This window comes from Engystomops pustulosus, chromosome 7 (genome assembly GCF_040894005.1).
Source record: "Engystomops pustulosus chromosome 7, aEngPut4.maternal, whole genome shotgun sequence".
Taxonomy (NCBI): Eukaryota; Metazoa; Chordata; class Amphibia; order Anura; family Leptodactylidae; genus Engystomops; species Engystomops pustulosus.
Genome location: NC_092417.1, coordinates 26,069,553 through 26,141,641, shown reverse-complemented (window position 1 = coordinate 26,141,641; position 72,089 = coordinate 26,069,553). Strand labels below are relative to the sequence as shown.

Below are 72,089 nucleotides of genomic sequence, written 5' to 3'. Positions count from 1 at the left end.
ATTACAGGGGGATCTGTGTGGGGCACATTACAGAGAGATCTGCATGGGCACATTACAGGAGGATCTGTGTGGGGCACATTACAGTGGGATCTGTGTGGGGACATTACAGGAGGGGGCACACTACAGGGGGATCTGTGTGGGGCACATTACAGGGGGATCTGTGTGGGGCACATTACAGGGGGATCTGTGGGGGGCACATTACAGGGGGATCTGTATGGGGCACATTACAGTGGGATCTGTGTGGGGCACATTACAGGAGGATCTGTGTGGGGCACATTACAGGGGGATCTGTATGGGGCACATTACAGGGGGATCTGTATATGGGGCACATTACAGGGGGATCTGTGGGGGGCACGTTACAGTGGGATCTGTGTGGGGCACATTACAGGGGGATCTGTGTATGGGCACATAACAGGGGGATCTGTGCATGGGGCACATTACAGGGGGATCTGTGTGGGGCACATTACAGGGGGATCTGTGGGGGGTACATTACAGTGGGATCTGTGTGGGACACATTACAGGGGGATCTGTGTGGGGACATTACAGGAGGATTTGTGAGGGGAAATTACAGGAGGATATGTGTGGGGACATTACAGGGGGATCTGTGTGGGGCACATTACAGGAGGATCTGTGTGGGGCACATTAGAGTGGGATCTGTGTGGGGACATTACAGGAGGATCTGTGTGGGGCACATTACAGGAGGATCTGTGTGGGGCACATTACAGGAGGATCTGTGTGGGGCACATTACAGGGGGATCTGTGTATGGGGCACATTACAGGAGGATCTGTGTGGGGACATTACAGTGGGATCTGTGTGGGGACATTACAGGAGGATCTGTGTGGGGCACATTACAGGAGGATCTGTGTGGGGCACATTACAGGAGGATCTTTGTGGGGCACATTACAGGGGGATCTGTGTATGGGGCACATTACAGGCGGATCTGTGGGGGGCACGTTACAGTGGGATCTGTGTATGGGCACATTACAGGGGGATCTGTGTATGGGGCACATGACAGGGGGATCTGTGTGGGGCACATTACAGGGGGATCTGTGGGGGGCACATTACAGTGGGATCTGTGTGGGGCACATTACAAGGGGATCTGTATATAGGGCACATTACACGGGGATCTGTGGGGGCACATTACAGTGGGATCTGTGTGGGGCATTACAGGGGGATCTGTGTGGGGCACATTACAGGGGGATCTGTGTATGGGGCACATTACAGGGGGATCTATGTGGGCACATTACAGGGGGATCTGTGTGTGGCACATTGCAGGGGGATCTGTGTGGGCACATTACAGGGGGATCTGTGGGGGCACATTACAGTGGGATCTGTGTGGGGCACAATACAGGGGGATCTGTGTATGGGGCACATTACAGGGGGATCTGTGTGGGGCATATTACAGGGGGATCTGTGTATGGGGCACTTTACAGGGGGATCTGTGGGGGGCATATTACAGGTAGATCTGTGTGGGACACATTACAGAGGGATCTGTGTGGGGCACATTACAGGGGGATCTGTGTGGGGCACATTACAGAGAGATCTGCATGGGCACATTACAGGAGGATCTGTGTGGGGCACATTACAGTGGGATCTGTGTGGGGACATTACAGGAGGGGGCACACTACAGGGGGATCTGTGTGGGGCACATTACAGGGGGATCTGTGTGGGGCACATTACAGGGGGATCTGTGGGGGGCACATTATAGGGGGATCTGTATGGGGCACATTACAGTGGGATCTGTGTGGGGCACATTACAGGAGGATCTGTGTGGGGCACATTACAGGGGGATCTGTGTGGGGCACATTACAGGGGGATCTGTATATGGGGCACATTACAGGGGGATCTGTGGGGGGCACGTTACAGTGGGATCTGTGTGGGGCACATTACAGGGGGATCTGTGTATGGGCACATAACAGGGGGATCTGTGTATGGGGCACATTACAGGGGGATCTGTGTGGGGCACATTACAGGGGGATCTGTGGGGGGTACATTACAGTGGGATCTGTGTGGGGCACATTACAGGGGGATCTGTGTGGGGACATTACCGGAGGATCTGTGAGGGGACATTACAGGAGGATATGTGTGGGGACATTACAGGGGGATCTGTGTGGGGCACATTACAGGAGGATCTGTGTGGGGCACATTACAGGGGGATCTGTGGGGGGCACATTACAGGTAGATCTGTGTGGGGCACATTACAGGGAGTTCTGTGTGGGGCACATTACAGAGGGATCTGTATGGGCACATTACAGGAGGATCTGTGTGGGGCACATTACAGTGGGATCTGTGTGGGGACATTACAGGAGGATCTGTGTGGGGCACATTACAGGAGGATCTGTGTGGGGCACATTACAGGAGGATCTGTGTGGGGCACATTACAGGGGGATCTGTGTATGGGGCACATTACAGGGGGATCTGTGGGGGGCACGTTACAGTGGGATCTGTGTATGGGCACATTACAGGGGGATCTGTGTATGGGGCACATGACAGGGGGATCTGTGTGGGGCACATTACAGGGGGATCTGTGGGGAGCACATTACAGTGGGATCTGTGTGGGGCACATTACAAGGGGATCTGTATATGGGGCACATTACACGGGGATCTGTGGGGGGCACATTACAGTGGGATCTGTGTGGGGCATTACAGGGGGATCTGTGTGGGGCACATTACAGGGGGATCTGTGTATGGGGCACATTACAGGGGGATCTGTGTATGGGGCACATTACAGGGGGATCTGTGTATGGGGCACATTACAGGGGGATCTATGTGGGCACATTACAGGGGGATCTGTGTGTGGCACATTGCAGGGGGATCTGTGTGGGCACATTACAGGGGGATCTGTGGGGGCACATTACAGTGGGATCTGTGTGGGGCACAATACAGGGGGATCTGTGTATGGGGCACATTACAGGGGGATCTGTGGGGGGCACATTACAGGGGGATCTGTGTGGGGACATTACAGGGGGATCTGTGTGGGGCACATTACTGGGGCATCTGTGTATGGGGCACATTACAGGGGGGTCTGTGTGGTGCACATTACAGGGGAATCTGTGTGGGCACATTGCAGGGGGATCTGTGTGGGCACATTACAGGGGGATCTGTGTATGGACACATTACAAGAGGATTTGTGTGTGGCACATTACAGGGAGATTTCTGTGGGGCACATTACAGGGGTATCTGTATGGGGCACATTACAGGGGGATCTGTGTGGGCAAATTACAGGGGGATCTGTGTGGGGCACATTACAGGGGGATCTGTGGGGGGGCACATTACAGGGGGATCTGTGGGGGGCACTTTACAGGGGGATCTGTGTGGGGCACATTACAGGGGGATCTGTGTGTGGCACATTACAGGGGGATCTGTGTGTGGCACATTGCAGGGGGATCTGTGTGGGCACATTACAGGGGGATCTGTGGGGGCACATTACAGTGGGATCTGTGTGGGGCACAATACAGGGGGATCTGTGTATGGGGCACATTACAGGGGGATCTGTGGGGGGCACATTACAGGGGGATCTGTGTATGGGGCACATTAAAGGGGGATCTGTGTGGGGCACATTACAGGGGCATCTGTGTATTGGGCACATTACAGGGGGGTCTGTGTGGGGCACATTACAGGGGGATCTGTGTGGGCACATTGCAGGGGGATCTGTGTGGGCACATTACAGGGAGATTTCTGTGGGGCACATTACAGGGGTATCTGTATGGGGCACATTACAGGGGGATCTGTGTGGGCAAATTACAGGGGGATCTGTGTGGGGCACATTACAGGGGGATCTGTGGGGGGCACATTACAGGGGGATCTGTGGGGGGCACATTACAGGGGGATCTGTGTGGGGCACATTACAGGGGGATCTGTGTGTGGCACATTGCAGGGGGATCTGTGTGGGCACATTACAGGGGGATCTGTGGGGGCACATTACAGTGGGATCTGTGTGGGGCACATTACAGGGGGATCTGTGTATGTGGCACATTACAGGGGGGTCTGTGTGGGGCACATTACAGGGGGATGTGTGAGGCACATTGCAGGGGGATCTGTGTGGGCACATTACAGGGGGATCTGTGTGGGGCACATTACAGGGAGATCTGTGTGGGGCACATTACAGGGGGTTCTGTGTATGGGGCACATTACAGGGGTATCTGTGGGGGGCACATTACAGTGGGATCTGTGTGGGGCATATTACAGGGGGATCTGTGTATGGGCACATTACAGGGGGATCTGTGATGGGGCACATTACAGGGGGATCTGTGTGGGGCACATTACAGGGGGATCTGTGTGGGGCACATTACAGGGAGATCTGTGTGGGGCACATTACAGGGGGATCTGTGTGGGGCATATTACAGGGGGATCTGTGTGAGGCACATTACAGGGGGATCTGTGTATGGGGCACATGACAGCGGGATCTTTGTGGGACACATTACAGGGGGATCTGTGTGGGGCACATTACAGCGGGATCTTTTTATGGGGCACATTACAGGGGGGCTCTGTGTGGGGCACATTACAGTGGGATGTGTGTGGGGCACATTACAGGGGGATGTGTGTGTGGCACATTACAAGGGTATCTGTGTGGGGCACATAACAGGGAGGCTGTGTGTGGGGACATTACAGGGGGGCTGTCTGGGTGAGACATTACTGGGGATATTACAGGGGGGCTGTGTGTGGGGACATTACAGGAGAGCTGTGTGGGGCTCATTACTGGGGGACATTACTGGATGGATGTGTGGGGACATTACAGGGGACTGTGTGGGGGACATTACTGAGAGGATGTGTAGGTGACATTACTTGGGGGGTTGTTTGGAAGACATTACTGGAAGACTGTGTGGAAGACATTACTGGGAGCTGTTTGGGTGACATTACTGGGGGATGAGTGGGTGACATTACTGGAAGACTGTGTGGAAGACATTACTGGGAGCTGTTTGGGTGACATTACTGGGAGCTGTTTGTGTGACATTACTGGGGGATGTGTGGGTGACATTACTGGGGGATGAGTGGGTGACATTACTTGGGGGGGGGACATTACTGGGAGTACTATGTGGGGGACATTACTGGGAGGACTGTGTGGGGGACATTACTGGGGGCTGTGTGGGGGACATTACTGGGGGGCTGTGGGGACATTTCTTGGGGCGTGTTCACACGTGGCAGTAGGAGGGGCCTAGGTTTGATCTCACATGAGCTTCCAGTGATAGTTATGTGATGGATAAGAGCACCTGGTGTCTTGTATTTGTTTAGATGCAAACCTGTGAGCGCAGCCTTACAATATTTTGGGAGAGTGTTAGGGGCAGCAGCAGGACAACACTGTCAGGGTGCAGTCACAAGTTGCAGTTACAACTGCATCACAATCAGCTTTGAGGCAGTTTTAGGTGCAGTTTTGTTACTTTAACAAGTGAAATACATGAACTGAATGGCTGTATTTCAGATTAAAGGGGAAACCTGCTCCACAAATGTCTTTCACTTGATAAAATAACAAAACTGCACCTAAAACCCTCTCAAAACTGATCGTGATGCAGTTGTAACTGCAACATGTGAACGCAACTTCGGAGAACCAAGATTTTGGGACAATGAAGGACATAAGATGTCTGTGCGGTGAACTCCACAGGAAGGAGACGTGGTGATGCCGGGCCTAAGGGTGGTGGCACATGTGGAGTTTTGGTCCAGGTTTTAGTCCGTTTTTTGAAAACGCATCAGTTTTTGTCCGTTTTTAATTAAGATAATTGGGAAAACCGGACAAAAACGAATGCTTTTTTAACAGTCTGAAAATGCTTGAGAAAAAACGGGTTCAAAACGTCACCTGTGCCACCACCCTAATAGTGAAGTGGACATGTCACCTGCAGTCTCTGGATGTAAGTCAGGATTTCTCCTGTGTTTCTGTAGCTGTATACACCCTCAGTAAAGTTGTTATTGGCACAACCACGTGTGATGGGGTTATGTACAGGAGGGGGCATTACTGAAAGTCTGATACAAATGCATTGGGGCCCGTGCCCCGGATCTTTTCCCACCCTAGCAACGCCCCTGCTTTTACCTGTTTTTTTGTGCTGTTATCGTTTCATGGAGGACCTTATGCCTGGACCTGGATAGTGTGAACCACCATTTTTCAATATTTCTATTTCTTATTATGCTGCTTGAATTTTCAGATAATATATACTAGACCTATACCTGTGGACAATAAGACCATGTGTTAGAGAGAGTCCCATTCATCCTGGGAGAAATCTTGGAGATAATATTGAAGGCATAACTACAGGCTTCACAATAGAGAGAAAAAAAGGGATCCAGTAGCCGGCACTGCTCACACCATAATAAGCAGACACATTTGGCAGACAAATAACAGGAGACTAGGCGTTAGGGAAGCTCCTCACACTGTCCTGTTACCTCTTCCACAATAAAAAGAAGTTTGTCCTACACTACTCCGTTGAGTGCCGCATTTTTTTCTTTTTTCTGCTTCATAACTACAGGCTTGTCAGGGGTGCACCCGTGTTCCTGCCCATGTCCCGAGTTGCGGCTAGTACCATCATTCCCCGCGGTGGTCCAGAGGGTCCACAGACTCTTCCCCTAGAGACTTTTCCCTACACTTGTCCCCACAATTGTGACAGTAAGTTCTGACCATGGACTCCTAATTGGCGCTGGCTAATCCGGATCACCCTTATAATCCGGCACCTCCCTTCACGCACGGCCGTATCTTCAAGTCATTTCCTTGAAGTGAAAGCCCTCCTGTGTTTCCTAGTTTCCTGTGTTTCCTTCATGTTCCAGCGTTCCCAGGTTTCCTCCGTGTGTCTGTACTCCAGTGTTCCTCTGAGTTCCTGCATTCCTGTGTTCCTGTGGCATTTCCATATTCCATTGGTGTTCCCGTGTTCCTGAGGTGGTCCAGAGGTGGTCCTGCCTTCCCGAGGTTCTGCTGAGGTCCTGCCATCCAGCTGAGGACCTGCCATCAAGCCGAGGTCCTGCCTTCCATCCTAGGTCCTGCCGAGGTCCTGCCGTCCAGCCGAGGTTCTGCCTTACTGGTAAATATAAAGGGTATGCATATTCCAGAGTACCGTACCCTTAAAGGGAACCTGTCTCCAGATGAGGGCTACAGAGCACTGCACCCCAGGATTCCCAGCCACACGAGATCAATGTTCCCAAGACAAAATCTTCTTCCAAAGGGCAGGTCGGACATAAGTCTTGCCCAGTAGAAGCTACCCGAGGTCCACTGGAGTGGCCACAACCAGTCGTTCAGAAAGGATTATATGCCGAGGAGCCAGTTCTTCCCCACTAACATCAGAGGCACGAGAGAGAGCATCTGCCTTGATTTTCTTCTCTGCAGGACGAAAGTGGATCAATAGGTCAAAGCGAGAGAAGAAAAGCGACCAACGGGCTTGCCTAGGGATATCTCCTGTCTGGAGATACAGGAGATTCTTATGATCCGTATACACGCAGACTGGATAGCGAGCTCCCTCCATAAGATATCGCCATTCTTCCAGGGCAAGCTTGATGGACAGAAGTTCTCTATCTTCTATAGAGAAATTTCTCTCTGCGGGATTGTCACAGTCTATGGGAATAGTCCCTTGGGACCAAAGTCTGTGGACTCCCTGGACCACCGCAAGGGATAAAGATGCTAGTCGCAACCCGGGAGCTTAGTCTGAGTGGACTCCTGGTCTTTGCCAGAGCCCGCCGCAAAGCGGGATGGTCTTGCTGCAGCGGGGAGCCACCTGGTCGCTCCATGGATGCGACTAGGCCCACGGTGGCAGCCAATGTAGGGACCTCGGGAAGGCAGGACCACGGGAAGGCAGGACCACGGGAAGGCAGGACCACAGGAAGGCAGGACCTCGGATGGACGACTGGCAGGACCTCGGATGGACGGCTGGCAGGACCTCGGATAGACAGTTGGCAGGACCTTGGACCGCCACAGGATAACCGGACCTCCACAGGATAACCGGACTGCCACAGGATTACTGGACCGCCAAAGGATTACAGGATCACCACAAGATTACAGGACCACCACAGGAACACGGGAACACCACGGGAATGCCACAGGAACACCACAGGAACACCACAGGATCTCGGGAACACCACAGGAACACGGGAACACCACAGGAACATGGGAACGCGACCGGAACATGGGAACGCGAGGCACCTGGAAATGCTCAGGAAGCACAGAGGCGTCTGGAAACGCTCAGGGAGGCATTCTCTTCAGTAGAATGACCTGATGATCCGGCAGAGGATGCTGGGAGTCGCTAGGCTATGTAGCTGAGCCAGGAATGCCAGCGCCAATAAGGAGGACGCTGGCCCTTTAAATTCTTAGAGAGTAGGCGCGCGCGCCCTAGCAGCGGGAGCACGCGACCTAGACAGGAGACAGACCTGCGGCCTGGTTGGGCCCCCAATGGAGCCATCAGGAGCCAGGACAGATAAGTACTGACCTGGGGGAGCAGGGCAGCGGCAGCACAGCGGAGCACGAGTCCACCCGCGATCTGCAACATGGATCGCGGGGACACCCGTGCCATGACTCCAAACCAGGACTGGAATGCGGGGTCACCCGTGACAAGGAGAAAATGTTTTGTCGAAGAAACCACACGTGAGTGGTTGGTCCTTAGGCCCTTTCTGGGTGAGGACTGCCCCAGCACCCACAGAGGATGCATCCACCTCTAGATGAAAGGACTTCTCCCTGCCAGGCCTAGTGAGAACTGCAGCCGAGGCAAAGGCAGACTTTAACCTTGAGAAGGCCTCTTAAGGCCTTCTGGTGCCCTTCTTGGAGAAATGCGGGATAAACTGCCAGTAATAGTTGGCAAAACCTAGGAACCTCTGTATGGCTCATAAACCCTCTGGACGAGGCCACTGCAGAACTGCAGACAGTTTAGCTGGATCCATCTGGAGACCTTTGTCGGAGATTATGTAGCCGAGGAAAGGAAGACTCCGTTTATGAAACAGACTTTTCTAAAGCTTGGCATAGAGACGATTAGCCCATAGGCAGTCAAGAACTTGCCATACATGAAACTGCTGGGTCTCGACGTAAGGGGAAAACACCAAGATGTCATCTAGGGAGACCATTATACAGGTATACAGCAGATCTCTGAAGATTCATTGACAAACTCCTCCATTCGTCTCCCTTGCAGATCCAGATTAGGTTGTAGGCCCCACGAAGGTCCAGCTTGGAGAAAATTTTGGATTCGCGCAGGCAGTCAAAGAGCTCCGTGATCAACAGGAGACGATAGCGATTCTTAACCGTGACCTTGTTAAGTCCACGATAATCAAAGTGGGGATGCAAAGATCCATCCTTCTTGCTCACAAAAAGGAACCCTGCACCAGCTGGAGAGGAGGACTCTCTACTGGTTCTCTTTAATATAGTCTGACATGGCAGCGGTGTCAGGTACAGTGAGAGGGTACACCCGACCCCAGGGAGGAGAGGTACCCGGCAGCAGATCAATAGGGCAATTATAGGAATGATGTGGCGGACTGCTTCTTAGAGAGCACATCGGCAAAGTACCAGTAACATGTAGGTAGTCCCTTTAGAGGCTTAGGAGTCACGTAGAAGGCCAAGATGGGCACTGGTCGAGACGCCTCCATACAGCGGGACTGACACTCTGGACCCCAATGAAGAATCTCCCCCATCATTCAGTTGAGAACGGGTGCATGCTGCAGCCACGGAAGACCCAGAAGGAGGGACAAGGTAGAGCGGAACAGCACATAGAAGGACAGCCTCTCCTTATGTAGAGCACCGATATGCAGGGAGATAGGCTCAGTGCAGTACCTGACTGGATCAGAGAGGATTTGTCCACTGACCGAGGAAATGACCAGAGGCTTCTCGAGAAGGACCAGAGTGTGGTGGTGCCGGGTGACCAGGACGGCATCCACAAAGTTCCCCGCAGAACTGGAGGCCAAGAAAACAGAGACCTGCATCTGGGTACAGGTGCTAACGCTGAGGAGCACAGGAATATTCAGACGTGGAGAAGCTTTGCTCACACCTAGGGACACTTCTCCCAAGAACCCTAGGTGCTGGCATTTCCCGGATGTTGGGCATAGACAGGGCAAGTCCCAATGAAGTGCTCTAGGCTAGCACAATACAGGCAGAGATTCTCCAGATGTGTTCTGTCCACCTGCATAGGCTCTTCTGCAGATGGTTCGGCTGGAGGCTGGAGCGGCCTTTGGAAAGCAGGAGCCAGGCGTGGTAAACATGGTGGACGGACTTGATATTTTTCGTGACGTATGTTCCCAAAACCGCACGTCAATCTGAGTGGGTAAGGAGGATGAGACCACTCAGTGTAGACGGCGTCCTTTAATTGAGCATAGAGAGCATTTCTGAAATTTGAGGAAAGGGCTTCATTGTTCCAGGAAAGTTCTGAGGCTAGGGTATGGAATTGAAAAGCATATTCTCCTACGGATAAGTCACCCTGGCGCTGGTTCAACTTGACCAACCTAGACATCATGCCCCCAAGGCCTGCCCATAAATATGGCCCTGTTGGGCATGACATAAATATGGCATAAACACTGAAAATGATGGAGGATGCAACAGAGAAAAATAAAATCCTCCAAATGTAAAAACTACATTGTTTATAATTATTATATAGCATCTCTATAATTGATCTATTTACATACAACACTCTTATTTTATTTTATGCACTACAACTATGGCCAACCAGGTGGCTTGTGTCCCACCCCCACCCCCCAAATTACCAATATTATTGTCTGGTGCTGAAACCTGTAAGTTTGCTTTTTGTGGCATTTTTGTTACATACAAGATTCTGTAGCTTTGTTCTAAAGTTGAATTTGTATGTAAGTCGGAACTGGTTATTTTGTAACTCCAGACAAAATATTTTAAACTTCCCTGTGACTACACAATTTTTACAATTTTGGAGTACAAAGATGAACAATAAAACTTAATTGCAGACAATCTTCATAACTCTTACATTTGAGCACTGCAATCTGGGGCTAATGTGGTAAACTAACATCATCCGGAGAGCATTACCAGAGGTCTCAATGGGCAGATAAGTCCATATGTAACTAGGTGTTATATGTAAGTCAGGTGTTCTTAAGTGAGGGACTGCCTGTACATGTGACTACCATTGATAGTGCAATCTTACATCAACATCTAAACCAATTAATTACTAGAATAAAAAGCACATCTAGTCTGCCTTCTTCGTAAACCCATCCAATTCACCCTCATCCCAAGCCATCCAACCTTCCCTCAACCCACAACCATCCAAACCTCCCTCATCCCAAGTCCATTCAACCAGCCCTCATCCCAAACCCATCCAATCTGACCTCATCCCAACCCATCCAACTCACCCTCATCCAAAGCCCACCCAACCCCTAGGGGAGAGAGCAAGACAAAAAAAGAAATAAACAAAAGTAAGAAAAAAGAAAGTGAGTCTGACAAGAAATCATTTTAATGGATATTGGGTTTCCAGACCTTAAGTCACATTCCAAATTTTGCTTCAGTAATCCATTTTCTGAATACTCCTATCTATGTACATTGAAAGGAGACACAATATACACCCCTTACCTAAAACCCGCTTGCCTGTTGAAATTTTACAATATATACAATTAAACCTCTACTCATGTATGACCCCCGATTTGGCCTGAAGCCCTGATTTTTTGTTGCTTTAGATCATAGTTATGGTTAACGCTCTTCAACTTCAAGTCTTCAAACTGGCCTTTTCAGTAGGATAAGTTTCACATTTACACATCATGGGTTCCTTACTGCACTCAACCTTCTAAGCCAAGGCCTACAGTATATCAGTAAATTATATCATTTAGTATATTTACTACAGTATTCCTTCATGACCCTGCCTTCAGGGTTTAACCTCGATAACATTCTACCTTTATTTCCCTAATGATTACGGAAGTCCTTTATGGAGCATATCCATAGGGTGCCCTTATTGTGAATTTCCATTTACAAAAACATAATCTACACAGTATATATCACAGCTGAAAAATGTTTGTTGGCCTTCTCTAGGCAGAGAAGAACCCTAAAGGAGACACAGCTTCAAGACAGCCAAGCAACGAAAACCCAAAAATGTAAAGTATGTAAAAATATGTTTGCTTAGGTAGATGTATTAGGGCAGAACTTGACACTAGAGCAATTAAAAAAAAAAGCTGCAATCCTTAACTTGATTTCTTAAGCAAATGCAACATATGTAAAAATGGTATATACTTTAGTAGATGAAAATATTTAATTATAGTAAAAATTTATAAAATCATTGGTTTTTAGATCTCATGGACAAAAACATGATAAAAATCTTTGATTTACTTATCTTTTATTTACTTATCAACAAGTTGAAATTAAGCAGCACGTTTTTAATGCCACCAAAAAAAATGTCACAGATCGTATGTTTTTTTTTCTTTGCTTTAGAGGTTGCATTCTTAAAAGGTAAGATAAATTGAAAAAAAAATCCAAAAAATACAGTAGAACCTAACTAAGATATTTCATCTTTTAGAATCAAATAGTCTGGACACTGGTGATGATAATTTGTCAAGCACTACCAAAGAATTTTTGCTACCATAGATTGAAAAATTTTGAATAAAACTTTTAAATGATTTACAATAATATAATAAAATTTGTTTTAGAATTTACTAATTATTCTTTAAAAAATATACTAGGTGAGAAAAATGCATTGACTGTTTCTTTTAGTTACATTAGGTTCCAAATACAAAATGAGCTCAGACAATTTCACCGCTATAACTGAATTGGTCTTGGCCGGACTGGGAATTCGAAAAGATTTTGAATTGATTCTATTCTTCATCATTCTGCTATCATATATAGTGACCTTGATATCAAATCTGTCTATTATAATCATCCCCATATTTGATGCCTCCCTCCATACACCTATGTATTTCTTCCTGTACAACTTGGCCGTGCTTGACATCTGCTATTCTTCATCGATTGTCCCCAAGATGCTGGCCGATCTTATTTCTCAGAAGAAGGTGATCTCATTCTATGGTTGTATACTACAAATTCATTTCTTCCATTTCTTGGGTAGCTCAGAAGTTGTTCTATTTGCAGTCATGTCCTATGATAGATATGTGGCTATTGCCCATCCTTTAAGATACACGACCATCATGAATTACAATGTCTGTTTTGGTTTAACTTTGGTTTCTTGGGCAATTGGATTTTTTGTTGCATTGACGCACACCATAATGACTGCCAGGCTTCCATACTGCGGACCAAATTTAGTGGAACATTTCTTCTGTGATGTTAAACCAATGCTTATTTTGGCCTGTACAGATGTAACTCTTAATTCCAAGACTCTCTCTAGAGTCACCGGTACACTAGCCTCATCGACTTTATCATTAACTATCCTTTCATATCTCTGCATTAGCAAATATCTTATCAAAATAAAGACTGCACAAGGTAGAAAACGAGCACTTTCTACATGTAGTGGGCATTTTATTGTGGTTACTCTCATGTATGGAACGGCCATTTTCACCTATATTCGTCCTTCTACAAAAGATTCCCTAGATGAAGACAGAGCGGCGGCCATTATGTTCACCATTATAACCCCGGCATTAAACCCAATCATATATACACTAAGAAACAAAGACATGAAGAAAGCTCTGAAGAAGTTTCTCCAAAAAATCTAACTGAGCAAATATATGTGAGAAATTTCAATACCAGTATATGTAGGTCATTATATTATATTATATATTGTATATATGTCATTATGTCGAATGTGAAATTTTATTCTACAGAACTCAACCACGCCAAATAAAGTTTTAGGTATCCTGGCAGGTTCTCATTTCTTAATTCTGATGCTTATATGTTGATAATTTGGAACTCCAATTGCCAAGGTAATTTTTGAGATTGATTTATAAATTGGTAAATTTTACTGAATTACTTCTCTTTAGATGGATATTTATACAAATAAAATTAAATAACAACATTGAACATATGTCAGCGGCGGCAGGTCCATGCAACGTCACATGGTATCACATGGGCGAATCACACAGAAGACCCGCGGGGGCCGCCAGAAAGGTGGGTTTTCATTTATTTATTTTTTTAATCAACTGGACGGGGGTTCCGCTGATGGACGAGATAGGTGAGCCGCTGCCCGAAGGGACGGGGGAGCTGCTGATGGACAGGATGGGGGAGCCGCTGATGGACGAGATTAGTGAGCCGCTGCCCGAAGGGATGGGGGAGCTGCTGATGGACGAGATGGGTGAGCTGCTGCCCGAAGGGACGGGGGAGCCGCTGGTGGATGGGACGGGGTAGCCGCTGGTGGACAGGACGGGGGAGCCGCTGATGGATGGGATGGGGGAGCCACTGGTGGAAGGGACGGGAGAGCCTCTGATGGATGGGACGGGGAAGCCGCTGATGGACGGCACGGGGGAGACGCTATCTACAGGGGCAGCGGCTGGCAGGCTGTATACTGTGGCAGGGGGCTGGCAGGCTGTATACTGGGGCGGGGGGCTGCAGGCTGACTACTGGGGCAGGGGGCTGGCAGGCTATATACTGGGGCAGGGGGTTGGCAGGCTATATACTTGGGCAGGGGGCTGGCAGGCTATATACTTGGGCAGAGGGCTGGCAGGCTGTATACTGGGGCAGGGGAATGGAAAGCTGTATACTGGGGCAGGGGATGCTGGCAGGCTGTATACTGGGGCAGGGGGCTGTCAGGCTGTATACTGGGGCAGGGGGCTGTCAAGCTGTATAAGGGTCAGGGGGCTGCAGGCTGACTACTGGGGCAGGGGGCTGGCAGGCTATATACTGGGGCAGGGGGCTGGCAGGCTATATACTTGGGGAGGGGGCTGGCAGGCTATATACTTGGGCAGAGGGCTGGCAGGCTGTATACTGGGGCAGGGGAATGGAAAGCTGTATACTGGGGCAGGGGATGCTGGCAGGCTGTATACTGGGGCAGGGGGCTGGCAGGCTGTATACTGGGGCAGGGGGCTGTCAAGCTGTATAAGGGTCAGGGGGCTGCAGGCTGACTACTGGGGCAGGGGGCTGGCAGGCTATATACTGGGGCAGGGGGCTGGCAGGCTATATACTTGGGCAGAGGGCTGGCAGGCTGTATACTGGGGCAGGGGAATGGAAGGCTGTATACTGGGGCAGGGGATGCTGTCAGGCTGTATACTGGGGCAGGGGGCTTGCAGGCTGTATACTGGGGCAGGGGATGCTGTCAGGCTGTATACTGGGGCAGGGGGCTGGCAGGCTGTATAAGGGGCAGGGGGCTGGCAGGCTATATACTTGGGGAGGAGGCTGTCAGGCTGCATACTGGGGCAGGGGGCTGTCAGGCTGTATACTGGGACAGGGGCTGGCAGGCTGTATACTGGGGCAGGGGATGCAGGCAGGCTGTATACTGGGACAGGGGCTGGCAGGCTATATACTGGGGAGGCTGTGACCGATGCATTTCCCACCCTCGGCTTATACTCGAGTCAATATGTTTTCCCAGTTTTTTGTGGTATAATTAGGGGCCTCGGCTTATACTCGGGTCAGCTTATACTCGAGTATATATGGTACTTTATAATTGTAGCTCCAAACAATTTTTTATTTCTAATTTTAAAATAATACATTTATTCAGCTATTAACACAGGTAGTCCCTGGGTTACGTACAAAATTCTGTAGGTTTGTTCTTAAGTTGAATTTTTATAGAAGTTGGAACTGTATATTTTATAATTGTAGAGCAAGACAAATTTTTTTTTGGTCACTTTGACAATTGGATTTAAAAAATGTTGGATTGTCATCAGAACCAGAATTAATAATAAAGCTTCATTGCAGACACCTGTGATAACTGCTACAACTGTTTATTGTAGCCCAAGGCTAAAGTACAGGAAATTATCAACATCCAGAGGTCCGTTTGTAACTAGGGGTCATCTGTAAGTCGGGTGTTCTTAAGTAGGGGACCATCTGTAGTATGCATTTCACAACTCTGTTATTTTATCCTTGAAGAGGCATTTTTCCAGTGATTCTGGTGCGGCTGGAATTTTTTTTTTAATGTTCTAGAGCAATTAATATCAATAATTTTGTCGCCCCACCGACAGAATGATTCCTTCACTGCTACCCCATTACTTTAAACCTTTGCATCCAGAAAATGTTTTCACTAGCAATTTAATCCTGAATATAATTTTAAACTGTTGCAGAATACAGAGGGTAATAATATAAAACAGTAATAATGGGGGCAATGTATTAAGAACTTTTTTCCAAACTTCTGATATAAATTGCACACAAAAAAAAATAGATACCACATTTGTCAAGGATTTCATGTTTTTTCAACACTTTTCTGACTTGTCTAGCTAAGGGGGGGTTGGCTATGAAAAGGGGGCATGGAAATAGAGTGCACACTAGAGATGAGCGATCACTAAAATGCTCGGGTACTCGTTATTTGAGACAAACTTTTCCCGATGCTCGAGTGCTCGTCTCGAATAACAAGCCCCATTGAAGTCAATGGGAGACTCGAGCATTTTTCAAGGGGACCAAGGGTCTGCACAGGGAAGCTTGGCCAAACACCTGGGAACCTCAGAAAAGGATGGAAACACCACGGAAATGGACAGGAAACAGCAGGGGCAGCATGCATGGATGCCTCTGAGGCTGCTTAATCGCACCATTATGCCAAAATTATGGGCAACAGCATGGCCATGACAGAGTGACCGAATGAGGCTAGATAGCATCTAAAACATCCAATAATTGACCCTGACACTATAAGGGATGGCATGCAGAGGCAGCGGCAGCAGTGGCAGGCTAGAGAGTGTCATGGCGACATAACCTAAATGGACTCAGGTTTCACAAAAGTAGGTGAAATGATTTCCTATGTGAACAAAAGGTTGACGGTATATTTAGTCGATAACACAGCATGGTGGCGACATAGTGACCAAGTTCCATAACGTATCTGGTGAAACACCCGAAAAATGAGCCAGACACAGCTCTTTTGATAAGGGGACGACATGTGGAGGCAGCCATGGAGACGACTTCCATGATTAAGAGCGACAGTATGGGGCATTCATATTGCGCTGCTATGATTGCAACTTCAGGTCTCCAGCATGGCAGCGACAGATGGGCCGAGTTCCACTATGTATCTGGTGAAACACCTGAAAATTCTGCCTGACACAGCTCGTTTGATAAGGGGATGATGTGCTGCATATCCTCTCGTGCTCCAGCGTCTGGGGTATAGAGAGTTGAAATGAGACATTGGTGGACGCTGTGGAGGATCGTGGAGGCAAAATGGACAGGAAACAGCAGGGGCAGCATGCATGGATGCCTCTGAGGCTGCCTAATCTTGGGATGGAGCTGGCGGTCCACTGCCAGGCGAGATTTCGCCTGTCCAAGCCCCTGTCTCTCGGCTCCTCCCCACCCAAAATGGGCCTGGGGGCCAGAAGCGTTTACTTTGAAAAAATTATAATTTTCAAAGCAGGCCGGGTCATTTGAATATTTGACCTAGGAATAATGGAATAGCATAGTGGTTCTATTTTTAATTGTTTTTACGGAAATGGTTCCATGATTAAGAGCGACAGTATGGGGCATCCATATTGCGCTGCTATGATTGCAACTTCAGGTCTCCAGCATGGCGGCGACAGATGGGCCGAGTTCCACTATGTATCTGGTGAAACACCTGAAAATTCTGCCTGACACAGCTCGTTTGATAAGGGGACCAAGTATGGAGGCAGTGAACTAGTAGTAGATTAAAGGTGCTGCAGTTAAAACTATGTTAGTTGGATCTTGAGATGGAGCTGGCGCTCCGCTGCCAGGCGAGCTTTCGCCAATCCAAGCCCCTGTCTCTAGGCTACTCCCCAAATAGCACTTCTAAGAACCTTTTGTATAAGATCAAGTGTAGTAGCGTTCTTATAAGTTTGGGATATGGCGGGTGAGGGGAATGTAAACAGATGCGCAAGAAGCGCTGAAATAATATCGGTAAATGATAAAAGTTTGCCAGTATATTTTGTGGATTACACAGCAGGGTGGCGACAAAGTTAACAAGTTTGATGTGGAAGCCATAAAAACAATCCAAAATTCTGCCTGACACAGCTCGTTTGATAGGGGGACCATGTATGGAGGCAGTGAACTAGTATTAGATTAAAGGTGCTGCAGTTAAAACTATGTTAGTTGGATCTTGAGATAGAGCTGGCGCTCCGCTGCCAGGCAAGCTTTCGCCAATCCAAGCCCCTGTCTCTAGGCTACTCCCCAAACAGCACTTCTAAGAACCTTTTGTATAAGATCAAGTGTAGTAGCGTTCTTATAAGTTTAGGATATGGCGGGTGAGGGGAATGTAAACAGATGCGCAAGAAGCGCTGAAATAATATCGGTAAATGATAGAAGTTTGCCAGTATATTTTGTGGATTACACAGCAGGGTGGCGACAAAGTTAACAAGTTTGATGTGGAAGCCATAAAAATATCCCAAAATTCTGCCTGACACAGCTCGTTTGATAAGGGGACCATGTATGGAGGCAGTGAACTAGTAGTAGATTAAAGGTGCTGCAGTTAAAACTATGTTAGTTGGATCTTGAGATGGAGCTGGCGCTCCGCTGCCAGGCAAGCTTTCGCCAATCCAAGCCCCTGTCTCTAGGCTACTCCCCAAACAGCACTTCTAAGAACCTTTTGTATAAGATCAAGTGTAGTAGCGTTCTTATAAGTTTAGGATATGGCGGGTGAGGGGAATGTAAACAGATGCGCAAGAAGCGCTGAAATAATATCGGTAAATGATAAAAGTTTGCCAGTATATTTTGTGGATTACACAGCAGGGTGGCGACAAAGTTAACAAGTTTGATGTGGAAGCCATAAAAACATCCAAAAATTCTGCCTGACACAGCTCGTTTGATAAGGGGACCATGTATGGAGGCAGTGAACTAGTAGTAGATTAAAGGTGCTGCAGTTAAAACTATGTTAGTTGGATCTTGAGATGGAGCTGGCGCTCCGCTGCCAGGCAAGCTTTCGCCAATCCAAGCCCCTGTCTCTAGGCTACTCCCCAAACAGCACTTCTAAGAACCTTTTGTATAAGATCAAGTGTAGTAGCGTTCTTATAAGTTTGGGATATGGCGGGTGAGGGGAATGTAAACAGATGCGCAAGAAGCGCTGAAATAATATCGGTAAATGATAAAAGTTTGCCAGTATATTTTGTGGATTACACAGCAGGGTGGCGACAAAGTTAACAAGTTTGATGTGGAAGCCATGAAAACAACCCAAAATTCTGCCTGACACAGCTCGTTTGATAAGGGGACCATGTATGGAGGCAGTGAACTAGTAGTAGATTAAAGGTGCTGCAGTTAAAACTATGTTAGTTGGATCTTGAGTTGGAGCTGGCGCTCCGCTGCCAGGCGAGCTTTCGCCAATCCAAGCCCCTGTCTCTAGGCTACTCCCCAAACAGCACTTCTAAGAACCTTTTGTATAAGATCAAGTGTAGTAGCGTTCTTATAAGTTTGGGATATGGCGGGTGAGGGGAATGTAAACAGATGCGCAAGAAGCGCTGAAATAATATCGGTAAATGATAAAAGTTTGCCAGTATATTTTGTGGATTACACATCAGGGTGGCGACAAAGTTAACAAGTTTGATGTGGAAGCCATGAAAACAACCCAAAATTCTGCCTGACACAGTTCGTTTGATAAGGAGACCATGTATGGAGGCAGCTATATGGACGACTTTTGGAGGCAGCTATGGTGATGACGTGTGGAGGTAGCAATGGAGACAACGTGTGGAGCCAGCTAAAAAGACGACATGTGGAGGCTGCTATGGAGACAAATTAATTTGGATAGTGCCTGTATGTGGCAGTCCAAAAAAGTTTTCAAGCCAGAGGAGCAGGTAGGTGGTCCTCCAGAAAAATTAAATAAATTGAGTGCCTGTATGTGGCAGTCCAAAAAAGTTTTCAAACCAGAGGAGCAGGCAGGTGGTCCGCCAGAAAAATTAAATAGATTGAGTGCCTGTTTGTGGCAGTCCAAAAAAGTTTTCAAATCAGAGGAGCAGGTAGGTGGTCCTCCAGAAAAATTTAATAAATTGAGTGCCTGTATGTGGCAGTCCAAAAAAGTTTTAAAACCAGAGGAGCAGGTAGGTGGTCCTCCAGAAAAGTTAAATAGATTGAGTGCCTGTATGTGGCACTCCCAAAAATTGCTTAAAACAGAGGACCGGGTAGGTGGCCCTCCAGAAAAATTAAATACATAGAGTACTATAGCTAGAGCCAGTTGGCTCTGACAAAAAATAGCCAGTTTCCTATACTTTAGTGTACAAAGAGGAGAAGAAGGAGGACAATGAGGAGGAGGAGTGCATACATTATTCAGGTTGAGCTTCTTTCACCTGGTGGAGAATGAAAATCAGGAGAAATCCAGGCTTGATAAGCGTCAGCCTGTCAGTGCTGTCAGTCGACAGGCGTGTACGCTTATCGGTGATGATGCCACCAGCTGCACTGAAAACCCGCTCGGACAGCATGCTAGCGGCAGGGCAGGCAAGAACCTCCAAGGCGTACAGCGCCAGTTCGTGCCACATGTCCAGCTTTGAAACCCAGTAGTTGTAGGGAGCTGTGTGATCATTTAGGACGATGGTATGGTCAGCTACGTAGTCCCTCACCATCTTTCTGTAAAGATCAGCCCTACTCTGCCGAGACTGGGGACAGGTGACAGTGTCTTGCTGGGGTGACATAAAACTGCCAAAGGCCTTGTAAAGCGTACCCCTGCCAGTGCTGGACAAGCTGCCTGCTCGCCTACTCTCCCTCGCTACTTGTCCCGCAGCAGTACGCCCTCTGCCGCTAGCATTGTCAGAAGGGAAGGGAAATACTGTTTCAGCTTGTGCACCAGGGCCTGCTGGTATTCATGCATTCTCACACTCCTTTCCTCTCCAGGGATGAGAGTGGAAAGATTTTGCTTGTACCGTGGGTTCCCGAGAGTGAATACCCAGTAATCGGTGCTGGAATAAATTCTTTGAACGCGAGGGTCACGGGATAGGCAGCCTAGCATGAAATCTGCCATATGCGCCAGAGTCCCAACGCGCAAGAATTCACTCCCCTCACTGGCCTGACTGCCCATTTCCTCCTCTTCCAACTCCTCCAACTCCTCTTCTTCTGCCCATACACGCTGAACAGTGAAGGACTGAACAATGGTCCCCTCTTCTGTCTCGCCAACATTCTCCTCCTCTTCCTACTCATCCTCCTCCACCTCCTCCGATATGCGCTGAGAAACAGACCGAAGGGTGCTTTGGCTATCAACAAGGTAATCTTCTTCCCCCGTCTCTTGTGACGAGCGCAAAGCTTCCGACTTCAAGCTGACCAGAGAGTTTTTCAACAGGCCAAGCAGCGGGATGGTGAGGCTGATGATGGCGGCATCGCCACTGACCATCTGTGTTGACTCCTCAAAGTTACTCAGCACCTGACAGATATCAGACATCCACGTCCACTCCTCATTGTAGACTTGAGGAAGCTGACTGACCTGACTACCAGTTCTGGTGGAAGTTGACATCTGGCAGTCTACAATCGCTCTGCGCTGCTGGTAAACTCTGGATAACATGGTTAATGTTGAATTCCACCTCGTGGGCACGTCGCACAACAGTCGGTGAGCGGGCAGTTGGAGGCGGCACTGCGCTTCACTGAGATTGGGGTGTGTCTTGAGGAACCGCTGAACTATGAGATTTAACACATGGGCCAGGCATGGCACATGTGTCAGTCTGCCGAGTTGCAAGCCGCCACCAGGTTATGGCTGTTGTCACACGCAACCATGCCTGGCTTCAGGTTCAGCGGTGCCAGCCACAGATCGGTCTGTGCCGTGATGGCCTGTAATAGCTCTTGGGCGGTGTGCCTTTTATCGCCTAGGCTCAGCAGTTTGAGCACCGCCTGCTGTCGCCTAGCGAAGGCACTGCTGCCGTGCCTAGAGCTACCGACTGGTGGAGCCATGCCCACGGATGGCAATTCAGAGGAGGAGGCATAGTAGGCCTGAGAGACCTGGACCGAGGTAGGCCCCGCAATCCTCGGCGTCGGCAGTATATGAGCGGCCCCAGGGTAAGACTGGGGAGGGCAAAGGGAATGAAGTACATGTTTGTTTTTTTTTAACCTGCCCCATTTTGGCCACCAGTAGCTTTTTTTATACTCTCGGATAACCCCTTTAACTCAAAATCAACATTATTATTGAATTCCCTATTTTGTTGCGGTCGTTTTAAAATATAATATGTATATTCTCGACTATGGCGATTTTTTTATAGTGTAGTGGCGGATTTTTGTTTTATTGTGTGGGGCAATGTGAATGTATTTTTATCAAGTTTTATTAATATTTTGTGTGTATGTGTGTTTTTACTTTATATATCCTCCTTATATATCCATTTTCACAGTTTTTTTTATTTTACATTTTTTTTTTTTTTTTTTTATATGTTTTCCTCTGTAACATATAATCTATTAGAGGGTCAGTTACAGGGGAAAACGACCACCTGTGACTGATGATGCTGATCAGAGCTGGACTGGATCTAATTAGAACCAGCAGCTCTGATAAACCCCCTTAGACCCGGTGATCACATGATCGCCGAGTCTATAGAGCAGCCGGCAGTGCCGGCTTTGTTTCTCTCTGCATCTCACTACTTCAGCGCAATGCTATGAGGAGCAGATAAGTTAGAAGCGTTAATAAACTGCATCTCCCTAGGGTCTACTTAAGTATCCGTAGACCCGGTCTTTAACTCATGCCTACGCAGTTCGACTCGGACGGTCTAAAGTGGCCTTCATCATCAACCTCCTCTCTGGGAGGGCCGTGGCATGGGCTACTCCCCTCTGGGACAGGAAAGACTTGGTCACGGATAATATCATGGCTTCTTCTGCTGAGACCGCCCTGCTGAACTTGCATCAAGGGGACTCATTTGTCGGTGACTACACCATCCAGTTCCATATTCTGGCTTCTGAGCTTGCGTGGAACCAAGCCGCCCTGGTCGCAACTTTTAAATAGGGATTGTCTGCTCTGATCAAATATGCCCTGTCTACACGGGACCTTCCATCCAAACTGATTCAAATAATCTCTCTGGCCACTCAGATAGACATCTGGTATACCGAACGCTATGAGGAGCGATGTTTGGAACAACCACAAGTCTGCACACATCGTCTGCTCCGCTTGGCTCCAGCCTTACAAAGACCACCTCAGCAGTCTTCCGTGCCTGTTGCAGAGGAGCCCATGCAAGTGGATAGAGCTTGTTTATCTCCCTAGCAATGGTCCAGACGAAGACAGGAGCATCTCTGTCTCTATTGTGCCAGCCCAGAGCACTTTCTTTCATCTTGTATAGTCCTCCACAGCGTACAGGAAAACGTCTGCATCTGAGGTTCTTAGCAGAAGCAACCCTAGGTGAGAGCAAAGCTTCTCCTTGCCTGAATGTCTCAGCTCTTCTCAGTTTTGGAACAGGCAACCCATTTAAAGTCTCAGCCTTCCTGGACTCTGCAGGTAATTTCGTGGATGCTGCCTTGGTCTCCCAGCATTACTTTCCTGTGGTTCGCCTAGGGAAGCCACTGGTTATCTCTTCTATCAGCGACCAAATTCTCCATGACCTGGTCCGGTATTGTACTGAGCCCCTGTCTCTGCAAATTGGGGCGTTGCACAAGGAGAGACTGTCATTTTATGTACTCCCTTACTCTATGTCCTCAATGCTTTTGGGCATCCCGTGGTTGCAGCAACACACTCCGGTGCTCAACTGGCAGACAGGGGAAAAACTTCACTGGGGACCAGAGTGCCATAACTGCTGTCTCTTGGCCTTTCACTTGGTGTCCCAAACAGCTGCAGGCCTTTCCGCTGCTTAGAAAGACTTTGTAGATGTCTTCTCTGAGAAGCAAGCAGAGATTCTGCCACCTCACTGCCCTTATGGCTATCCCATAAACCTGCTGCCGGGTAAATCTCCTCCACAAGGTCGGGTATATCCATTACCTGTGCCTGAGACTGCGGCTATGTCAGCCTACATCAAGGAGAATGTGCAGAAGGGATTCATCCGCAAGTAGTCTTCTCCTGCTAGTGCTGGATTCTTCTTTGTGGCCAAAGAGGATGGTTCCCTTCATCCATGCATCAATTGCCTTAAAGAAGTCATGGTGAAAAAATGCTCTCATCACTGAGATGATCACCTATGACAGTGATGGCGAACCTTTTACAGACCGAGTGCCCAAACTGCAACCAAAATCCACTTATTTGCCGTGAAGTGCCAACATGAAATTTTAAGCAGTAACTTATTGCTACCAGTTCTTTCACATCTTTCAATTGTATTAGCGGTCTGAGGCCACCAATTAAAAGAAGGAGGGCAAATTCAGATTATCATTGTAGCTTCTTTCCAGGGTCTCGCTGTAAAGGAAGAATGGTCGGGTCCAGCATGATGACCTCCAAAGATAATGCAGTTCTGTTAAAACCTTCTCACTTTTCCCGCAGTTCCAAACAGCCAACGAAGTGTCGAAAAGAACTGAGAGCAGCATCTCTTAATTTGCTTGGGACTGCAGAAAGATTCAATGTTTGGTGAAATCTGTCCTGGGGTGATGGCCTGAGTGCCCATAGAAAGAGCTTTGAGTGCCACCTCTGGCACCCGTGCCACAGGTTCACCACCACTGACCTATGGGGTGCCAAGGTTTTCATCAAGCTGGATCTGCGAGGGGGATGTAACCTCATCCGTGAAGGAGATGAGTGGAAGCTTTCAGTACTCGTGACGGACATTTGAGTATTTGGTAATGCCCATTGGACTCTGCAATGCCCCAGCAGTGTTCCAAGAATTCATCAACGATAACTTCAGAGACTTGCTCTACATCTGTCTCGTTGTCTACTTAGTAGATATTCTGGTGTTTTCTCCTGACCTACAGTTTCATCTGATCCACGTCCGGCAAGTTTTCAGGTGCCTAAGGGCCAAGCTTGAGAAATGCCAATTTCATCAGAGTATTCTTCAGTTCCTGGAATACATCATTTCCGACAAGGAACTACAGATGGACCCTGACCCTGCGAGTGGCCCCGCTCAGTGGGACTACGTGCCATACAGAGATTTCTGGGCTTTGCCAACTATTACTGGCAATTTATTCTACATTTCTCCTCTCCAGTATCTCCCATTGTGGCGCTGACTAAGAAGAATGCCAATCCGAGACTCCGGCCACCAGTAGCTGAAGAAGCCTTCACCAAACTGCCTTTGCCTCTGGGCCTGTTCCCACTCAGCCTGATAAGGAGAAGCATTTTCAGTTGAAGGTTAACGCCCCATCCATGGGGCTGGGGCCATTCTCACCCAGAAAGGGCCCAAAGGTCGAACATTCACCTGCAGCTTCTTCTCAAGGACCTTCTCGGCTGCAGAGAGGAATTATTCCATTGGTGATTGGGATCTTCCGGCCATAAAGCTTGCTTTGGAGGAACTGCACTATCTTCTGGAAGGAGCTCATCATCCGATTTATATCTACACTGACCACAGGAATCTCCTGTATCTCCTGACTGCTCAGCGTCTCAATCCTTGTCAGGCTCGCTGGTCTCTTCTTCTTGTGATGCAAATTCCTGATTCACTTCCGTCCAGCAGAGAAGAACATCAAAGCCGATGCCTTCTTTCGAGCCTCTGAGGTTATTGGGGAAGAATCGGCTCCTCGTCATATCATTCCACTGCAACGACTGTTTCCTGTGGCTCCTGTGGATTTACGGCAGCTCCCTCCTGGCAAGATCTATGTCCGACCTGCTTTTCAGAAGAGGACACTAACTCGGCACCCTGGTGTGGCTGGGCTCCATGTGTGAGAGATCTGTAGCCCTCATATCGCATAATAACTACTGGTGGCCTGATCTGGTCAAGGACGTTTTAGATTTAGTGGGTTCCTGGTTCACGCCTCAAGCCCGCAGGTCTGCTACTCCCGTTACTGATACCCAGTTAACCGTGGAGTCACATAGCCATGGACATTTTTACATTTCTCTGGATGGTAACTGTCACGCTTGCACCAGCGATCCTCGGTATGGATCACAGGTTCATCTGTGCCTGCTGCCGCTGTCCCTGCTCCCCCGGGTCTGTACTTATCTCTCCGGGTTCCAGGCTATGGTCTTCGGCCAGGCCGCACGCCTGTCTTGTCTGGGCCACGTGCTCCCGCTGTTAGGATGTGTGCCCGTCAACTCTTCGGAATTTAAAGGGCAAGCGTCCACCTAATTGGTGCTGGCATTCCTGGCTCTGCTACGTAATCTGCTGGCGCACAGCATCCCCTGCCAGATCTTCAAGTCTTTCCACTGAAGATAAAGCCTTCTGTGTTTCCTGTGCATTTCCAGACGCCTCCGTGTTTCCTTATTCCTGTGGCATTCCCGTGTTTCTGTGGGGTTCCTGTGTTCCTGTGGCATTCCAATGTTCCTGTGGTGTTCCTGTAATCCTGTGGTGTTTCTGTGGCGTTTCTGGTTCCTGGGGTCATTCCATCCTGAGGTCCTTCCCAAGGTCCTGCCTTCCCGATCTCATGACATCCCGAGGTCCTGCCATCCTGATGTCCTGCCATCCCAATGTCCTGCCATCCCTGTGTCTCTACCTTGGCTGCCACCGTGGGCCTAGTCTCACCTATGGAGCGACCTGGTGGATCCCAGCGTCCATCCTGCTTTGCAGCGGGCTCTGGCGAAGACCAGGGGTCAACTTGGACTCCGTTCCTGGGTTGCGGCTAGTACCATCATCCCCGCAGTGGTCTAGGGAGTTCGCTGACTCTTGCCCCAAGAGACTCTCCCACAGACTCTCCCCAGTGTGTGACAGTAACAGATCATTTCTCTAAGATGTCCCACTTTGTTCCTCTGCCAGGTCTGCCATCGACTCCATGACTTGCAAGCCTGTTCTTTCTGCACATCTTTCGGCTTCATGGACTTCCCCTGCACATTGTCTCGGACCATGGGGTCCAGTTTTTTCCCATTTCTGGTGCTCTCTGCATGGTAAACTACATGTTAAACTGGACTTCTCATCTGTGTACCATCCACAGTCAAATGAACAAGTTGAGAGGGTTAATCAGACCCTGGGATGCTATATCCATCATTATGTCTCTGCTTGACATCACGACTGGTCCAACCTGCTGCCATGGGTGGAGTTTTCTTACAACTCTCCGGGCTCTTAATCTGCCAGCTCCACTCCACATTTTGTTGTCTTTGGGCGACATCCATGCCCACCTCTTCCTCTGCGCCCTCTGATGTTCCTGCCTTGGAGGATTTGGTTCAAGATCTCAAGTCCATCTGGGAGCAAACACGGCAGTAGTTATTTCAGGCCTCTGCCCGCACCAAGACCCAGGCTGACAATAGACGCAGGCCTCCTACGGTCTTTTCTCCAGTCTTCAAGATACGTCCGGCTGAAGGTTCCCAGCTACAAGCTTGGTCCTCGCTATCTGGGTCCATTTGAGGTGCCGAAGCGCATCAATCCCATGACCTATAAGCTCCGCCTTCCTCCCACCATGTGCATCCCGAATTCCTTCCACGTCTCCCTTCTGAAGCCAGTCATCCTGAACCACTTCTCCCGGCAAGTACCTGAAGAGCATTCCACTGATGTCTATGAGGTGAAAGAGGTCCTGGGTATGAAATCAGTCAGAGGGACGTGGTTCTTTCTTGTTGACTGGAAGGGGTTCGGGCTGGAGGAGAGGTCTTCGGAACCCAAGGACAACATCCTAGATCGTGCTCTTCTGCAAAGGTTTCTCTAGTCCAAAAAAAGGGAGGTACTGTCATGGGAGCCCCTGCAACATATATCCCGGATTGCAGGCGCACCAGTGTACCTCCGAGTGCCCCAGATTCTGAACTCTCCTGCCCCGGCTCCAGCGGCGATCCCCGTAAAGTCTGCGCTCCAGCGCGTGCCGCTAATTGGCACTGGCCAGCTGCCTGCCCTAATAAATTTCAGCCCCTTCCCATGTTCCCTGCCGGATATTTATGCTTCCATGCCAAGAGAAATCTTTATTCCAAGCCCTCTGCGATTATCCTGATTTCCCATTGTGACCTTGATTCCATTCCTGACTCTGATTCTGTGCTGCCTCTCTCGACCAACCACTACGTCCTCAACTCTGATCCTGTGCTGCCTGTCTTGACCACCTGCCTGTCCCCGACCACGAGTTTGCCTTATGTTTCTGTACTATGCCTTTGCCTCCACCACGGACAAATTCACGCCTGTGGAACGAGCTGGTGGCATCACGGCGCAACAGGTCCAAAGTACTTTGCAGCGGACTCTGATAAAAACCACGTACCACTTAGTACTCGTTCCCAGGCGGCAGCTTACGTCATCTTCTGTGGTGGTACAGAGAATCCACTACCTCCGATCTTGACATAATAAGAGTGATATGTCCAGTTTAACATAAAGAGCATTGATCCTTTGGAACAATGCATGAAGCACTTGTATCACACTCCTTGCACATTGCAAATCCTGGATTTCCTGCGTGTGATAGTGGTGTTTTCTGGAGTCCATTCCAGTGTTTCTGTAGACTCTGCTCTACTCTGGTTTCTGCAGGAAACATCACTTCCTGTGATGTAACAGGATTGTGCATGTGCCCTGTGGGTATTTTTTGGATTCTGTCCTCTTCCTAAGGGTCAAAGTACCTCATGTCTTGCCTGAAATACTCTGCTGCCTTTGTTCCTGATTGTGTTATTCTGTTGTTAATTGATAGGGATTGAAGCGATCAGAGTCACTAAATAAAGGCATTTTGGTATCTCTATTCTAATAGCTACATTGCAGTGACTGTACTCTATTGGCTCCAGAGCCCCGGTATAGCTCATTTATAGTATAAAGTTGTTTTGTTAATTTTTGTTTTATTGACTTTATATCTTGGTACCCCATGTACCTCAAACTTCAGTTTAAAGTGGTCATAATTCTCTACTTAGTAATGATTAACTTTCACAGCATAATGCTGTTATGGTCAACCATCACTAGGCTCGGTACCAGTACAATATCAGATGTATGGCACAGTATTTGATAAGGTGAGAAAAATCTGTAGCATTTTCCAATAGAACACAACCCCTGCATTAACAAAGAATATCCGTTTATTAGTTACTTACATACAGAATGATGTAATACCCCAATACAAATAATTTCAACTCCGCAGTGCATTGTATAGGTCCCTCTTGAGATATCCAACAGTATTTAAAGTCATAATTTTCATATTATACAGCACAAAATATTGCAACGTTGCCTGACACATTTCCTGAAAGAAATTTAAGAACTGAACATAAAATGAAAGTCTAACAGTTGACACATAAGTGTTGGTAAGCAGACTGGAAGAAAATGCATATTCTGAGAATTGTCTCTATCTCTTGTTACTTCTTTAAAATATTGTGGGGATTGCACAACAGAGAGTCACAATATAACATTTTTTTTTAATTCTATTTTCAGTCATTTATTTTTCCAAGACAATAAGAATGTATAGCAAAACTAGTAACTAACTATAATCTTTGGCAGCAACTAACAACTCCAAGCACGTCTGAACACCTATCCTGGCTGGTGGAAATTGTTTAGAGTTGCTCATAGGTGTTAGGTATGGTTAGGTGTTAGGTGCTGCCACAGATTGCCACAGCCATAACTCATAGTTGTCTCAACACAGACTAGGTTTCTAGTGGTCGTATTTATTGTTTGAGGACATTGATAAAAGGCCAAGGTGGTCACATCATCCACTTTAAAACATAATTGCAATGAGCAGGCCCTATAGAGCAGTGGTGGCGAACCTTTTGGAGACAGAGTGCCGAAGCTACAACCGAAACCCACTTATATGTTGCAAAGTGCCAAAATGACAATTTGAGCAGTAACTTATTGATCCCTGCTGTATCACAGGTTTTAATCTTATTGGCATCCTGAGTTCAACAATACAATAGAAAGATAGAGAAATTTGGATTGTAGCTTCCCTCCAGTGTCCCCTTAAGAGGAAGAATCAGAGGGCTCAGAGCAGAAGCTCCAAAGACAAACCATCTCTATCCACAACTTCTCGCTCCTCTTGTAGTCCTGGCAGCCAAGGATGTTGCTTTAAAATAGCGCTGAGCTCGGCTCCTGGGCTGTATTGGACCACAGGAGAAAACCTTGAGTCTTAGCTTGCAAACTCTGTGTTGGTGTGAAGGCCTGGGTGCCCATTGAAAGGGCTCTGAGTGCCTTCTCTGGCACCCGTGCCATAGGTTCGCCACCACTGCTATAGAGGAATTGTGTAGCCACTAATGCATAAATGACCTCCTCACACTTGACCTAAGTGACCACATGTTTAAAGAATCTTCACTAATAATATTTTGGTTATTTTTGAATTTTATTACATCTACTGTTTATGACCTGTTCCTGTTCCTTTTGCCTTAAATACAACTTGGTTTCAGGTGGTGATTAAACCATCCGAAAACTCAGCAATGTGTGGGTAGAGGTTCTCCATAACTGCCAGTTTGGAGAACACATAAACTGCAGTCCTTATGGTAGAGCTTGATTTAGACTGGCAGCTTGGTGAATATCTCGGAATTAGGTGCATCTCCAAAATACAGGTGTCTCTTCACGGAATGTGACTTAGATTGTAGCTTTCTCTCTCCATACAATATCAGTGTGATAAAAAAGGGAAAAATTAGGTTCAATAAATAAAATGTATTATTTATTTGCCATAAAGATTAAAGATTTTTTGCTTTTGTGTTTAGAACCCGGATATGTTATAGAAATTTCATTGGCCTCTTCTTGAACAAGTATTATTCAACATTAATACTGTAATGGACGTGAAGAATTACACTTACATCTCTGAATTTGTTTTACTGGGTCTGACACAAATAGCACAACTACAAGTCACTCTGTTTATATGCTTTTTGATATTTTACATAATCAACATAATAGGAAACCTCTCCATCATGGTGGTCACCGTCATAGATAGAAGCCTCCACACTCCCATGTATTTCTTTTTGTGGAATTTATCATTTCTAGACATCTGCTATTCTTCCGTTGCCGTTCCAAAGATGCTTAGTGATTTCTTGACATGGGAAAAGAGCATTTCATTTGCTGGCTGTATTACCCAGATGCATTTCTTCCATTTTTTAGGAAGCACAGAAGTCATGCTTCTAACTGCAATGTCATATGATCGATATGTTGCCATTGGTAAACCATTGCGCTATTCGGTAATCATGAATACTAGAGTTTGTCTGTGTTTGTCCTTCAGCTCATGGATTACTGGATATTTCCATTCCCTGTTACACACAGTGATGGTAGCAAGGCTTCCATTTTGTGGACCAAATTTGGTGACACATTTTTTCTGTGATATTAAACCAGTGCTAAAGTTGGCCTGTGCCGATACCTCTCTCAATCTGAAACTTCTCACAAGGGTCACAGGAACATTGGCTACAACAACTTTACTACTAACTCTTCTGTCATATGTATTTATTAGCAAATTTCTGTTGAAAATACGCACCACCGAAGGCCGGAAACGTGCCTTCTCCACTTGTAGCGCTCATCTTACTGTTGTCTTTTTGCTATATGGAACAGCTATATTTACATATTCGCGGCCATCTACACAAGATTCCTTAGATCAAGATCGAGCAGCGGCTGTTTTGTTCACTGTTATAACTCCAGCACTAAATCCTATCATATATACACTACGGAACAAAGATATGAAGGAAGCCATGAGCAAAATTGTTCACAAATTACCTTTTTGAAGTTGTTTTACATTTTACTTAGTGGAATTAATTTTTTATCAAACCTGACTTTGTTGATGATCGCCGGCTAATTACTGGAAAAAACAGATTTTATACTCCAGCCTTCTGACGTCGTCAGGAGGGGGAGGAGAAAGACGTAGAAGGAGGTTAGAAGTGGAGCGGGGATATGTATGTATCTAACAACCTCTGGAGCCATTTAGGTTAATTTACATAAAGTATAAAGTCTTTTCTACCACCCAGGGCCGGCTCCAGGTTTCAGTGGGCCCCTGGGTGACAGAGCCTCAGTGGGCCCCTTTGCAGTGAAATGTGGTGGCATTAAAAACGCAGAATCTTAAGATACAAATATTAATATACAGCTAACACCCCCCCCACACACACTGCTTCATTACACAGCACCCCAGGCTTTATTTATTAATTAATATACACCCTCCAGGCTCCATTAATTAATATATACCCCCCCAGGGTCCATTAATCAATATATACCCCGCCAGGCTCCATTAATCAATATATACCCCGCCAGGCTCCATTAATTAATATATACCCCCCCAGGGTCCATTAATCAATATATACCCCCCCCCAGGCTCTGTTAATTAATTAATATATATCCCCCAGGCTCCATTCATTGATATATATCCCCCAGGCTCCATGAATTAATTAATATATACCCCCCAGGCTCCATTAATTAATTAATATACACCCCCTAGGATCCATTCATTAATATATACCCCCCAGGCTCCATTCATTAATTAATATACGACCCCCCAGGATCCATTCATTAGTATACACCCCTCAGGCTCCATTCATTAATATATACCCCCAGGCTCCATTCATTAATTAATATACACCCCCTTTAGGCTCCATTAATTAATATATACCCCCCGGGATCCATTCATTAATTAATATACACCCCCCAGGCTCCATTAACTAACTAAATACACATTATTAGTGGCCAGGAAAAAAAAATAAACGCTAACTTACCTCAAGGGCTGCATGCCCTTCTGGGGCTCGCCGCTCTTCTGCTCCATCTTCAGCACAGCATCTACTGTGCAGCACCAGGGATGCTGGTGGCGTGAAGTCATCACGTCCAGCGTCCTGCACAGCAATAGGTGCTGTGCGGCAGAAATATTGCGAATTAATTGCGAATTAAGAATTAAGAAAATGTTAACCCTTACTCCTTTAATTGTATTTTGTATTTACCATTTACTTTTAGCCCTTATTGTTTACATTTTACATTAAACAACATTTAAATCTCATGCCATTCCGTTGCCTATTTGTTTAGCTTATCCTTGAGGGCCTTAAAATTTTGGCCAATATTATAAAGCCAACGTTTTATAATCCTTTTGGTCAAAAGTTGCTTAATAAATTTTAAAACATTTGTGCTCACTTAGAGTTTTTATCACCTGAAAGTTTAAATCTGGACCACAACTTTAATATTACCTGCATCAGGTATAAAATTGCATCAGCATGGAGGACACTATAAACAATCATGTTTGGCAACAGTGACTCAAAACACATCAGCCACTTTATGTGAGGTCCAAATTTCCATACTCTGTATCAATAACCTATCGTTATTAACATTTTAAAAACATTTATAAAAGCTTTACTTGTCAGTTACATCTATCAACTATGTTTTCTGTATACAACTTACTGCAAATATGGAATAATATACTCAGAAGCGACTAATGGGCACATACACACTGATCAAGTCAGAATGCTGTGAGAGGGGAACAGAAGAAATGCGGGACATAGAGGGCTATGAGGACTAGCCACTACTCCAGCGTCCCTGAGGCAGTTGGCCATCGACCCACCATGCCAATTGACCACCTCCATTGTATACACATCCAGTTTGTGATTACAGTGCATACTGATTAGTATACCAGACTTAAAGGACATCTAGCACCAAGATCAAGCATTATAAACCAAGCACACTGACAAACAGGTGTCTGATACTTCTGACAGAATCGACTTTTCACTAAAAGTCCTTGTTAGAATAAAAGGATTTAAAAATGATAAAAATGAGCCTTAGGGGCTCCAGGCTCCATTAAAACATATGGAACCCAGAGCCCTTAAGGCTCATTTGCATCATTTTAAAATCCTTCTTGTGTAAAAACCAGGGAATGAGGAGAGGATAAAGAATGGATCCTTGCAGAGGAGGCCCAGACCAGTGTGTTAGAGTGCTTGGTTTACAATCCTTTATCTTTTAATTGACTGTGAAGTCAACAGTAAGACCACTATATATTTTTTTTTACAATTGGGAGTAGGGCCCTACAACTGAGTAGTATTGTGTTATAACACTGCTGACAGGGCCGGATTATAGGAGGAGTGCACAGGGCGTGCACTCCATGGCCCCCACCACTTTGCCCTTAAAGGGGCCCCTACCAAATATGGGGGATTCACAGTGTATTTGGGTCCGGGCTCACCAGGCCGTATCCAGCAGATGTGCCCCGACTTCAGTCTAGGGCAGAGTGAGGGAACAAAAAGTTCCCTGCCCTGCCATAGATGATCGGAGGTATACAAATATGGATGGAGGCGCAGCATGTGACGTCACAGCGCCGCCACCTTGGAACACCTCTGATATCCATTATCCTGACACCGCGAGGGAAGGGAAGGAGGACGGTGCGCATCGGGGGAATGATGGAAGTTGAGTACAATTTTATTATTTTAGGACTGACTGTATATAGTTATTATAGGTGAATTGTATATAGTTATTATGGAGGGGTGTATATAATTATAATAGGAGTCTGTATATAGTTAGTTATTGTGGGGAAGTTGTATATAGTTATTATAGGGAGGGACTGTCTATGGTTATTATAGGGAGACTGCATATTGTTATAGGGAGGCTGTATATAGTTATTATAGGGGACTGTATATAGTTATACGGAGGCTGTATATAGTTATTATAGGGGACTATATAGTTATAGGGCGGCTTGAGAAAGCGTCACAGCGTGCAAAACGGCCCCATTGCCGGAGTTTGCTTATTTACCCCCCTGCAAGCTTATTCATCAATAAAGGACGCTATTCCTACTTTTGGAACCGGTGAGTGCCGTCATCTTTCTCTGTTATTATATATAGTTATAGGGGGACTGTAGTTATTATAGGGGCTGTATATAGTTATAATAGGAAGCTTTATGTAGTTATTATAGGGACCTATATATAGTTATAGGGGTACTGTATATAGTTATTATAGGGAGGCTGTAGATAATTACTATAGGGGACTGTATATAGTTATTGCTAGGGGGCTATACTAAGTAATTACTGGGGAGCTCTATATAGTTATTGCTGAGGGTCGGTATACAGTGATTACTGGTGGGCTGTTTATATTCATTACTGGGGGCTGTATACAGTGATTACTGATGGAGCTGTATATAGTGAATGCTGGGAGGCTGTATATGGTGAATATTGGGCACTGTATATAGTGGTTTCTGGGGGAGCTGTATATAATGGTTGCTGGGGTAGCTGTATATAGTGGTTGCTGGGAAGCTGTATATAGTGAGCAGGGCCCTCACTCCTATTGTTCCATATGACTGTTTGTTCTTTGTAATGTAATATAGTTGTATATGTCCCCTATGATTTGTAAAGCGCTACGGAATTTGATGGCGCTATATAAATAAAGATTATTATTATATTATTATTAAAGTGATTGCTGGGAGTCTGTTGTTAAGAAGTTGTTAACATCTTTAACCCCTTAAGGATGCAGCCATTTTGTAGCTTAAGGCTCAGCCCCATTTTTTGGATTCTGACATGCGTCGCTTTATATGTTTTTAACTTTTGAACACTGTTACTTATCAAAGTGATTCTGAGAATGTTTTTCCCCACAAGTTGTACTTCATTTTAGTGGTAAATTTTGGCTGATAAGTTTTGCGTTTATTTACCAAAAAAAGAAAAAATGTTGAATTTTTTTGAAAAATTTGCAATTTTCGAAATTCGAAATCGTTGCGTTTTCAGGCAGATAGATTTACCACCTAAATAAATTGCTGAATAACATTTCCCATATGTCTACTTTACATTTTCATAATTATTGAAATATCTGGATAATTTATTTTGATGTCACGCGGCTTATAAATCGAATATCGCTTTTCCGGATTTTCAGAATTGACTATTTTGGGGATAAATACAGTTTTGAATGAAATTTTACATATTTAACATCAAAACCTCCTATATAATCAACCCATTATCAAATCTGCACCCCTCAAACTATCAGAAATAGCTTTTATGAAGATTGTTAACCCCTTGCGATCTTCATAGCAATTGAACCAAAATGGAGGTGAAATTTAGAATGGTCAAATTGTTCCGGTTATACATTCATTGAGCCCTAAAATTTACACATTTACAAAAGATTAAAAAAAAACCACCATAAAATTTGTTCTATAATTTCTCCCAAGTACAGAGACCCCCAACATGTGGTAGTTTCTTGTTTTATCGGGGCACAGCGAGGCGCAGAAGGGAAGGAGCACCATGCAGCTGTCAGGATTTTAGCTTCTTATTGGCCCCTTTTGTAGGCTATACAATTTTAGCTTTTGCGTTATTGGGGCCATGTGACGGCATTTTTTGCGAGATGAGATGCTTTTTTCAGTGTTGCCATTTTGGGATTGTTGAAAATTTAGGAACTTTTTTTTGAGGGTAGAAGTAGAAAAGCATCAATTCTGTACTGGATTTTTTACTTTTTTTTCGTGTTCACTGTATAGCCTAATAATCATGTTATACATGAATATTTTTTGTTATGTGAGCCCACTCTGACCGCGGGTGTTACATTGGGGTGTCGGTTATTAGTTACAGCCAGCACCCCGTGTTTCCCAATGCCATTTCAGATCACATCTTGAGCTGAACTGGCATCGGCTCTGCGTCCGTAATATCGGATGCTGAGCGCTAAGTCGCTGCGCTCAGCTTCCGATATATCGACGCTGAGCGGGAAGGAGTTAAGTGACTGTGAAGGAAAGAGAGACTGGTCCATTCGCGATCCAGCGGCGCATTCTCTGCGGAGGATTCGGGTTCTGCCGGGATTCACCAAGGCAGTTCCTCCGACGTCCACCAGGTGTCGCTGCTGCGCTGAATGCACTGGAGTTCACCAAGCCGGGCCGAGTGAAGGTAAGCACGTGTCCAGCGACACTTTTTTTTTTTAAATGCGGCGGTTTTTCCGAATCCGTCGTTTTTTTTACGGCCATGCCCCAGATTTCCGTCGTGTGCATGCCGGCGCCGATGCAACACAATCCAATCGCGTGCGTCAAAATCCCGAAGCAATTCAGGGAAAAACGCCTCAAAACGGAAAAATTTGCGTAACCCGCCGGAAAAACATGAATCGGGCCCCTAGTAAATGACCCCCATTATCTTTTTATACGAGTAAGACCTCTATATATTTTTTACACTTGGGAGTAAGGCCCTACTACTGAGTAGTATTGTTCTCGCAGATTCAGACATAAATACATGTATGTGGACAACTTATTTTCTTTTTTAACTTTAAATAAATACCTGTAATACATATAAATCTAATATTCTGGACCTAATGACCCAACAAATAGTTGTTTCTTCGCTTTCATCTAACTCTAGGTGTAACAATGTTCCTTGTAGCACACTATTTGGGCTATAGCAAGAAAAAAAGTATAATGCCAAAATCTTTTTGTTTTTTAATTTTATAGGAAGAATAATACATTGGGACACATTTATTAAGCGTTTTGCGCCGCTTTTTGCCGCACTTTTGTCAGACTGTTCACCTTCTTCATGGTGAAAACGTCTCGCACAGGTATTGAGGAAGTGCAATTGTGTTGCATGCGACCCTTTTGTGGAGCGGTTGCGCTGGCTTCCATGCAAAACAAACTAGGGGCATGCCGTCGGTCGGCCCGGCTGATTCGGACTGAGCGTTGTATTTATCATTCAAATTGTGTTGCACACCCTATGTTAAAGATGCACCACAAAAAGATGGTGAACTCTGTAGGACCAGTGCAGGAAGGGACACATGCAGGATATCGGGAACACGATTTTAGTGAATTGGCGCAGGCAGCATTATAGATGGATAATGCACTTTTAGTGAACTCGAGTGACCTTGTAAGTAAATGTGCCCCATTGGGGGTGATTTACTAAGGGCCCGAATCACGTTTTTCAGTCGGGTTACCCTTATTTTACCGCACGCGATCGGATTGTGGCGCATCGGCGCCGGCATGCACGCGACTCAGAAAAACCACGGTATTTAAAAAAAGTGTCGCTTGACACACGCTTACCTGCACCCAGGGTAGCTTGGTGAACTTCAGTGAACTCCAACGGACTTCAGCGCAGTAGCAACACCTGGTGGACATCGTGCGCACTACCTTAGTGAATCCCCGGAAGACCCGAATCCTCCACAGACAACGCACCACTGGATCTCGACAGGACCGGGTAAGTAAATCTGCCCCACTGTGTCCAGTGTCTCCATTTCATTCTGTATCTACTGCACTGTATGGTATAATTTCCAATTACAGAGAAAATACTCTGGAGCTCAACTTTTTCATAATTTTCATTCTGTAAATAGCATAGTTGGAGCCACATTACAAAAGTACTTTTTATGCACAATGTAATAAAACTTGCTGTCTGCTTTTGTCTTTTCCATGACACTTGGCCAACTCTGAACCTCCTTGCATGATGATCTAAGTCAAGCCATTGAGGATCAAAATAAACAGTTCCTGGTTAATTTTTTCAAATTTTCATCCACTTCTTTATAGCTTTCTTCATGACCTTTTTCATGTCTTGGTTACGTAATGTGTATATCACTGGATTTAGAGCAGGTGTGACCACTGTGAATAGCACAGCTGCTGCTCTGTCCTGATCTAAAATATCTTGTGATGAAGGTCCCAAGTAGGTAAACATGGCAGTACCAAAGAGGAGAAAGACAACCATGAGGTGGGAGCTACAGGTAGAAAATGCACGTTTTCGACCTTGAAGAGTTTGCATTTTCAGAAGAAACTTGCTGATTAAAAGATATGGAAAAACTGTTAGCAGAAAGGATGTGGTGGCCAGATACCCAGTTACCATGGTAAGAAGTTTTAAATTGAGGGAAATATCTGCACAGGCCAATATAAGTACAGGTTTAATGTCACAGAAGAAATGGTTGACCTTGTTAGGCCCACAAAACGGGAGCTTTGCTGTAAGCAAGGTATGCAAAAGAGAATGAAGAAAGCCTGTGATGTAAGAGCCAATAACGAGGCCAACACAAAGCCGTCTGTTCATTATGACTGAATAACGTAAGGGGTTACCAATGGCCACCAGACGGTCATAAGACATAATCGTGAGCAAAGTAACTTCAGAACTTCCCAGAAAGTGAAAAAAATGCATCTGAGTAATGCAGCCGCCAAATGAGATGGTCTTCTGCTGAGATAAGAAGTCATGGAGCATTTTTGGCACAGCCACACAGGAAAAGGAAATATCAAAAAAAGAAAGGTTCCCCAAGAAAAAATACATTGGGGTATGGAGAGTGGAATCAAAAGTCACAAACCACAAAATAGAGATATTACCAGTAACGTTTAGGAGAAAAAACATCAAAAATAGGCAAAAGAGGACAACCTGAAGTTCTCTGATATCTGTGAAGCCAACCAGGACGAATTCTTGAAGTGAAGTCTGGTTTATAATATTCCTTGTATATCTAGAATCTGTAAGCACAGTATTGAATGGTCATAAACATTTCCTTCAAAGCTGAGGACATTATGGGGCACATTTACTAAGGGCTTTGTGCCGCATTTCTGATGGACTTTGCACATTCTTTGCACCAGCAGAATCCATCTCCCTAGAACTTATTTTTATTATAACCCTGTACACCGTTGTTTCGGAAATATACAGTTATGAAAATTATGCTAACCAATCTCCGGCACTCTGGCTTACGTCACCAGAGTAACTTTGGTTTATAATTTATATACTTCCCCTCACTCGTCTAGTCCTGTCTGGTCCCTGTCATCACTGTCTCTGCTATGAAATGGCGAGACTAGAAGAATAATGGGGAATAAAAAATTATAAGACAAGGTAATCAGAGGCGCTCTGGTGACATAAAGCACAGGGCCCTAGACTGAGTTTTTATGACTCTATGGGGCACATGTATTAAATTTATGGCTTGCGTTTTTCTTTAATTTTTGAGAATTTTCATGGTTCTTGTGTTCATTTGTGACTTTTTTTGTGCCAAAAATGGTCTCCTTTCAAAGTTTGTCATTGTCTAGTTTCCTGGAGTGTTCCCTGAGTCATCGCCTTAATCCAGATGCGAAAGTTGCATCTTTTTAAAACAAAAGCGGCAAAAAAGTTGCACATTTTTGCACAAATATATGGCTGCCGCTGAGCAGGCGTTGAAAATAGCTCGGGCAACTTTTGGAGACGTCTGTTTTCAAAAGTCGCAAATTCACTACAGACGAAACGCCACATGTATCAATAAAGAAAAATTTTTAAAATACATCTGACAAGCAGAAAAGCCAAAAAAACAGACAGAAAAAGCTAGACTTATGATACATGTGCCCCAATACTGAAGAATTTACAGCATACAGGGTTATAATAAAAGAACTTCTAAGAAGAAGGATTCCGCAGGATATTGTACATAGGACTAGTCTACCATCATTTAACCTGATGTAGATATCCTTTAAAAATGTTTTGATGTTTTCTCAGAAAAATTAAACAGGCAGTCCCTGGGTTACGTAAAATATAGATTCTGTAGGTTTGTTCTTAAGTTGAATTATTTATTAATTGTAAACCCAGCCCAAATCCAGAGGGATGTTTGTAGTCATATCAATCTGTAAATTGTGTGTTCTTAAAGGGGTATTCCTACAAAGACAAGATTCTTAAATGTACTCAGGTTAACAAAATAACACATTCTCTGATTCACTGTTGTTAACAAAAATACAGCATTTCCCAGATATAAGTCCAACCTGTATCTATCAGTCCTGGTGCACACAATTTCAGTTGCCCCTAGACACAACCCTGTAAGTTCTGACTCCAGGTCTGGATTTCTGTGTGATGGCTGTGGAGCTGATTTTCTCTCTCTCTGCTCCCTGCACTCTAAGCCCGCCCCCCATGTAGTCCAGGACAGAGCTCACTCACTGATATACAGAATCAGAGTTCCTGCCGGCAGCAAACTCCACACTACAAACTACACACAGATAAGTCCTTTATCTGGGGAGGCACAGTAGGAAGGCACTGCAGATCTAGTGTGATGTGGAATAGCAGAGATGTAGAAGAGCTCACTATGTCATTGTGTGTAATAGGCATCTAATAGATCTCATCATCACATATCTGATCTGTCTCATGTCTCTTTCTATGTGTCATATACTAGTACAATTTTGAGAAGGTAAATGAAAGTGTATATAAACCTGTACCCAGATAATCCAACCACATTGTCATCTCACAGAACTAGATTGATTATAACGTGTCCACGTAGAGAGTCCGCGCCCATACCCTGGGATCTTACACTGACCATCACTGAGTAATAGGAGCTAAAACCGCAATAAAACTGAGTAAAATTGTGAAGTAAAGGGTTAAAAATTATCTTTATTGTGTTTATATCAGTAGTGGAATAATATTTGAGGATTTTCTTTCATGAGAAAGTCGGGGACCACCTGTATATCTGAATAGTCCACAACCAGGGGGCTGCAGCAGTCCATTCTCTGTCACTAGGTGTATTCTGTCTATAGCAACCAGGACCTTAGATGGAATACAATTCTGCTCATGAACAAGTTTCTAGTGCTGCTGATGCTGTTCGAGCCCCCACCATTGCAGAGAGCAGGAGTAAAGTTGAGTTTCTTGGATACTAAATATAAAACCTAGATTCACAGTTGTGTATACAAAATATTGTACCTGAGTTAATGGTGGAAATAGACATTTTCATTTTCATAGGGAGGCACATTAAACAGTGTCCCGAAAAATAACAAGAAGTCCAAGAACGTAAACACAACATATATTCTTGCTCAGAAAAGGTAATTAGAATTTTTAAGTAACAAGAGAACAAAACTCCTTAATATTTTAGTTTTAAAGTTAAAAAAAAATCAGCTCTGAATGTTACCGTGAAGTTAAATCATCTGTAGGCTCACCTAACCATAAGCTATAAGCAAAAAATATACTAAAATAGTAATATTTTTGTATGTTTTTGTTGAAAATACAAAAAAAAATAAAAAATATGATCACACAGCAAAGTATACAAAAGTTGAAAAAATGTAAGGTGGTTGAGGAAGAAAATTAAAAAACCATTGGCCGCAATTGTGATGTTTCGTATCTAAATCAATGACTTGAAAAGAAGTGGAATTATGTTAAGAAAAAAGTGAAGTTTCACAAATTTTCATTACTTGCAAGCAACAGTAGGGAAAGTTACTGGAGACCACCATGTCCATTATGCAAATATCACAAAGATTCAAAACTATTTTCTTTAGATGATGACTGATATACGAGATATATGATGTACAAGAACACACGGGGCGAAAACATAGTGAATCTATAAAATATTAAAATATCAAATAATTTTCACCAAAGGAAATATTAAATAATATCGACTTTAAAAATTCCAGCTTTACCATAGGATATAGTATTATGGGGTATAGCAACATGGTTTTCAATGGTCTTTTTTTATAAGAACAAACAGTAGGATCACTGTTTTTAAAGTAATTTTTATGTAATCAAATTAAAAACACAATTTTCTTCTTCCTTTATGAATATGAGCCCAAGGAAACACTAAATGCAGCATCATGAAACCCAGCACTTTATGCAGTTAACTCCTTTCAGGGAGATTATCTAGTGCCTGATACTCCCAAGGGAATAAGGTTAAGTAACATTAATTGAGAAGTGATTTGTCTTGTCTTCTAGGAATAATGTTTAATTATAGCGATGTCTACAACTCAAGCAGTCCCTGATGTATATTTATTAACATTTATTAACAGATTTATTTTGTTTAATCCTGTGCATCAATATTTTCAAGCAATATTTTGAATTACACTTTAGACAGAATTTCTCAGTTATTCACATCTGGGCATTTACATTTAGTTTGATTCATCTGCCACTTATAAACATTTACTCAATTGCATGTTATTAAAAAAAATGTTCCTGTGTGAAGATAACTTCCCATAAATGTAGTCATATGGTCCCTTAGAAACAAGATTGCTGCCCTTAGATACGACCACCCCTGCACTCTGGCAGAAGTGGCCAGACATGAACTATTGATGCCAGCATGACCACCAGCTGTGGGACATGCAATAACTCCCGGCCATTTCAAATGAAAAAACTATTTGTCTCTTTGTGCAATCACTCCAGAAGTGGTGGTTGCATCCAAGGACAATGAATTTTTCTAAGGGACCACATGACTACATTTATGGGAAATTATCTTTTTAACCCCTTCCCGACGCGCGCCTTCCCGATACGCGCCGGGTCCCGGTGCATGGAGAGGGCTCGCGGCAGCAAAGGCTTACCGGTAACACCCGTGATCGGTGCTAGCACCGATCGTGGGTGTTCTCACCTCGATCGCCGCCGGCAATGCTGCCGGCGGCTTCAAAGAGATGGCGCCGCATGGGCGCCGCCATCTTGTTGTGGATCGCTGCTCCCCGATGACGTCACGGGGAGCGGCGATCCATTGCCATGGTAACCTCGGGTGTTCCGAATACCCAAGGCTACTTTGTTTTAAGCCATGCATTACAATGTGCTAATTGCACATTGTAATGCATGGGGAGTAAAATCCACATATACTGCCATACTGTAGTATGGCAGTATATGATAGGATCGATCAGACTACCTAGGGTTAGAGTACCCTAGGGAGTCTGAAAAATAGTAAAAGTAAAAATAAAAAAAAGTTTTTTAAAAAAAATTATAATAAAAAAACCTAAAAATTCAAATCACCCCCCTTTCCCTAGAACTGATATAAAAATAAATAAACAGTAAAGATCATAAACACATTAGGTATCGCTGTGTCCGAAAATGCCCGATCTATCAAAATATGATAATGTTTTTTCACTACGTTTAACCCCGTAACGGAAAATAGCGTCCAAAGTCGAAAATGGCATTTTTTTGCCATTTTGAAAAATATAAAAAAATTAATAAAAAGTGATCAAAAGGTTGCACAGTCCCAAAAATTATAGTAATAAAAACGCCATCACAATTCGCAAAAAATGACACTACCCACAGCTCCGTACACCAAAGTATGAAAAAGTTATTGGCCCCAGAAGATGGCAAAATAAAAATAAATATTTTGTACAGGAGGTTTTAATTTTTTAAAATGTATGAAAACATTATAAAACCTATACAAATTTGGTATCCACATGATCGTACCGACCCAAGGAATAAAGTAGACATGTCATTTGGGACGCAGAGTGAAAGCTGTAAAATCCAAGCCCACAAGAAAACGTCACAAATGTGGTTTTTCACCATTTTCACTACATTTGGAATTGTTTTCCCGCTTCCCAGTACACACCATAGAATATTAAATACCGTCACTATGAAGTGCAATTTGTTACGCAGAAAATAAGCCATAACACAGCTCTTTATTTGGAAAAATAAAAAAGTTATAGATTTTTGAAGTTGGTGAGTGAAAAATGGAAGTGAAAAAACTAAAAAAGGTCGTTAAGGGGTTAAAAAAAGCCATACAGTTCAAGAAATGTATACATGGCAGATTAATTAAATTAAATGTTAATGCCCAGATAAGAAAACTCCTTTAAGCCACATCTGCTATATCCATCATCGACCATGTGAAGCTGTGAAGAAAGATTTGAGAAGACTTAATAACATAACTAACCCCCTTTTCGGGCTCCTGGGTTCCTGAGCCTGAGTTCAGAAAGAAGTTTAGGCAGTGAGTGGTCTTTTTGGACCCGGAGACGTCACTTCCATTTCCCAGGGCATGTAGCTTCTTATGTTGCCATCTGGTCTGAGTAGGCCCCTTAAGTTGGCCGTGTGATCCACAGACCTTTTAGATGTTCACAGGTCCAAAAAACAGAACTCCCAGAGCAATGTGGTGACAAGGTGCCAAAGTCTTGTAAGTTCACTTTCTTCTGTTTTCTGAACCCCCCATGCCCTTTAAACTCTACTTTTTAGATTTAACTTTATTTACCTACTCAAAACCCTACCGTCAACCCCATTAAAGGGGTCAGCCATTCTTTTACATAAGTTGCCCATGTGCCTTTACTTCCTTTATCATAATCCCCAAATGTTAATTAAGTGACTCAACATTCCTGCTCCTTACTTTGTGCTGTCTGCAGACTCTCCATGATACTTGGTCTAATTGTATGAGCTTTGATGAATAGGAGGAACTGCAACAGTAGAGATATGAGTCATCCTTCTGTATTGTATTACCACATTTTTATTCATAATAATTTTTAAAAGGGTTTTCTTCTCTTTCAAAACAAAGTGAACCAGCAATAGCCACATACTTAGGGTTCAAATCCTATGCCCTGATCTGATATTAATAGGTACATGAACGCTGAGTGTTCAGAGTGGCTCTACCTAAGGTCGGCTGCACAGGTATATTCTTGGTTCTGTAGAGATACCATACATTACAGTGGTGGCATTGCCGTCTGACCTGCAGGCACGGTCTTCTCACACTATATTTTAATATGATACAAGAGTTCCTGTCCACTGCTGGGCTCAGTCCATGAAATGTGACCAGCACATGGTCGCATTTCCATGGCCCAAGAATGTTTATGTACAGATGGACTATGGGTAAAAGGACAAACACAACATATGGATTGTGAGCTATCGTGGGCATGGTCCTCCTCCTACTTGTTTCCTGGTCACTGTAGTTATGTATTTTGTATTTGCATTTGTGCTTTTCTTTATGTAATGTATGTGAACCTCTTACTTTTACAGCACCATGGAATGATTGGGGCACTATAAATGAATAATAATAATGATAACATGATTAGATGTTTCTGTGGATTATATTGAAAGAAAAAACAAGCCAAAAATAGTTTCAACAAAGGAATGTTGTCTTTTTTCAGGTCAGATTGACGCGGTGAGGTGTCCTTGAGATTCTGTAGAGTTTACGGTTTTACATTAAATCAGTGTGTACAAAGCTCCTGGACCAGATGGCTTACAACCCAGAGTTCATAAAGAACTCAGTTCTGTTATTGCTGTACCACTGTCTAAAATCTTCAGGGATTCCGTAATGTCTGGTGTGGTGCCAAGTGTCTGGTGCAAGGCAAATGTTGTGCCAATATTTAAAAAGGGCTCTAGAACTTCTCCAGGCAATTACAGGCCTGTAAGCTTAACTTCCTTTGTGGGGAAAATATATGAAGGGTTAGTAAAAGACTATATACTGGAGTATGTGACATCAAATAGTATAATAAGTGTCAGCCCGCATGGGTTTACTAAGAATAGAAGTTGTCAGACTAACCTAATCTGCTTCTATGAAGAGTTGAGCAGGTGCCTGGATGGAGGAGCAGCTGTGGTTATTGTGTTCTTAGACTTTGCAAAGGCATTTGACACTGTCCCTCATAGACGCCTGATGGGTAAAATTAGGGCTATTGGTTTGGTAGGAATCATTTGCAATTGGATTAAAAACTGGCTGAAGGATTGTATCCAGAGAGTTGTGGTCAATGATTCCTACTCGGAATGGTCACCAGTTATGAGTGGTGTACCCAAGGGTTCTGTGATTAGTCCACTACTATTTTATATATTTATTAATGATATAGAGGTAGGAATTAATAGCACTGTGTCTATTTTTACAGATGACACCAAGCTGTGTAGCGTAATACAGTCTATGGAGGATGTTCATAGGCTGCAGGGTGATTTTGAGAAACTGAGTGTTTGGTCATCTGCATGGCAAATGAGGTTCAATGTGGATAAATGTAAGGTTATGCACATGGGGGCTTATAATCCACAGGCAACATATGTCCTTGGGGGACATATGTTGAATAACAGCATGCAATGTCAATCAGCTGCCTCTAAAGCTAGTAGGATGTTGTCATGTATCAAAAGTGGTATGGACTCTCGGGATAAGGATGTTATATTACCACTGTACAAGGCATTGGTTCGGCCTCACCTGGAATATGCTGTGCAGTTCTGGGCACCGGTTCATAAAATGGATGCTTTGGAGCTGGAGAGGGTTAAACGGAGAGCCACAAAAATGATAAGGGGTATGGAGGGTCTCAGTTATGAGGAAAGATTAAAACAACTAGATTTATTTCGTCTGGAAAAAAGACGACTACGAGGGGACATGATTAATTTATATAAATATATGAATGGTCCATAGAAAAAATAGGGTGGTAACTTGTTCCTGATTAAATCGAGGGGGCACTGTCTCTGTCTGGAGAAATCAAGGTTTAATCACCAGAGGCAACAGGGCTTTTTACAATGAGAACTGTCAATCTGTTGAATAGCCTGCCTCAAGCGTTGGTCACAGCAGGGACAGCAGAGAGCTTCAAGAAGGGTCTTGATTAGAAACAGTCAAATCGATTCTAATGAAACAGAATTTGTTTAAAATTTCAGGAAAATTCGATTTGTCACGAATCCGAAGTTTACGGAGATTGGTGGGAACTAATTACAAATGGTTTTTTTTCGTCCCCTTTATTAGCAAAGTGGCCACGATCACAACGTGTTACATGGGGCAGAGGACTCTGGGAAGAAGAAAGGAACATGGCAACTGTTCCTCACTGTATGAGGGTAGTGTTACTCACTGTATGGCGGTAGTGTTACTCACTGTATGGGGGTAGTGTTACTCACTGTATGGGGGTAGTGTCCCTCACTGTATGGCGGTAGTGTCCCTAACTGTATGGTGGTAGTGTCCCTCACTGTATGGTGGTAGTGTCCCTCACTGTATGGTGGTAGTGTCCCTCACTGTTTGGCAGCAGTGCCTCTCACTGTATGGCGGTAGTTTTATAATGTTTTCAGACATTTACAAAAATTAAAATCTCAAGTACAACATTTTTTTTATATTCTGCCATCTTCTGGTGCTAATAACTTTTTTATACTTTAGTGTAAAGAGTTGTGGGTGGCGTCATTTTATGCCACTTTTGATCATGTTTTCATTTCTTTCATTTTAAAGACTGTACGACCTTTTGATCACTTTTTATTGATTTTTTTTACATTTTTCAAAATGGCAAAAAGGTGACATTTTCGACTTTTGACACTATTTAAACGCAGTGAATAAACTTTATAATATTTTGATAGGTTGTGAATTTTCAGACACAGCGATAGCTAATACTTTTAGATTTTTACTTTTATTTATTTTTATATCAGGGAAAGGGGGTGATCGAATCAATTTTTTTCTTAAAATTCAGCAAACCGGGTCAAATTGCATATTTAAAAATTCGCTAATCTCTAGTCTAGATGTCTTTTTACACCTAAATAACATTGATGGTTATGTTATATAAAATTGTTTCCAAAAAATCCCTTCTTCATGCAATCCCTTCCCTTCCTTGGCTGAACTTGATGGAAATGTGACTTTTTTAAACCGTATAAACTATGATATTATGATACATTTACTCTCTGTGTATATTCCCTATTGGCTGGGACAGAGCCTTTACCTAATCTCAATCAAACATCTCTAGAGAGGCATGCAGATAAATGTAAGTGAGTGCTTTATAGGATCTATAGAAAAAAAGGAAATTCCCAAAATAACAATCTCATTCTTGAGCAAGACTGCAGCATATAACATGAGAAAAAAATTTTAAGAAATTAAGAAGGCTTTATTTGGGATATTTGGGATTACACACAGGCCAGTTGCAATCTTTTTTTTTTATTGTGGAAGGAGTCAGACGCTTCAAAGACATTTCATTACCTGTGTGCTAGAATTATGCTCTGTACATATTATCTAAACTGGAAAATTGCCTTAATCATCAATTGACACAGAACTACAACCAGTTCACCATTTTCCTTCCCCTCCCTTCCTGTGTCTACTACCGTATATACTCGAGTATAAGCCGACCCGAGTATAAGCCGAGACCCCTAATTTTACCATCAAAAACTGGGAAAACCTATTGACTCGAGTATAAGCCGAGGGTGGGAAATGCATTGGTCACAGACCCCCCCCCCCCCAGTATGTAGCCAGCCAGCCCCCTGTAGCATACAGCCAGCCCCCTGTAGTATACAGCCAGCCCCCTGTAGTATACAGCCTGCCCCCAGTAGTATACAGCCTGCCCACAGTAGTATACAGCCTGCCCACAGTAGTATACAGCTTGCCCCCAGTAGTATACAGCTTGCCCCCAGTAGTATACAGTCAGTCCCCAGTAGTATACAGCACTGCCCCCAGTAGTATACAGCACTGCCCCAGTAGTATACAGCCAGTCCCCAGTAGTATACAGCACTGCCCCCAGTAGTATACAGCACTGCCCAGCGTTAAAAAAAAAAAAATGTATATACTCACCCTCCGGTGGCCCCGATGTGCAGCGCTGCTCCCCCGATGTCCGTGCGGCTCCTCTTCTGGCTTCCGCGCCCGTCTTCTTTCTTCTGCTGGGCGCCGCCATTGTTCTCCCCTGGACGGCGCCTAGTATGACGTCAGCAGTGCGTCATACAATGCCGCCTGTGGGAAAAACATGGCGGCGCCCGGCACGAAGTTACAGAAGACAGAAGACGGGCGCGGAAGCCAGAAGAGGAGCCGCACAGACATGGGGGGAGCAGCGCTGCATGTCGGGGCCACCGGAGGGTGAGTATATAAGTTTATTATTTTTTTTATATTTTTTAACCCATGTATAATACACGTGTATTGACTCGTGTATAAGCCGAGGGGACGTTTTTCAGCAAATTTTTTGTGCTGAAAAACCCGGCTTATACACGAGTATATACGGTAGTTAGGATGGACTGAAACACAGTGGGAGACTCCATGAGGACAGACTAGTGCAGTGAGAAAGATGATGGGGCTTATTTACTTAGGGTTGCAGATCGCACTTTCATCGGACTGTTCATGGTCTCTGTGATTTGCGCCACTGGGACAGGTATTTGGCAGGGGATTGTGTTCCACTCAGTTGAATTTTTGGCGCAGCTGCGATGGCTTTCATGCAACAGAAATGGGGGGGGCGTGCCATCAGACGATCCAACGGATTCGGACTGAGCGCAGGATTTAACTTTCAATTTGTGTTGCAACCCATGCACTTACATGCACCAGGAAGAAGAAGGTTGAACTCCGGCGGACCTGAGCGGGGAAGCAACACAAGCAGGATATCGGGCGCACAATCTTAGTGAAACGCAGCAGAGTACATGATTGTCGGAACAATGCACTTTTGATGAACTCCTCCGGATTAGTAAGTAAATGTTCCCCAATGTGTATCTATTTGGCAGCATGGTGAGAACATGAAAAGGCTGAAGCTCTCAAAGAAAGCAAAGGCAAATGTACAGGTGCATGAAAAGACACATGTCATAGGTCAGATTTATTCCCAAGTGGACAACCCCTTTAAAGACCTTTATGATTATTAAAGTGCCAGACAATTCCATAATTTGTAATGGACTATTTCCTTAATTCAACAAGCCATATTCTATCCTGTTGTTCCACAGGAATGTGACTCATCTATTGTATTATTGTATTACCAGAACACCATTTTCTTGTACAGCCAAGAATGGAGATAGATGGTGACCTCAGCCCTCATCGGGTCATTAAAAAGGTAGATTAGTCCCCAACCGGTCAAACTCACAGGTTACTGAACTGACAGACATAATTATCTTGTTATGTGCTAAACTACAAGCTGACCACATCCATGTTGTTAGGATCAGTGGATCCTCTGGACCACCGCGGGAGATGTAACTAGCCAACACCCGGAACCGGAGCCTAGCGGCACCTGGTATTCACCAGAGCCCGCCGCAAAGCGGGTTGGACTTGCTGCGGCAGGATACCACTAGGTCGTTCCCAGGTGTGACTAGCCCACGGTGGCAGCCGAGGTCGAGGTACCTTAGCGGATGACAATCTCGTAGACAGGTCCAGGCACAGGGTCAGGGCAGGCGGCAGAGATGCAACGTCAGGTCCAAGTCCGGGGTCAGCAACAGGAGGTCCAGGCAGGTGGGAACGGGAACACAGCAACACGGAGGAACTCGGGTAACACAGGACACAGGAGCGGGAACACACAGGAATACACGGAAACGCAGGAATACACAGGAACGCAGGAATACACAGGAACGCAGGAATAATCGCTAGGAAGCTTTCTCTAAGGCTATGAGGCACAAAGATCCGGCAGGGGACACAGGAAGAGGCAGGATTCTTAAAGGTGAGGTTCAGCCAGTGCACCAATTAGCGGTGCGCTGGCCCTTTAAATTTTCGGCAGGAGCCGCGCGCGCGCCCTAGGAGGTGGGGACGCGCGCGCACGGCAGTCCGGGGAAGAGCAGGAGCCGGGAGAGGTGAGTTCAATGACCGACCTGCAGCGGGGGCAAACGGGGGTGCACGGATGCGCCCGCGATCCGAGACAGGGATCGCGGGAGCACCCGTGACAGTACCCCCCCCCTTCGGCCTCCCTCTCTTCTTGGGCCTGAGAAAACGTTGGAGCAGGCTCTTGTCCAAGATGTTATCCTCTGGCTCCCAAGATCTCTCCTCAGGACCAAATCCCTTCCAGTCTACCAGAAACAACCGCCTACCTCTCACTGTCTTCGTATCCAGGATCTCCTTCACCTCGAAGACATCAGTAGAGTCCGCTTGTGGAGCCGGAGGGAGAGGAACTTGTTGGGTGAAGCGGTTTAAGACGACTGGCTTGAGGAGGGAAACGTGGAAGGAGTTGGGTATGCGCATGCTAGGAGGCAGCCGCAATTTGTAGGCTACCGGGTTGATGCGACTGAGGATTTCAAATGGACCCAAGAACCGGGGTCCCAATTTGTAGCCAGGGATCTTCAGTCAGACGTACCTTGAGGATAACCAGACCCTGTCACCAGGAGCTAAGACAGGAAAAGGCCGACGTTTCTTGTCCGCTTGATGCTTGGTCTTGGCAGAGGTTTGGAGCAATGAGGTACGGACTTGTTCCCAGATGGCTTTTAGATCCTGTACCAAGTCCTCCACAGCAGGAACATCTGCAGACACAGGTAACGGAAGAGGAGGCCGAGGGTGCAGTCCGTAATTAATAAAGAAGGGAGCAGAACCAGCAGAAGTGGAGTCCAGGGAATTGTAGGAAAACTCCGCCCATGGTAAAAGAGAAGCCCAGTCATCTTGATGAGCGGACACAAAGTGGCGGAGATAGCATCCCAAAGTCTGATTCACCCTCTCTACTTGGCCGTTGGACTGAGGATGATAGGCAGAGGAAAAGTCCAATTTCACTTGCAGCTGATTGCACAGAGATCTCCAGAATTTGGACACGAACTGAACACCTCGATCAGAAACGATGTGCCGGGGAAGGCCATGAAGCCGGAAGATGTGCTGGAAGAAGAGACTGGCAAGACGTGGGGCTGAAGGCAAACCTGGTAGAGGGACAAAATGGGACATCTTAGAGAAGCGGTCTGTTACCACCCAGATAACGGTATTGCCAGATGATGGCGGCAGATCAGTAATGAAGTCCATAGCCACGTGAGACCACGGGCAGGTAGGCACGGGTAACGGCAACAGAAGACCAGCTGGTTTTTGTCGTGAGGGCTTATTGCGAGCACAAGAGGCACAAGACCACACAAAATCCCGAACGTCCTTGACCAAATCAGGCCACCAATAGAAACGGGAAATCAGGGCCACAGAGCGCTGCACCCCAGGGTGCCCAGCCACTCGAGAAGAATGTCCCCAGGTCAGGATCCTCTTTCGAAGTCCAGGTCGTACATAAGTCTTGCCGGGAGGTAATTGCCGAAGGTCCACCGGCGCTGCCAGCACAAGCCGCTCTGGAGGAATGATGTGTCTCGGAGCATAGTCCTCCCCCATAACATCGGAAGCACGTGACAGGGCGTCAGCCTTGATGTTTTTCTCAGCTGGGCGAAAATGGATCTGGAAGTCAAAACGGGAAAAGAATAAGGACCACCGGGCTTGACGTGGGTTCAACCGTTGAGCTGTCTGCAGGTACTGGAGGTTTTTGTGGTCCGTGAAAATGCTGACTGGAAATCGGGCTCCCTCCAGCAGATGACGCCACTCTTCCAAAGCCAGCTTGATGGCTAGAAGCTCCCGATCTCCAATGGAATAATTTCTCTCCGCGGAGGAGAAGGTTTTGGAGAAGAAACCACAAGTGAGTGTTCGTCCCCTGGGACCCTTCTGGGTAAGGACTGCCCCAGCACCCACGGAGGAGGCATCAACCTCCACCAGGAACGGCTTTTCAGTATCCGGTCGGGTAAGGACTGAAGCGGAGGAAAAAGCAGTTTTTAATTTCGTGAAGGCTTCTTCTGCTGCTGGTGGCCAGACACGGGGATTAGCACCCTTTTTCGTAAGCGCCACCATCGGCGCGACCAAAGATGAGAAGTGTGGGATAAATTGCCTATAATAGTTAGCAAAGCCCAGAAATCTTTGTATAGCTCGCAGTCCCACTGGGCGTGGCCACTGAAGAACCGCAGATAACTTGGCAGGATCCATCTGCAAACCCCTATCAGAAATTATGTAGCCGAGGAATGGAAGGCTCCTCTGATGAAAGTGGCACTTCTCCAACTTGGCATAGAGGTGGTTTGTCCTGAGGCGGCTGAGAACCTCCCGTACATGGGACTGGTGGGACTCCAGATTGGCAGAATACACAAGGATGTCATCCAGGTACACCACGATACAACTGTACAATAAGTCCCGGAAAATATCATTTACAAACTCCTGGAAAACGGCTGGCGCATTACAAAGTCCGAAGGGCATAACTAAATATTCAAAATGCCCATCACGGGTGTTAAAGGCAGTCTTCCACTCGTCACCCTTCCTGATGCGGATGAGGTTGTAGGCCCCACGAAGATCCAATTTGGAAAAAATTCTTGCACCCCGCAGACGATCAAATAGCTCCGTGATAAGCGGCAGAGGATAGCGGTTCTTAACGGTGACCTTGTTAAGACCGCGATAGTCTATACAGGGGCGGAGAGAGCCATCCTTTTTTGTGACAAAAAAGAAACCAGCGCCAGCTGGCGAGGAGGATTTTCGGATGAAACCTCTTTGCAGATTTTCCTTAACATATTCCGACATAGCGGCTGTCTCAGGAACCGAGAGCGGATACACCCGACCCCGTGGTGGAGTAGATCCAGGCAGCAGATCAATGGGGCAATCATAGGGACGATGTGGAGGAAGGATCTCGGCTTGCTTTTTAGAAAACACGTCTGCAAAGTCCCGGTACGGAGCTGGAAGTCCCTCCAGAGGCTTGGGAGACAAGGTAGCAGTCCTGACAGGAAGCGGATGTGGAACCGTCATGCAGCGTGAGGGGCAATCCGGACCCCAACGGAGAATTTCCCCAGAAGACCAGTCCAGAACAGGGGCATGATGCTGCAACCAGGGGAGACCCAGCAGGAGAGTGGAAGTGCACTGTGGCAGCACAAAAAAGGAGAGTCTCTCTTTATGCAATGCACCAACTTGAAGGAGCAGGGGTTCAGTGCGAAACCAGATAGGCACGGAGAGAATCTGGCCACTGACTGAGGCAATGGACAAGGGCTTCTCAAGACGAACCACCGGGAAGTGATGCAGGGCGACCAGTGCAGCATCTACAAAGTTCGCTGTGGAGCCTGAATCCAGGAAAGCAGAAACCTGGACCGGAGTACCGGAGCCAATGCTGAGGAGTACAGGGAGAATCAAGCGTGGAGAAGCTTTATTCACACCTAGGGACGCTTCTCCAGAGAAGCCTAGGTGCTGGCGTTTCCCGGGCGTTGGGGACGTACAGGGCAAGTCCCGACGAAGTGCTGTGGGCTGGCACAATACATGCACAAGTTCTCCTGACGTCGTCTGGAACGCTCTTGTAGAGTGAGCCGGGTTCGGTCAACCTGCATGGGTTCCTCAACAGAAGATTCAGGCGAGACCTGGAGCGGCCTTTGGAAGACTGGCGCCAGGCGAGGAATGCGTCTAACACGGCCTAGGGGATACTCGGAGCGTAGTTCCTCAGCTCGCTCCTTAAACCGAACATCAATTCGAGTGGCCAAGGTGATGAGGTCACTCAGAGTAGATGGAAGATCCCGAGCTGCCAGTGCGTCCTTGACCTGCGCAGAGAGCCCTTTCTTAAATGTAGCGATGAGGGCTGCATCGTTCCAAGCAAGTTCAGAAGCCAGGGTGCGGAATTGAACTGCGTACTCTCCCACCGATGAGTTGCCCTGACGCAAATTCAACAATGCAGACTCCGCAGAGGAGGCTCGTGCTGGTTCCTCGAAGACTGATCGGAACTCTGACAGAAACGCAGTGAGGCTAGACACAACCGGGTCATCTCTGTCCCAAAGCGGAGTAGCCCAGGCCAGGGCTTTCCCGGAAAGAAGGCTGAGGACAAATGCCACCTTGGACCGCTCTGTGGCAAATTGCGACGGCATGAGTTCTATGTGCAAGGAGCACTGGGTTATGAAGCCCCTGCACATCTTGGGATCTCCATCATACTTGCCGGGCAAAGAGAGGCGTAGCCTGGGTTCAGCAGCAGGAAGATAAGCCGGGGTAGCAGGGGTCGCAGCAGCCGCTTCAGGAGACTGTTGCTGATGTTGGGTCGCAAGTAGTTGTTGTAGCATGGCGGTGACTTGCTCTAGCTGATTCCGCTGTGCTGCAATCTGCCGGGACTGGTGGATCACGATGGTGGCGAGATCAGGCTGACTGGGAGAAGGAGCCTCGGCGGGATCCATGGCCGGATCTTACTGTTAGGATCAGTGGATCCTCTGGACCACCGCGGGAGATGTAACTAGCCAACACCCGGAACCGGAGCCTAGCGGCACCTGGTATTCACCAGAGCCCGCCGCAAAGCGGGTTGGACTTGCTGCGGCAGGATACCACTAGGTCGTTCCCAGGTGTGACTAGCCCACGGTGGCAGCCGAGGTCGAGGTACCTTAGCGGATGACAATCTCGTAGACAGGTCCAGGCACAGGGTCAGGGCAGGCGGCAGAGATGCAACGTCAGGTCCAAGTCCGGGGTCAGCAACAGGAGGTCCAGGCAGGTGGGAACGGGAACACAGCAACACGGAGGAACTCGGGTAACACAGGACACAGGAGCGGGAACACACAGGAATACACGGAAACGCAGGAATACACAGGAACGCAGGAATACACAGGAACGCAGGAATAATCGCTAGGAAGCTTTCTCTAAGGCTATAAGGCACAAAGATCCGGCAGGGGACACAGGAAGAGGCAGGATTCTTAAAGGTGAGGTTCAGCCAGTGCACCAATTAGCGGTGCGCTGGCCCTTTAAATTTTCGGCAGGAGCCGCGCGCGCGCCCTAGGAGGCGGGGACGCGCGCGCACGGCAGTCCGGGGAAGAGCAGGAGCCGGGAGAGGTGAGTTCAATGACCGACCTGCAGCGGGGGCAAACGGGGGTGCACGGATGCGCCCGCGATCCGAGACAGGGATCGCGGGAGCACCCGTGACACATGTTACTCCGATTGGGGCACCAAATGGAGAGTTTGCATGGGACACACTGTAAGCATTACAGAACAGATGGTACGCCACGTAGTGTAATTATAAAAGTAGAGATAGCACAGCTCAACTCCACCAATAAAAGTAAAATAATTTTTTTTAAACAATTGAAACACATAAATTATTCATGTGAATAAGGTGCACTACCAAAATGCATAAGCTCCACCTGACAGCCATATTTATGCTAGAACATGTTTAATATGTTTTTTTTTATTATGAAATCTTTATATTAATGTAAAGAGCTTGCCAGATCAATCCCTGTCCCCATGCGGCTCACAATCTAATCAAGCTACCAGTATGTTTTGGAGTGTGCGAGGACCCGGAGGAAACCCACGTAAACATGGAGAGAACATACAAACTCTTTTCAGATGTTGACCTGGATGAGACTTGAACCCAGGACACATTCATGTGTGAATGTTTTGCGGCTAGCGTAGCAGCCTCAAACACATCGGCCGGCAGGAAAACAAGGAGTATTGCAGTATGATGGTGCCTAGGGATAGTATAGCAGTAATCCAGGAGAATTGGTGCATTCTCCAGTGTACTGTTTGATAAAGGATGCTACACCAGCCGAAGACTTTCACGGATAAATTTTGGCCGTATGTTCTAATAAAAACCCATTTCTGCATATTGGTGTGCTTGGATTACATTGTCTATATATTCACATGTTAAGGAAATGTTTTTTAAGTAATTCCAATCAAAAAACCTAACTACAAAGTAAATTGTGCACCATTTTCTTTATGGCTTTCTTCATATCTTTGTTCCTTAGTGTATATATTATTGGATTTAATGCTGGGGTTACAACTGTGAACAAAACCGCAGCTGCTCGATCATGATCTTAGGAATCCTCTGATGATGTTCCTAAATAGGTAAATATAACTGTTCCAAAAAGCAAGAAGACAACAGTAAGATGAGCACTACAAGTGGAGAAGGCGCGCTTTCGACCTTCAATGGTCCGTATCTTCAGCAGAAACTTGCCGATATAAACATAGGAGAGAAGTGTTAGAAGTAAACTTGTTGTAGCCAATGTTCCTGCGATCCTATTGAGAAGTTTCAGATTGAGAGAAGTATCGGCACAGGCCAACTTTATCACTGGTTTTATATCACAGACAAAATGTTTTACCAAGTTTGGTCCACAAAATGGAAGTCGTACCACCATCACAGTATGTAAGAGAGACTGGGAATATCCAATGATCCATGTGCCAAGTGACAGACACCAACAAACTCTAATATTCATGATAGTAGAATAACGCAATGGATAGCCAATGGCGACATATCGATCATATGACATTACTGTTAGGAGCATGGCTTCGGTGCTTCCTAAAAAATGGAAGAAATGGATCTGGGTAATACAGCCAGAAAATGAGATGGTCTTTTCCAAAGCAAAGAAATCAGTCATCATCTTGGGGACAGTTACAGAGGAAAAAGTAATATCTAAAAACGATAAATTCCACAAAAAGTAATACATCGGAGTATGGAGGCTTGTAGCAATAATGGTGATCACCATAATGGACAAGTTACCTACTAAGTTAATTATGTAAAAGATCAAGACAAATATGAACAAAGTCACTTGAAGCTGGGCAAGATCTGTCAAGCCAAGCAAGACAAATTCAGAGATGGAAGAGTTACTCTTGGCGTCCATTCTAATATTATTGTAGGATAATCCTAATCTAAGAAGATGGTAAAGTCATATTACGATTTGTGATTGTAACTTTTCACATCCACAATAATGAAAATCCGAAATCTAATTTACCAAATAAATCATTTATTTATTATGTCTATATCTCAATAGCTATTAATGTGATACTAAACAGTCTCAGATCTTGTCTCCATTTACCACCGCTATGTCAGGCATAGAAATTAGCAATATTGAATTCTATCCTTTTGCTCAGTATATTAACATTCTATAAAGTAAAAGGCCAAAAGCATAAACGTGAAAACATACTCTGTTGGATCATATTTTAAAGATTTATATAAAGAACTAAGTAATCTTTGCTTAAAATGATGAGAGTAAAGATTTAGAGGCTATATCTCCCACCAAACTATCAAAATTCACTGAATTTTTTTTGTGGGGTCTACCTACCATCACACATAAAAAATCTTATTGCTGATATTTTTTATGCATGTCGATATGTTGGTTTTATTTCAAATAAATGGATCAGATGATATCCGGAGGTATTTTTTGCATGTAATGTATAAGCAATTCTGTGCAAATGATTAAATACCCTTGGAAACCTCAAGAGTATGAACCCAATGGACTATTTCTTGGAGATAAAGAGACAGTGGGATAATTACATGGATGATGGAATAAAGAGATTTATCTAGTATATTAATTATAAATCCAGTGTTAATAGGAGACAGTTCTGTATGGTGGCTAAATAAGAAATTATAGAATTTAGAGTTGTTTTAATTTTAAAATTCTAATACTTAACCCCTTCAGGATGCAGTCAGCTTATACACTAAGGCTCGGCCTCTTTTTATGTAATCTGACAAGTGTCATATATGTTTATAACTTTTGAACACTTTAAAGGGGTGATCCGAGAGTTCTGAAAAAAAACTAAAGGTGGCCGGGAGGGGGCTGCTTTAAAAAATAAAGTCCTACTTACCTTCTGGTGCCCTCCGGTATCCTGTGCTGCTGTCGCTCCGTAAACAAACATGGCCGCCGGAGCAGCGCTGGATTCAGCTTCCGGCCGGCCGTGGCCGGGCACGCTTACCTGTCCCTATTCACAGCATCGTGAATGCGGGCCGGAAGGTTGACGGGTCCGGCCAGAAGCTGAGTCCAGCGCTGCTCCGGTGGCCATGTTTGTTTATATGGCGCCCGGAGCGGAGCGACAGCAGCGCTGGATACAGAGGGCAGCGGAAGGTGAGTAGGACTTTTTTTTTTTAATCAGCCCCCTCCCGGCCACCCTTAGTTTTTTTTCAGAACTCGGACAACCCCTTTAACTTACTTTAAAATTATTTTGAGATACTTTTTTCGTGACACATTCTACTTCATGTTAGTAGTAAATTTTGGTTGATATGTTTTGCATTTACTTATAAACAAAAATTAAACTTAATTTTTAATTATTTACTTTTGAGACAGATAGTTTCACCACCAAATGAGTTCCTTGCTAAAATTTCCCGTGTGTAACTTTAACTCGGTTAGCATAGTTAAAAGTTAACTTTATGTTTTCATGATTTTTAAAATGCCCTTTTATTATTATATAACTGTAGACAGCTGACATCTCAAGATTTTCTTTTTTCCCCAAAATTTCTACATTGAAATTTATGGGATCATTTTGAATTATAAGTTTTAAATATAACTAATTAGAATCACCCAATGAATCACACTGTTTTCAAAGTTACACCCCCCAAACAATTAAAAACTGCTCTTAGGAAGTTTTTACCTCTTCAAGATATTCATAGAACTGAAAATGATAAAATGGAGGTTAAATTTAGAATGGTGCAATTTTGTTGTTAATAAAATCATTTAACCCTAACATTTATACTTGCCCAAATGATAAAAGTAGGAAACACATCCTAAAGGGGTTTACCCACGAAAGAAAATTGTCAAATTTCAATCCCCTAGTGATGTTTACACACTTAAGATAATTCGTAATCCCTTACTCAGTTTTATTACTGTTTTAGCTCCTATTACTAAGTGATGGTCAGTATAATATTCCAGAGTGTGAACGGGGACTCTGTAAGCAGACACATTGGGGCAGATTTACTTACCCGGTCCATTCGCAATCCAGCGGCGTGTTCTCTGTGCTGGATTCAGGTCCGGCGGGGATTCATTAAGGTAGTTCCTCCGCCGTCCACCAGGTGGCGCTGCTGCGCTGAAAAGCATCGGAACGCGCTGGAGTTCACCGAGCCGGGCTGAGTGAAGGTAAGTGCAAGCTTTTTTGTTTTAAATGCGGCGGTTTTTCCGAATCCGTCGGGTTTTCTTTCGGCCACGCCCCCCCGATTTCCGTCCTGTGCATGCCAGCGCCGATGCGCCACAATCCGATCGTGTGCGCCAAAATCCCGGAGCAATTCAGGGGAAATCGGCGCAAATCAGAAATATTCGGGTATCACGTCGGGAAAACGCGAATCGGGCCCTAAGTAAATGACCCCCATTATGATCCCTATAGTGCTATAGAGAACACATGTTGTGCACATTGTAGTACAAATGCAATTAGAATTAGGTGCAGCTGATTGGTGTTGATGCATTCATACAGCGTCCAGACTTCATAACTCTATCGTAGTGCATTTGAAAAAGGACCAGAGGGCCAAAACATCCACTGTACACTACTGTATTCACAATAAATTCTAATTGCATTTGTACTATGTTATGCATAGCCAATATTTTCGATAATTCTAAATGGAATTATCCAAAGCCTGTTGCACACCCACATCTAGAGGTGCTAACCATCTATTGAAGCTTAAACCCAGTAGTGCTGTGAGAAACATTGTGCTGGTTAGATTATCAGGTTACAGGGTTTATATTCCCTTTCATTTACCTTCTAAACATTCACTAGTATCTGACACATAAAGAGATGAGACAGATCAAAGATGATGAGATCCATTAGATGCATATTACACACACTGGGGCAGATTTATCAAGTGTCTGAAAGTCAGAATATTTCTAGTTGCCCATGGCAACCAATCACAGCTCCCCTTTAAACTATTCATGAGCACTGGTAAAATGTAAGCTGATTGGTTGCCATGGGCAACTAGAAATATTCTGACTTTCAGACACTTGATAAATCTGCCCCAATGACTTTCTTAGCCCTGCTACATCTTTGCTTTGCCACAACACACTACCATATCTGATGTGCCTCCCTCTCCCTCCCCTTGATAAAAAAATGTATCTGCCTGTAGCATGAGCTCTCCTCATGATGAGATATGATGTGTTGTTTGCTGGCAGGAAGTCAGTGCGTGAGAGCTCATCCTGGAATGGAATGAGCTCCATCCTGGAATGGAAGGGTGGGGGCTAGAGACCTAGAGCAGGGAAGAGCTCAGCTCCGCAGAATCACACAAGATGTCTGACAACCTTAAAGTCAGAAGATACAGGGTCAGAAACCAGGGGAACTGAAATTGTACACACCAGGACTGCTGGAGACAGGTTGGAATTAAGAAATTCTGTGGAATGCTGCAAATTAGAGCATGGGGCAGATTTACTTACCCGGTCCGTTCGTGATCCAGCGGCGCGTTCTCTGCGGTGGATTCGGGTCCGGCCGGGATTCATCCTCTGACGTCCACCAGGTGGCGCTGCTGCGCTGAAGTTCCCTGAAATGCACCGAAGTTCACGATCCTATCCTGGATGAAGGTGAGTGCAAGCTCCGCGACACAATTTCCTTTTTTAAATGCGGCGTTTTATCCGAATCCGTCGGGTTTTAGTTCGGCCACGCCCCCCAATTTCCGTTGCGTGCATGCCGGTGACGATGCGCCACAATCCGATCGCGTGCGCCAAAATCCCTGGTCAATTCAGGTACAATCGGCGCAAATCGGAAATATTCAGGTAACACGTCGGGAAAACGCGAATCGGGCCCTTAGTAAATGACCCCCAATGTGTTATTTTGTTATCCTGAGTATATATTAGAGAAACCTGTCTTCATGTGAATACCCTTTTTAAATTTGTGAATACCCTTTTAATGTTTGTTGTGAAATTTCTCTCTAGTATGTAGACATCCTACAAGTGGATGTTACTTGTTTGTATGGGTACCCAGTGAGGTGTAGAAAGGCAGGGGCACCAGGGTACTGCCAGTGTTAACCTATAAAATGTAGTGTTTTTTAGTTAGTTAGTTAGCCCCCTTTTGTAGGCTATAAAATTGTTGTTTATTTTTTGGGGGGGAGGGGGGAGGGTAGTAGAAAAGCATCAATTCTGTATTTGACTTTTGTCATTTTTTTTCTATGGGTCGTATAATTACATTTATAGGATACTTACATTTTTGTGCATTTTATAAAATTGTGAAAAGATTGGGGAAAAAATCTATTGTGGACAGTAGCCAAAGTAATGATCGGCACTAGAGATGAGCGAACATGCTCGTCCGAGCTTGATGCTCGGTCGAGCATTAGGGTACTCGAAACTGCTCGTTGCTCGGACGAATACTTCGCCCGCTCGAAAAAATGGCAGCTCCCGCCGTTTTGCTTTTTGGCGGCCAGAAACAGAGCCAATCACAAGCCAGGAAACTCTGCACTCCACCCAGCATGACGTGGTACCCTTACACGTCGATAGCAGTGGTTGGCTGGCCAGATCAGGTGACCCTGGGATAGACTAGCCGCTGCCCGCGCTGCTCGGTTCATTCTGTGTCTGGATGCCGCTAGGGAGAGAGCTGCTGCTGGTCAGGGAAAGCGTTAGGGTGTTCTATTAGCTTACTGTTAGGCAGGAGTGATTCTCAAAGAACCCAACAGCCCTTCTTAGGGCTACAATAACGTTCTACTTTTTTTATTTTAATTTGCATCTAGTACCATTTTGTGAGGAATTAGCAGGGGGACTTGCTACCGTTGTGTTTAGCTCTTAGTGGCACACATATCCATAGCAAAGACCGAAGTGGGAAAATTTAGTAGGGGTTGGATTTCAATTAGGCATTAACTCAGTGTCATCTCATCTGGCATAGTAGTGTGCTTTGATACTTGGCTAGAAAATAGCCATAGGAGAATACAAAGAGCTTACTTACGCCTACAGTAGCGTTCTATATATTTGATTTCTGGTTGATCTGCTGGTGGCTGTACTTTCTGCAGTGCATGTACTAGCCAATTCTGAGCAATTTGTAGTGAGACTTGCGACCGCTGTGTTCTGCGCTTAGTGACGCACATATCCATAGCAAAGACCGAAGTGGGAAAATTTAGTAGGGGTTGGATTTCAATTAGGCACTAACTCAGTGTCATCTCATCTGGCATAGTAGTGTGCTTTGATACTTGGCTAGAAAATAGCCATAGGAGAATACAAAGAGCTTACTTACGCCTACAGTAGCGTTCTATATATTTGATTTCTGGTTGATCTGCTGGTGGCTGTACTTTCTGCAGAGCATGTACTAGCCAATTCTGAGCAATTTGTAGTGAGACTTGCGACCGCTGTGTTCTGCGCTTAGTGACGCACATATCCATAGCAAAGACCGAAGTGGGAAAATTTAGTAGGGGTTGGATTTCAATTAGGCACTAACTCAGTGTCATCTCATCTGGCATAGTAGTGTGCTTTGATACTTGGCTAGAAAATAGCCATAGGAGAATACAAAGAGCTTACTTACGCCTACAGTAGCGTTCTATATATTTGATTTCTGGTTGATCTGCTGGTGGCTGTACTTTCTGCAGTGCATGTACTAGCCAATTCTGAGCAATTTGTAGTGAGACTTGCGACCGCTGTGTTCTGCGCTTAGTGACGCACATATCCATAGCAAAGACCGAAGTGGGAAAATTTAGTAGGGGTTGGATTTCAATTAGGCACTAACTCAGTGTCATCTCATCTGGCATAGTAGTGTGCTTTGATACTTGGCTAGAAAATAGCCATAGCAATAGGATAGCATTGTTTGGTTTTAAAAACTCAAAAAAAAACATAAAACACAAAAAAAAAACAAAAAACACAAAAAAAAACAAAAAACACAAAAAAAACCAAAAAAAAGTTAAAAAAAAAATAAAGTTATAACTCTCATTTTAAAAATGTTTAACCCGAGGGCTAGGGGTAGAGGACGAGGGCGGGGACGTGGGCGTCCAACTACTGCAGGGGTCAGAGGCCGTGGTCCTGGGCGGGGTGAGACACCACCTGCTGATGAGGGAGCAGGGGAACGCCGCAGAGCTACACTCCCTAGGTTCATGTTCCAGGTTGCTTGCATTCCTTGTTTGCTTAGCATAATATTCTGCTAAGTAAAATAATATTCTGAGAAGTATGAAACTGCAGTTTGACATTGAATGGATATAACATCAAACTCTCCTCTCTTCCACAGGTATATATCTCTGATTGCTGAATCATTTTTCACCCATCTACTGTGTCTTTAAATCCAGTCTCACTCTCTGCAATGGTATATATCTCTGATTGCTGAATCATTTTTCACCCATCTACTGTGTCTTTAAATCCAGTCTCACTCTCTGCAATGGTATATATCTCTGATTGCTGAATCATTTTTCACCCATCTACTGTGTCTTTAAATCCAGTCTCACTCTCTGCAATGGTATATATCTCTGATTGCTGAATCATTTTTCACCCATCTACTGTGTCTTTAAATCCAGTCTCACTCTCTGCAATGGTATATATCTCTGATTGCTGAATCATTTTTCACCCATCTACTGTGTCTTTAAATCCAGTCTCACTCTCTGCAATGGTATATATCTCTGATTGCTGAATCATTTTTCACCCATCTACTGTGTCTTTAAATCCAGTCTCACTCTCTGCAATGGTATATATCTCTGATTGCTGAATCATTTTTCACCCATCTACTGTGTCTTTAAATCCAGTCTCACTCTCTGCAATGGTATATATCTCTGATTGCCCTAGTATTGCATGTGTCTGTTTCTTTCTGTAACATTTGACCCTTTTCTGTCCTACCTGATTTAATGTTCATCTATGCCCCTCAATGAGTTTGTTTTTCTCTGTTCAGAACTTGATTCACATGTGTTAAGTCGCCTAGATTAATTGTTTTATGAGCTAAATGAGGGCCTGGTCTCTTGTCTTCTCTGGGTATAAATTTAGTGATAGTATAGGATGCTTGCATTCCAGGTTGCTTGCATTCCTTGTTTGCTTAGCATAATATTCTGCTAAGTAAAATAATATTCTGAGAAGTATGAAACTGCAGTTTGACATTGCAGTTAGACAGGGCAGGAGACAGGTAAGATGGCAGAGAAAAACGAACAATTATGTTTGTCTCAAAATGTTTTCCATTTTCTCCCTGTTTGCCATGGTTGTTTTACTTGCCCACCGTCCATCTATTCCACCAGTACCAACTATCCATATCAATGCCTCACTACTTCACTCACCTTTCTTTACCACTCACACACTCTATACGTTATGTAACCAGACTAACTTATCACAGTCTTCTGCTGTGAAGCAAGAAATAACTTCTTATAAATCTCTGCAGCATCTTTTGTCTCTTTTCTTTCTCCTTCTGCTTGCTGCAGGGGACATCTCTCCTAACCCAGGTCCACCTTCTGCTTATTTTAACCCTTCACACAGAAACCCTGCTAACCTTATAAAGATTCAGTGTATCCCCTCTTCTCCTTCTCCACCCGTAACCCCTTTTAAATGTGCCCTATGGAACGCCCGCTCTGTGTGTAATAAACTAGAATCTGTTCATGACCTCTTTCTTTCTAAGTCTTTTGACATGCTTGCCATTACGGAAACATGGATCCAGCAGGATGACTCTGCCTCCGTTGCAGCATTGTCTTATGGCGGTTTACACTTTTCGCACTGTTCCAGACCTGAGAATAGGCAGGGAGGTGGGGTAGGCATACTCCTCTCTCCACAATGCACCTTCCAGGTCATTCCTCCTGTACCCTCTCTCACTTTCCCATCTTTTGAGGTCCACACCCTCAGACTTTTCCGCCCATTCTCTCTTCGTGTGGCTGTAGTATACCGTCCTCCTGGCTCACCCTATCAGTTTCTTGACCACTTTGCCTCCTGGCTCTCTCACTTTCTATCCTGTGACATTCCAACCATCATCATGGGAGACTTCAACATCCCTGTTAACACTCCCATTTCCCCTCCGGCCTCTCAGCTCTTAGCACTAACTACTTCTCTCGGTCTTTCACAACTCTGCGATTCCCCCACTCATAGTGAGGGAAACATCCTCGATTTGGTCTTCTCCCGACCATCTTCAATATCTGATTTTACCAATTCCTCCTTTCCACTTTCAGACCATAATCTCCTTTCTTTTACTTTCAATAATCCTTCTCATTCTCAGAAGCCTTCCACCCATCACTCATACCGGAACCCACGTGCAATAGATACTCATAAACTCACAGAAAACTTACAGTCTGCACTGTCCCCCATCTCCTCTTTCACCTGTCCAAACCTGGCTACTAACCACTATAATCACACTGTCAGAAGCGCCCTAGATGAGATGGCACCACTCACTATCCAAAATTTTCAACGCACACGCAGGCAACCTTGGCACACTGAACAAACTCGTTTCCTTCGGCAGTGCTCCAGGATTGCTGAACGTCTGTGGAGAAAATCGCGCACATCTGCAGACTTTCTACACTTCAAATTTATGCTAAAAACTTATAACTCTGCCCTTCACCTTGCTAAACAGGTCTATTTTACTAATCTCATATCCTCTCTCTCTAACAACCCCAAAAGGCTCTTTGATACCCTTCACTCCTTACTAACACCAAAGGTGCAGCCACCTGTCACAGACCTTGGGGCTGAAGATCTGGCAGCCTATTTTAAGAATAAAATTGATTGTATCCGCCAGGAAATAATTGCTCAATCCACTCACCCCTCCAATCCCCTTCCCTCCCATACCTTATCTTGTTCACTCTCTTCCTTTGAGCCAGTCACAGAGGAAGAAGTGTCTAGGCTCCTTTCCTCTGCTCGCCCCACTACCTGCATCAGTGACCCCATCCCCTCACATCTGGTACAGTCTCTCTCCCCAGCAGTCACTTCTCACCTAACTAAAATTTTCAATCTCTCTCTCTCTTCTGGTGTCGTCCCCTCTTCTTTCAAGCATGCTATTGTTACCCCTTTACTAAAGAAACCTTCACTGGACCCATCCAATGCTACTAACTACCGACCAGTTTCTAACCTCCCTTTCATCTCCAAACTCCTGGAACGCTTGGTCTATTCTCGACTAACCCGCTATCTCTCAGCTAACTCCCTCCTTGACCCCCTGCAATCTGGTTTCCGCTCTATGTATTCCACTGAAACTGCTCTTTCTAAAGTCTCCAATGATCTCCTCACTGCAAAATCCAAAGGTGACTATTCTCTCCTTATTCTCCTGGATCTATCGGCAGCGTTCGATACTGTGGACCACCAGCTCCTCCTTAGGATGCTTCACTCCATTGGCCTAAAGGACACTGCACTCTCTTGGTTTTCTTCCTATCTCTCTGACCGCACTTTCAGTGTCTCCTTTTCTGGATCTTTCTCTTCTCATCTTCCTCTCAGTGTCGGGGTTCCTCAGGGATCAGTCCTAGGCCCTCTCCTCTTCTCTCTCTATACTGCCCCCATTGGACAAACCATCAGCAGATTTGGTTTCCACTATCATCTTTATGCTGATGACACCCAGCTATATACTTCTGCACGTGACATCACCCCTGCCTTAATCCAGAACACTAGTGATTGTCTCTCTGCTGTCTCTAACATCATGTCCTCTCTCTTCTTGAAACTTAATCTTTCTAAGACTGAACTTCTTGTCTTTCCACCATCTACTAACCAAACCACCCCTGACCTCTCCTCCATCTCGGTCTGTGGGATCACTATAGCACCGAGGCAGCAGGCCCGCTGTCTTGGGGTTGTGCTGGACTCTGACCTTTCCTTTTCACCTTATATTCAATCTCTTGCTCGCTCTTGCCGTATGCATCTCAGAAACATCTCCAGAATCCGGCCGTTTCTGACATTTGAAACTTCTAAAATGCTAATTGTTGCACTTATTCACTCTCGACTAGACTACTGTAACTCCCTACTAATCGGTCTTCCACTCTCTAAACTCTCTCCTCTTCAATCTATTCTTAATGCAGCAGCCAGGATCGTCTTTCAGGCCAAACGCTACACGGATGCCTCCAGTTTGTGCCAATCACTGCACTGGCTACCTGTCTCCTTCCGTATTCACTTTAAAATAATAACCCTCATCCACAAAGCTCTGAATAATGCTGCACCTCCCTACCTCTCTTCTCTCATCTCAGTCTATCGCCCTTCCCGTGCTCTTCGATCTGCCAGTGACAATAGATTAATCTCTACCTTAATTCGAACCTCCCATGCACGTATCCAAGACTTCTCCCGAGTTGCACCAATTCTCTGGAATGCCCTTCCCCAGACTCTGAGACTAATACCCACCCTCCAAAGCTTCAAACGTGCTCTTAAAACCCATCTCTTTAGGCAAGCCTATCACTCTCGCTAACTGCATGAAATGTCAACTCTCCCTTTACTAATCCATCCTATCTCCCATCTGTTATCTGGCAAACAGCTGATATATACCAAGCTCCAGGCTTCTCTGCAGTCTTTTTCTCCTTGGACCCTGTAAATAAGATGGCGGCTGATGGCTGGTTCAAGCAGCAACATCGTTGTTTAGTAAATTATTTATTAAATTATTTTATATTGTTCCCTTATAAAGAATGGCTGGACCATTTTACAACCTCTTGTGTCACCCCCTCATCCTCATAGTCTGTAAGCTCTTGTGAGCAGGGCCATCACTCCTATTGTTCCATATGACTGTTTGTTCTTTGTAATGTAATATAGTTGTATATGTCCCCTATGATTTGTAAAGCGCTACGGAATTTGATGGCGCTATATAAATAAAGATTATTATTATTATTATTATTATTACTGGGACTCGTGGTAGAGCACTGTTGAGGCCAGAACAGTGCGAACAGGTGATGTCGTGGATTGCTGACAATGCTTCGAGCAATTTGTCCACCACCAGTCAGTCTTCCACGCAGTCCACCCATGTCACCGAAATCGCCACTCCTCCAGCTCCTGCACCTCAGCCTCCTCCCCCCCAGTCTGCCCCCTCCCAGGAAAATTTGGCATTTGAACCGGCATACTCTGAGGAACTGTTTTCTGGACCCTTCCCACAGTCACAAACCACTTGTCCGGTTGCTGCTGAGCAATTTTCCGATGCCCAGGTTTTCCACCAGTCACAGTCTGTGGGTGATGATGACCTTCTTGACGTAGTGGAAGTGTGTAAAGAGGTGTCCGACGATGAGGAGACACGGTTGTCAGACAGTGGGGAAGTTGTTGTCAGGGCAGGAAGTCCGAGGGGGGAGCAGACTGAGGGATCGGAGGATGATGTGGTGACAGACCCAAGCTGGGTTGAGAGGCCGGGTGAACACAGTGCTTCTGAGACGGAGGAGAGTCCTCGACCAGAACAGGTTGGAAGAGGCAGTGGTGGGGCCAGACGGAGAGGCAGGGCCAGAGCTGGTGCATCAGCGCCAAATGTGTCAACTAGTGAAGCTCCCGTGGCGAGGGCTCTTGCGGCGAGGGCTAGATCTTCAGAAGTCTGGAGGTTCTTTAAGGAAACACGGGATGACCGACGGACTGTGGTGTGCAACATTTGCCAAACCAGGCTCAGCAGGGGTTCCACCACTACTAGCTTAACTACCACCAGTATGCGCAGGCATATGAATGCTAAACACCCCACTCAGTGGCAACAAGCCCGTTCACCTCCGGCCGTGCACACCACTGCTCCTTCCCCTGTGTCAGCTGCTAGTCAGCCCCCTGCCCAGGACCCTGCCACAAAAACCCCATCGTCGCCTCCACGATCCTCCACAGCATCCACCAGCGTTCAGCTCTCCATACCCCAGACGCTGGAGCGGAAACGCAAATATAGTGCAACCCACCCGCACGCCCAAGCCCTTAATGTCCACATCTCCAGATTGCTTAGCCTGGAGATGCTGCCCTATAGGCTAGTAGAGACCGAGGCCTTTCGCAACCTCATGGCGGCGGCCGCCCCTCGGTATTCGGTCCCCAGCCGCCACTACTTTTCCCGATGTGCCGTCCCAGCCCTGCACCAGCACGTGTCAGACAACATCATCCGTGCCCTGACCAACGCCGTTTCTGACAAGGTCCACCTGACCACGGACACGTGGACGAGTGCGGCCGGGCAGGGCCACTATATATCGCTGACGGCACATTGGGTTAACTTGGTGGAGGCTGGGACCGAGTCTGACCCTGGGGCTGCTCATATACTGCCGACGCCGAGGATTGCGGGGCCTACCTCGGTCCAGGTGTTTCAGGCCTACTATGCCTCCTCCTCCTCCCACCCCTCCTCCACCTCCTCCTCCGAACTACCATCCGTGGGCACGGCGCCATCAGTCGGTAGCTCTAGGCACAGCAGCAGTGCCGTCGCTAAGCGACAGCAGGCGGTGCTCAAACTGCTGAGCCTAGGCGACAAAAGGCACACCGCCCAAGAGCTATTACAGGGCATCACGGCGCAGACTGATCTGTGGCTGGCACCGCTGAACCTCAAGCCGGGAATGGTTGTGTGTGACAACGGCCGTAACCTGGTGGCGGCTCTGCAACTCGGCAGACTGACACATGTGCCATGCCTGGCCCATGTGTTAAATCTGATAGTTCAGCGTTTCCTCAAGACATACCCCAATCTGTCTGATTTGCTCACGAAGGTGCGCCGCATCTGTGCGCATTTCAGGAAGTCCAGCCCAGATGCTGCCACTCTCAGGGCAGCGCAGCGCCGCCTCCAACTGCCCGCTCACCGACTGTTGTGCGACGTGCCCACGAGGTGGAATTCAACACTGACCATGTTATCCAGAGTTTACCAGCAGCGCAGAGCGATTGTAGACTGCCAGATGTCAACTTCCACCAGAACTGGTAGTCAGGTCAGTCAGCTTCCTCAAGTCTACAATGAGGAGTGGACGTGGATGTCTGATATCTGTCAGGTGCTGAGTAACTTTGAGGAGTCAACACAGATGGTCAGTGGCGATGCCGCCATCATCAGCCTCACCATCCCGCTGCTTGGCCTGTTGAAAAACTCTCTGGTCAGCATGAAGTCGGAAGCTTTGCGCTCGTCACAAGAGACAGGGGAAGAATATTCCCTTGTTGATAGCCAAAGCACCCTCAGGTCTGTTTCTCAGCGCATATCGGAGGAGGTGGAGGTGGAGGAGGATGAGGAGGAAGAGGAGGAGAATGTTGGCGAGACACAAGAGGGGACCATTGTTGAGTCCTTCACTGTTCAGCGTGTATGGGCAGAAGAAGAGGAGTTGGAGGAGTTGGAGGAGGAGGAAATGGACAGTCAGGCCAGTGAGGGGAGTGAATTCTTACGCGTTGGTACTCTGGCGCATATGGCAGATTTCATGCTAGGCTGCCTATCCCGTGACCCTCGCGTTCAAAGAATTTATTCCAGCACCGATTACTGGGTGTTCACTCTCCTGGACCCACGGTACAAGCAAAATCTTCCCACTCTCATCCCTGCAGAGGAAAGGAGTGTGAGAATGCATGAATACCAGCAGGCCCTGGTGCACAAGCTGAAACAGTATTTCCCTTCTGACAGCGCTAGCGGCAGAGTGCGTAGTTCTGCGGGACAAGTAGCGAGGGAGAGTAGGCGAGCAGGCAGCTTGTCCAGCACTGGCAAGGGTACGCTTTACAAGGCTTTTGCCAGCTTTATGTCACCCCAGCAAGACACTGTCACCTGTCCCCAGTCTCGGCAGAGTAGGGCTGATCTTTACAGAAAGATGGTGAGGGAGTACGTAGCTGACCATACCATCGTCCTAAATGATCACACAGCTCCCTACAACTACTGGGTTTCAAAGCTGGACATGTGGCACGAACTGGCGCTGTACGCCTTGGAGGTTCTTGCCTGCCCTGCCGCTAGCGTCTTGTCCGAGCGGGTTTTCAGTGCAGCTGGTGGCATCATCACCGATAAGCGTACACGCCTGTCGACTGACAGCGCTGACAGGCTGACGCTTATTAAAATGAATAAAGGCTGGATTTCTCAGAATTTCCAATCTCCACCAGGTGAAGGAAGCTCAACCTGAATAATTGATCCACTCCTCCTCCTCCTCATTTTCCTCCTTCTCCTCCTCTTTGTACAGTAAAGCAGAGGAAAATGGCTATTTTTTGACAGGGCCCACTGGCTCTTGCTATAGTACTTCATGCATTTAATTTTTCTGGAGGGCCACCTACCCGGTCCTCTGTTTGAAACAATTTTTGTGAGTGCCACATACAGGCACTCAATCTATTCCATTTTACTGGAGGGCCACCTACCTGCTCCTCTGGTTTGAAAAATGTTTGGGACTGCCACATACAGGCACTATCCAAATTAAATTGTCTCCATAGCAGCCTCCACACGTTGTCTCCATTGCTACCTCCAAAAGTCGTCCATATAGCTGCCTCCATACATCGTCCCTTTATCAAACGAGGTGTGTCAGGCAGAAATTTGGGTTGTTTTCATGGATTCCACATCAAAGTTGTTAACTTTGTCGCCACCCTGCTGTGTTATCCACAAAATATACTGGCAAACTTTTACCATTTAGGGATATTATTTCAGCGCTTCTTGCGCATCTGTTTACATTCCCCTCACCCGGCATATCCTAAACTTATAAGAACGCTACTACACTTGATCTTATACAAAAGGTTCTTAGAAGTGCTGTTTGGGGAGTAGCCTAGAGACAGGGGCTTGGATTGGCGAAAGCTCGCCTGGCAGCGGAGCGCCAGCTCCATGCGCATCATGCGCTTCTTGCGCATCTGTTTACATTCCCCTCACCCGCCATATC

General features: G+C 45.7%; 4 protein-coding genes across 4 annotated transcripts; 2 read left to right on the top strand and 2 right to left on the bottom strand.

Moving 5' to 3' along the window:
- The first annotated feature begins 12,625 nt into the window (after window positions 1–12,625).
- On the top strand, window positions 12,626–13,552 carry LOC140068713 (olfactory receptor 12D1-like). The gene has a single exon (XM_072114108.1). It carries the CDS (start codon window positions 12,626–12,628, stop codon window positions 13,550–13,552), a length of 927 nt encoding a protein of 308 aa, XP_071970209.1.
- Window positions 13,553–30,486: 16,934 nt separating this feature from the next.
- On the top strand, window positions 30,487–31,419 carry LOC140070149 (olfactory receptor 12D1-like). The gene has a single exon (XM_072116484.1). The coding sequence runs from the start codon at window positions 30,487–30,489 to the stop codon at window positions 31,417–31,419; it is 933 nt and encodes a 310-aa protein (XP_071972585.1).
- Window positions 31,420–38,082: 6,663 nt separating this feature from the next.
- Window positions 38,083–44,594, bottom strand: LOC140070148 (olfactory receptor 12D1-like). The gene is made up of 2 exons (XM_072116483.1): window positions 44,570–44,594; window positions 38,083–39,032 (listed from the first exon to the last, which is right to left on the bottom strand). The coding sequence occupies exons 1-2, from the start codon at window positions 44,592–44,594 to the stop codon at window positions 38,083–38,085; spliced, it is 975 nt and encodes a 324-aa protein (XP_071972584.1).
- An 11,998-nt stretch (window positions 44,595–56,592) lies between these two features.
- LOC140068712 (olfactory receptor 12D1-like) lies at window positions 56,593–57,396 on the bottom strand. Its single transcript, XM_072114107.1, has one exon. It carries the CDS (start codon window positions 57,394–57,396, stop codon window positions 56,593–56,595), a length of 804 nt encoding a protein of 267 aa, XP_071970208.1.
- Between the last annotated feature and the right edge of the window lie 14,693 nt (window positions 57,397–72,089).

What these genes read in the sequence shown, in the direction of transcription:
- LOC140068713 (XM_072114108.1), top strand. Translation starts at nt 12,626, where the DNA reads ATGAGCTCAGACAATTTCACCGCTATAACTGAATTGGTCTTGGCCGGA.
- LOC140070149 (XM_072116484.1), top strand. Translation starts at nt 30,487, where the DNA reads ATGGACGTGAAGAATTACACTTACATCTCTGAATTTGTTTTACTGGGT.
- LOC140070148 (XM_072116483.1), bottom strand. Translation starts at nt 44,594, where the DNA reads ATGGAGAGTCTGCAGACAGCACAAA. An exon ending in GAGTCTGCAGACAGCACAAA is followed by an intron (nt 39,033 to 44,569) that starts GTAAGGAGCAGG and finishes CTGTGCTTACAG; the next exon opens with ATTCTAGATATACAAGGAAT.
- LOC140068712 (XM_072114107.1), bottom strand. Translation starts at nt 57,396, where the DNA reads ATGGACGCCAAGAGTAACTCTTCCATCTCTGAATTTGTCTTGCTTGGC.